We start from the raw sequence: 72,089 nt of genomic DNA on the forward strand, positions 1-72,089 counted from the left end.
GGAAAAACATTTTTTTAAAAATTCAGCTGGGGAATTTCCTGAAGCGACCCTTGGCATGAAGAGAACAGCCGGAGTACAGCAAACTGTGTGTTAATTGCCTTTGAGGAGGATCTGGCTTCGGAGGGCTCTTTTCCTTGGAAAGCCTATGCACCGTTCCATTATGTATCGCAGCTGCCATGCAATCCCAGTGTCCCCGCATGCTTTACAGGTTCAAAGATAGAGCTAAAGAACATGGGAGAGAGAAATTAAAAGGCCTGGGCATGAGAATAAAGAGCTGCTTTCAGCTGAAAATTCAAAGCTGTATGGAGAGCCAATAAGTTGGAGAGGTGCAGGAAGGCTGTTCCAAAGATCAAGAGCTGCAAAGAAAGGTGGCTCTCGCATCATAGCGCTCAAATCAGCTGATGGGAGAGAAGGGACATCAATGCTCAATAAGAGTGGAGTGACCAGATAGCAAATGTGAAAAATCGGGATGGGGTGGGGGGTAATAGGAGCCTATATAAGAAAAAGACCCCAAAATCGGGACTGCCCCTATAAAATCGGGACATCTGGTCACCGTAAATAAGAGTAGGGAGCAGGACGCAGTTCTTGAGGTTGACTGGTGTCAGCCTGCTGAGTATTTTAAAAACAGGGGAGGCAGGTCTGATCTTGGCTTCTAAAATGAAAGAGGAGGGGCAAGGAGAATATCTGGTTCACTCCAAGGTGGGGAAATGCAGGGCAGTTCAGTGTAACTGTGCAGAATACAGCCCTTAGGTGACTGCTCCTGATATTCCCATTGTACACCTTGTATCCCTAAATTCAGTGATGACTGAATGCATCTCCAATCCATATTACAGAAAAACTCTGCTTCCACACTCACATGGTGTGGGTTCACTACCAACAGGAAAGGCTGTATTTAAAAATATGAACCATTTCTAATTCTGTGTTCCCTGAACTCAGTTAAGTTATTCTGCATAACTGAAAGCAGATTTGACCCAATATCTTTCCTCTAGAGACTCTAATGCTTTCCTGCTGTAAACTCCCAGTAAGGAGTTATGTATGCAAAGCAAGGGAAAAGCACTAATTCTTATTGAAATTAACAATGAAAAATGGGATTTCAGCAGTCAATTTATAATACAAACAGCTCCCAAGCTTTTCTCCATATACCCCGTGGTACAGCTGAAAAAGTATGAAATTCTAGTGACAAGGGAAAATTCAGAAGTTAGCTGAAGAAAAATCCCACATTCTTAATAACTCACATATCCACTTTATCACAGTAGATTTTACCACAATATAAAATACCTTATTGAAAGGTCACTATATAATGAAGCCTATAAATCTTAAATATACGGTTTACAGTTTTTCATGTCTATTATCTCCAAGGCTCACCTCCAAACCTTGGTCACCATAATCCTCAAGGAGGTGGGTTAGGATCCCAGCTGCATCTGATTTGGCTCCCCCTAATGAAAATTGCAAGTTGATCAGTATCAGATAGATCTAAGCTTTTCCGCAGAATTATAGCTGACATTTACAAGGAAATAATATCGTAAATTCAGCCTTAGGATCTAGTAGTTGCTTGTAAAGCAAGAATTGGCATCTTCAGGCTTGTGTTGATCCAAAAATATTAGGGAGCATAAGCATCCCTGCAGCAGAAAAAGTAAATTTTAAGCACCCAATGTCAATCACAAGGGGAAGCGAATGTAATTGGAACCTGCCTCTTGAGGCTTGGCCTAAGAGGGGAGCCTCAGCAAATTCAGGAATATATACTAACCCATGCTCCCCTCACTGTAGAATGCAACCAAGCCCACATATGGTTCTGTTCAGCATTTCAGGAAAAAGCCAAGCCTTCCCCAGGAGAAGAATATGTCTTCGGGAGATTGTGCCAGTCAAGCACAGAATTTTGGTGCACTCAGGGGAATTCTGGAAGAGATTATACACTGGAGCTGCCCAGCACATAAGGGAACCATGCCCTCTGCCCTCTTCCTCAGGAAGGGTAGAGTACAGCTGGTTGGGAATTTTTTGATGACACTTGTTTTCATTGGAAAATGCCAGTTCATCAAAACCAAAAAAAAATTGTGGGAAAAGGGTCAGTTTTGACAAATTTTTCAACTAAAATTTTTTTTTAAAAAAAAAAGTTCTAAAAATCAAAGTGTTTTGTTTTGAGGTTTTCTAAATGAAAAAAATCCAGTTTTCCTTTTCAAAATGGCTTTTCGGTTTGAAATTAAAGTTAATTATAGTTTGAAAACAAATTTAAAATAAAAAGTGATCAAAATTTAATGAAATTTTCAGTTGACCCAAAGTGAATTATTTTTCAGATTTTCAGTGTGTGAAAAGTTGAGGTTTTGACTTTTTGTCCCGATTTGGGATGGAAAATTGTTTCAATGTTTAAAATTTTTTTGCGAAATGGGAAAGTTGTGTCGTACCCAGCTCTGGCATAGAGCCTTTGTCCTGCCTCCTCCATCCCCCCTTTGCGTATGCTTGTGTGCTAGGAGGGAATAGCCCCTGTGGTCAGGAGAGGGCAAGACTGCAATTGTGGCCAGTCCCTGCATGGAGAGGAGAGAGAGGGAACAAGAAGAGAGACAGTGCCAGGCAGACTGGATCCTTCTGTGAATCCCAGAGTTTTCCTCCAGGGCAGATTGGCAGAGGCCCTGGAGGTTTTTCGCCTTCCTCTGCAGCATGGGGCATGGGTCACTTGCTGGAGGATTCTCTGCAGCTTGAGGTCTTCAAACCACAATTTGAAGACTTCAATAACTCAGTCATAGGTTAGGGGTTTGTTATAGAAGTGGATGGGTAAGATTCTGTGGCCTGCATTGTGCAGGAGGTCAGACTAGATGATCATAATGGTCCCTTCTTACCTTAAAGTCTATGAGTCTATGAGTCTCTGATACTAATGGCCTGATTCTCCTCTCACTCATCATCCCATGTAAATCAGGAGTAACTTCACTGAAGTCAGTACAGAACCAGTCAGGGGGAGATCCGACTCTCTTGCATCTCTCTTTTAAATCTCACCTGGGAGTTCTTTCCTTATGGAATATGTGCATTGCCTACTTATATCAAAGAATTCTCAGGAATTTTGTTCTTCTTTCAGATTGGTTTTGAGGTGGACCTGAGCCATGAAATTCAGATCTGGATTCGGATCAGTCTTTACCCAAAGACTGATCCCATGCTCTGGTTCAGGTCCATAACTCCCAGCTAACTTCCAGCAGAATCTACCCTGAGGCAGGATTGCAAAATGTGCCCCTAACATGAGGCCCTGTTCTCTCCAGGGCATCTTGGAAAGCATCTGGTTTTCTTTAGAGAGAATAATGGCCACTCTTTTGATTTACAAAAAGTAACAGGTGATGCGTCCCCTTCCTTTGCATCAAGGTTCCACTTACTCCATCCTTACCTGGCAGCTGGGGCATGTGTCACAAAGCCATTACTGTCAGCACCTACCTCTCCAGTTACTGAAAGTGTAGCTGGAGGTTACAGACACACATGTTGTCAAGCAGTCTCAAGAAATATAAATCAGATGAGCTTAGGGCTCCAAAGCACGGGAGTTCAAAGGGATTTGCCTTGTGGCATATTGGCCCATCCAACAGGCTGCAGTAAAACCAGCCATCCAAGAGCATGAACAGAAAGGAAGCCATGCAGATGGTTGTTCTGAGCAAAGCAGGTTAGGGTGGCCAGACGGCAAGTGTGAAAAATCGGGACAAGGGGGTAATAGGAGCCTATATAAGAAAAGACCAAAAAACTGGGACTGTCCCTATAAAATCGGGACATCTGGTCACCCTAGGTTAAGCACATCTCTGCTCAGCTGGCAGTCCTGCCCTCCACAGTCAGTAAGTTTCTATTGTTTACCTCTTTTAGATCAAGGAGATTCCTGAGTCCTTTCTTAGAGCAATGTTAGCCAATCAGATGGCATATGCAAATAGGTTCATCCTGATTGGCTGCCACTGAGTTTGGTGCCTCTCCACATAGGTTTAACTCCCCCCTCCAATAGGACCTGCAGGTCTGGGAGAACCTGCGGAGGCTGCTGAGAGAAGAGAGGCCAGAGTGAGTCTCCAAGAGCTACTATCTCCGATTGGCCTGCAGAAGTGGGAGCAGAAACAGGAAGGGATGGCGGACAAGCTACATGGAACACTAGCTGGAGAACACAGGAGCAGGAACCTGGGGAAGCTACTAGATTCCCAGCTCAGGAAGTGCTCCTACAACTGCCAGGGATTGGGGTAATGGTTGGTGGCTCCCTCAAAGCTGCCTGCCTGCCTCTCTCCGTTCTTCTCTGCAGCTCCCAAAATGGCTCTAGGTCCAGCTAGTTGAAGGCGCAGCTAACCCACTCTCCAATGGCTCTAATAATGGATGTAGCAGGAACTCTCTCTCTCTCTCTCTCTCTCTCTCAGACACACACACACACACACACACACACACACACACACACACTCTTCCTCTCTGGCCAGAGCCCACTCCCTAGTTCTCTTGAAGACCATTAGCTTCTAGCCCAAAAGAAGCATGCAATTCACATTCTGGAGTTGCCATGGAGACCTACATGGGTCTCTCTGAGTTCTGAAGCACTAGGCAACTCCCTGACATTCTGATGTAACATTTGTAGCTACACATTCACCCCACAAGACACCCATCCCCTCTAACATAGTTGGGTCCCTATAGAGAGCAGTCCTATGGCCTGCAGGAGGTGCAGAATACCTGACACATACCATAGCATCCTGCCCTGTCCTTGTGCAGCACGCCCACACTGGTCTCAATCATAGTGGCCCTAGTCACCAACTTGACTGTGGCAGGGTTCATTGCCAAAGATGAAACATCTAACAGGACTGTGCTATGGTGATGCTGGGGCTGGGGGATGGTATGCCCCATGAGGGGGTCTCAGCAAGAAGAGTGATCATTTAGCATAAAAGAGTTTCAAATTAAAAAAGAAAGCCCCAGACAGATACTTTCAAACTGCATATTATGCCTGAATCCAAGCCATAAAGAAGAATGAGGTCCACTCCCACGGAGGTTAGCATTCCTGCAGCAAAGTGCCTATGGGCTGTACTAGCTGCTAACCATCAAACTTCTGTACACACATAATACATCACCCCCAGTAAACACAGCACGCACGCAACTAACACACCTCCCACAAATACACCACGCACTTACCGTACACATGCTGCCACACCTCCAGCAAACGCACCCATGTGCACATAGCTCCCCCCAGAAAAGACATTGCACACACATCCACTCACTAACATACAATCAGTCACACAACCCAAATAACGCCACCCTCCCCTTGACACAACCATACCTCATCAACTTGCCCCCTTTGTATCGCAAGTCTTGTGATAATTGTGTTTTTTTTTCTTAAAGCCTCAGATCCTGGAATCATGTGAATATATAAAAAACCTCAGCTTTCATTTAAAAACAAAGAATGTTTTCTAGCTCTCGTAGTTGCAGGGCAAAGCATGAAAATGTGACTCAAGTGCACCCTAAAAGCTCAGAGCCCCAAATGTATTAATTGAAAAAAAATTTTGAGCCAATCTCATGATTTTGGGTGACTCATTTATGATCTTTGAACAGCTGGGGGTGGCAATACTAGTCCCTTCACCATGAAACATACACATCTCTCTGCTAACCACAGGGACCCCTTTCCCCATTGTGCTTAACGCATTTGTGCTCTTTTCCTGCCAGCCCTCCTGTACTTCCTCCAGAGCCAGAGGCAATGCGTGGTGGTGGTGGGGGGGTCATGCCCCCCCCTTTTGCTCCTTGATTTGTACTGAGCAAGCTCAGTAACACTGCTGAAGCCAGCTGCCCTCACTCTGCCCCCTGCTCCCACACTATTACCAGCCACAGGTCTTGTTTGTCCAGAGCCCATTGCTTGGCACACTTAGAGCGCCTATCTCCGAGCTTGCAATACAGACAGCATGCCACCAGCTATCACAAAGGGACGGGTGTGTCACAGCATGCGCAGTGACACTCTGCCCTGGGGTCAGTTATGCTATATTAAGATGCCTTGCGTGAAAGTCAGGTTCCAGGGTTTCAGTCTGGCTAAAGGTACTGCTTTGGTAGCATGAAACAGAGGTGAAAGTAAGCCAGTATGGGCCAGTACGGAGGACCGGTAAGAAAGGGTGCAGTAGCTACCGGCAAGAAAATGGAGCATTCTCTCCCTCTCTGACTCTGCCTCCTGGCTCCAGCAAAATTGAGGGTCCGGGAGCCCAGCTCCATGAATGTTTGGGGCCGGGTCTCCCCCCTGGCCCCACCTGCTGCTTCCCCCCACACCTCCCCTGAGTGTGTCCCAGCCCCCCTTTGCTGCCCCCAAACACCTCCCTGGATCCCGGAGCAGAGCGTTTGTCTCTCCCCGTCCCGTGCAGCTCCATGCTGCCTGCCTGCCTGCCTGCATTAACTGCATTAATGCTGTGCCTGTATAATGCCTGCCTGCATCAACTGCCTAGTGCCCTCCTCCACTACTGCCAGGGCAGGCTGCCCTTCCCCCTTGGACCCTTTCATTTTCCAGTGGGACCCTCCACCAGTACAGCCACCCCCCTGCCTGCAGTCACTGCTCTTGCCCCACGCTGGCCAGAGGTCAGAAGCAGGATTGAAGACAAGATGGAGATGTTGAATACTGACAGCATAGAACCCACATTCATAACTTCAACTAAAAATGATACAGACATACAGACAGATATGGTCCCAATTTATATCAATAACGTCACAGCTGGGCAAGGGGCAGCCCCAGTGAGGCTACAGTGAGGGGCAGCAGCGGGGAGGAGGCGCACATGTGATGGCCGCCGCCCCCGGCATGGCACCCACCACAGGGGAGGCGAGAGGGATTCCTGGACCTGAGAGGGGTCCTAGGAGCATGTGCAGTGACACTGGGGGGGAGGGGTGAGTGTGCTGCCAGGGGGGAGAAGGGGGTCCCTACCCCAGAGCTTGCTGCTGCCAGCAGGGAGAGGGCTGGGGGGAGTCCTTCTCTCTGGCTCCAGTCCCAGGGCAGCCTGCCTGCACCCCAAACTCATCCCCAGCCCTGACCCACCCCAGAGGCCACACCCCCAGGCAGAGCCCTCATCCACCCGCACTCCAACCCTCTGTCTTAGCCCTGAGCCTCTCCAACACCCCAAAACCCTCATCTCCAGCCCCAGCCAGAGCCCTCATCCCCCTGCACCCTAACCCTCTGCCTCAGCCCTGAGTCCTTTCCCACACCCCAAATCCCTCATCCCCAGCCACATCCCAAATCCACCCCAGCCTCACCCCACAGCCCTCACCCCTGCTCCCCCTCCCTCCACACCCCCTCTTATCCCCAAACTCCCTCCCAGAACTTGCACCCCTTCCTCCACACTCCCTCCCAGAGCTTGCACCCTGCACCCCTCCTGCACCCCAGTCCCCTGCCCCAGCCCAGGGCCTGCACCCCAGACCTCCTCCCGCACCCAAACTCCATCCCAGAGTCTTGGACAGGTGGGGGGTGGAGCTTGGCGGGGGCAGAGTTTGGGCAGGGGCAGGTTCTGGGCACCACCAAAATTTCTACAAACCTGCCACCCCTGACGGCAAGAGCTGGTGCGCCATATTGGGGTGGACCGGCTTCCTGTCGCAGCAATTTAAAGGGCTGGAGCCCAGGGCCCTTTAAATTGCTGCCAGAGCCCCACTGCCAGAGCCCTGGGGAGGCAGCTGCGGGGCTCGGGTGGCAATTTAAAGGGCCCAGGGCTCCTGCTGCCGCTACCGCCCCGGGCCCTTTAAATCGTCGCTGGAGCCCCACTGCTGCTACCCCAGGGCTCCGAGGACAATTTAAAGGGCCCGGGCCCTTTAAATAGCCCCCAGAGCCTGCTGGAGCCCTGGGGTAGCGGTGGCAGGGCTCTGGTGGCTATTGAAAGGGTTTGGGGCTCCCACTGCCTCTACCACCCTGGGCCCTTTAAATAGCCACCGGAGCCCTGCCGCTGCTACCCCAGGGCTCCAGCAGCAGGGCTCCAGAGATGATTTAAAGGGCCCTGGAGGGTAGTGGCAGCAGGAGCCCCGGGCCCTGCTGCTGGAGCCCTGGGGCTCTGTCGGCAATTTAAAGGGCCCAGGGCTCTGCTGTGGTAGCAGCAGCTAGAGCCCTGGGCCCTTTAAATCGTCCCATTTAAATTGCCCTCGAACCCCAGGGCTCCCAGCCACCTCTGCAGGTGATTTAAAGGGTTTGGGGCTCCCAGCTGCTGCTACCACAGCCCTAGCCCCAGGCCCTTTAAATCCTGATTTAAAGGGCCTGGAGATTTAAAGGCTCCGCCTCTTCTGGTGGAGGCCACGCCCCTCCTCAGGATTCCGGAGTACCGGCAAGTCCTTTAAGTTACTTTCACCCCTGGCATGAAAACACAGGAAGTATGTGAGATTATGGCAAGAAACGAGGGTACTGGTGGGGAGCTGCAGAGGCTACTTCCAGCCTGTGCTGCTGCTTGGGCACAATCAGAAATGTCAGATGCCAGAACAAACAGCCCTTTCGCTTTCACACTTAGCTGCCTGCACAAACAATGCATCCCCCTGAAATAATTGCTCACATGAGACAGCTGTGGAAAACTTGAATTGGCCACTTCATGCCCTGCATTTAATTAAGAAAATATAAACCTGGTCTGAACTGCCCAGTGGAGATTCTGGTTTGGGCCACAGCTTCTCTGAGAAAAAATTTGTAACCAAAAGTTAAATTAAATGTGGAGATACCACAGCTTGTCATTGGCTCCCCTGCCACTGACAAGACCTCTAGTCAGCAAAGCATTGCAACTGTTCCCAGATGGAAAAGATCCCCCTCCAGTACACTTCAAATTCTTTGAGGACAGCCTAGTTTTAAAGGTCAGGTGATCCATTTATGCTACGAAGCCTGAGATCTGGTTACCCTTATCTCAGCGTCATAACTTAGAAAGTTATTGTCAGCCATAAATCAGCCAGTCAGGCTTTTTTAAAATGCAGCCAAAGTATTTAACTCAATGACCTCCCTTGGCAGTGAATCCCACAGCCTGACTACTCTAATAGACTCCCTGCTAAATCCACCACCTCAGTGAAACAGCCCACTAAATGGTTACCAATTCTGGCTCTGCATTTGAGTCCTTGGAAGCCCTGTCATAACAAATGCCTTGCTCGTCTTCTTATCAAGTTACAGTAGTTTTTCATTTATCACTTCTATTCCCCTACTTTCTGTCTCAGTCTCCACTTCCAATTTAGATGTTAACCCCCTGTATTCTTTTTAGCAGTACATGTTGCTTTTTGCATGGACAACATTAACAGTCGGGATCCTTGAGAAGAGGCTCCACGTTATCTTGAGAGCATATAAAACTGACCAGCAGGAACAAAGTACTGTAGATTTTTTACTAGATTTAGTACTTTGTACCTACCATGGGCCCAGTTAATCATCTTAACAAAGGGCTCAGTTGCTAATCAATCACTGGGTAATGGTGCTGTGCCTCCAAATTTCATTTTATGGCCCTATCATGCATTGTTTTTTCTGTACGTCAAGCTAGTTGTATTTGAACTTTTGTAAATGTCAGTGCAGCAGAAGTCTCTTTGCTGGCACAGAGCTTGTGGGGACGTGCCAGTGAAGGGTTGGGCCAACACTGCTGATTTACAGGCTTACTTTGTGCTTGGAGATATTTTTCACTTCCATTCCCTGAACTGTGTTTGAAATAAGTGTTGTGCAAAGCATAGAAATACTATAGTAAGATACTCTTATTCCAGCTAGTGCTTCACATGTACATATCCCTCTCAGAATTGTCACCAAAATCCAAACTGAGTTTTCTTTGAGGTTTGAAAGTGTTCCATTCTTCCCCCGCCACCCACCTTACCCCCCCCCCCCCCGAGCTGTCCTTGGGATCAGAAGCAGAAGGGTTGAAATACAACAAGAAAGGCTGCTCTTGGCATATGTCCAGCAGTCTCAAGTGGTGCTGAGATTTCAGACAAGCATCCAGTTTTGGAGGCAGGGATGAACCCAGGCTACAAAGTTTGAATCCATCATCCAACCTTCCCAAAGACTAGGAATGTTCAGAACCTGGGTTTGCATATCTGGTTGGGAGTTGGATTTTATCTTGCCACGAGTCCAGTGGTGTTGATTCTGGCCTGTCTGAAATACACTCTATAAGCTTGAATAAAAATGGTTGTTCCTTTCCAATGAGAAACTAATTGTTGCTTTAGTATTGTTACTGAGTGTGTTTGGAACAGGCCTCCAGTGGTTCCAATCAAACCCTGAACATAGGAGGCAGTCACTGCTGAGAAGTAATTGTGCCTCATCATCAAGGAATTTAAACTACAATGTCCCTCAAGGACTGATCCTGCTTCCCATGTTGTTCAATTTATATACAAGTCCTTCTGGCAGCGTTACAGGAGAGAAGACCTGAGCAACTGCGAGGGAAAGGAATTGTATTCAAACTCTGTACAATTCTTTTTTTAAAAAATGAGTATCTGATTACACTGATTCAATGCAAATGCCATATGAACACTTAGGAGAAAAGCTCTTTGCAAGAGATTACTACACCTTCAAGTGAGAGACAATGAAGTTCCCATCCCAGTTCTTCAGTCATTAAGAAAGTGAGATCTGATATTACTAAACCCTATAAGGTCTTCTTCTGTCATCATAAAGGGTATGTCTACACTACCCACCAGATCGGCAGGCAGCCATCGATCCAGTGGGGGTTGATTTAGTGCGTCTAGTCTAGACGCGCTAAATCAATCCCAGAGCGCTCTCCCATCGACTCCTGTACTCCACCGCCATGAGAGGTGCAGTGAAGACACTGCGGTGAGTAGGTCTAAGTATGTCGACTTGTTGCATAACTTAGGCCTGGTCTACACTATGATTTTAGGTCGAATTTAGCAGCGTTACCTCGATTTAACCCTGGACCCGTCCACACGACAAAGCCCTTTTTTTCGACTTAAAGGGCTCTTTAAATCAATTTCTTTACTCCACCTCCGACGAGGGGATTAGCACTGAATCAGCCTTGCCGGGTTGAATTTGGGGTAGTGTGGACACAATTCGACGGTATTGGCCTCCGGGAGCTATCCCAGAGTGCTCCATTGTGACCGCTCTGGACAGAGCTCTCAACTCAAACGCACTGGCCAGGTAGACAGGAAAAGGCCCACAAACTTTTGAATTTCATTTCCTGTTTGGCCAGCATGGCGAGCTGATCAGCACAGGTGACCATGCAGAGCTCATGCAGAGCTCATCAGCATGATGTGCACATTGCCGGGGCACATTGCCCGGCCCGTACTTTGTGAGAAGTCTATGTCCATGTCTATGTCCTCATCACTCTTGTCACCTCCTCACCTGGTTTTGCTTTTGCAGCTTCTGGTTCTGCATATACTCCATGATAATGTGCGTGGTGTTTACAGTGCTCATAATTGCCGCGGTGATCTGAGCGGGCTCCATGATCCCAGTGCTATGGCATCTGTGCTGAAAAAAGGCGCAAAATAATTGTCTGCCATTGCTCTGATGGAGGGAGGGGCGACTGACAACATGGCTAACAGGGAAATAAAATCAACAAAAGGAGTGGCTTTGCATCAAGGAGAAACACAAACAACTGTCACACAGAATGGCCCTGTAGCGGGGTGGACCCCCACTCCTGCCCTGAAGGGGTAAAAACCACCCTGGGAGCGGGTTGTGGCTGGAGAAAGCAGCTTTTAGGCTGGGCTGATTGGAGGAAGTGGCTGCAGCTGGGGCCATGCCCCAAACAGACTCAGCTGGCCCTATAAAGGCAGAGAAGCCAGGTGCAGACAGAAGTCTCTCTCTGTTTGTAGAGGGAGATGGGCTTGGCTGTAGGGACCTGAGCAGAGTACCTGAGTAAAGCAGGGCTGGGGACAGGCTGAGAAGCTGGGGAGCTCTAGCTTGGAAAGCCCTAGGCTGTGGCCTAGCAGAAGGCCAAGGAGTACTAGGGGTTGCAGAGGGCAGCCCAGGGGTAGGCCAAGGCAGCAGGTCCAAACCCAACCTTGCCAGTGATGAGTAGGCTGATACTGCAGTCTGCCCTAGGGCGTGGGGCTAGACAATGACTGGCAGTGGCCATATACTGAGGCAAGGTGGGGATAGTGGGTGGGGGTTCCCTGGAGAAGGGGAGACCCTGAGAGAAAGGGATTACTACCAAGGGGGGTAGCACCCCAGATAAAGGGGCACCGGGTCCTGGGAGGGACACAGGGGGCCAGAGGACAGATGGATCACTGGCCTGCAGAGGGCGCTCTGGAGCTGGAATGAGCTAATTCCCAGAACAGACCAGAAGGAGGCGCTGCAGGGGTGAGTCTGCACATCTACAGGCCCCCTCAAGGATTGAAGTCAAAACCCTGGGTTTAGCAGGCCGTTGATTTCACAAAACAAATCAGGTTAATTTCTTGTTTTGATCCACTCCATCTATCTTTTACATCTTAGGCTGGCAGCAGATGGTGCAGCCATTGTCATCTCCTGGGTGCTCGGCAGAAGATGGGAATGACCTGGCTGAGTCACTCCCATGTCTGCCCAGGCGCCCCTGACCCACCTCACTGAGGTCGGCTAAAAGAGCACCCAGGAATAGACGACGATGGCTACCAATCGTAATGCACTGTCTGCTGCCAAAAGGCAACAAGTTGCTGCTGTGTAGCAATGCAGTCCCACGTCTGCCAGCACCCAGGAGACGTACGGTGACGGTGAGCTGAGCGAGCACCATGCTTGCCGTGGTATGGCGTCTGCTCAGGTAACCCAGGAAAAAAGGTGTGAACCAATTGTCTGCCATTGCTTTCATGGAGGGAGGGAGAGGGGAGCCTGACGACATGTACCCCAAATCATCCGCAACACTGTTTTTGCCCCATCAGGCATTGGGATCTCAACCCAGAATTCCAATGGGCGGCGGAGACTGCAGGAACTGTGGGATAGCTACCCACAGTGCAACACTCCAGAAGTCGACGCTAGCCTCGGTACTATGGACGCAGTCCTCCTACTTAATGCACTTAGAGCATTTTGTGTGGGGACACACACAATTGACTGTATAAAAACGATTGCTAAAAAAATGACTTCTATAAATTCGACCTAATTTCATAGTGTAGACATACCCATAGATCGATCCCCTCCCCCAGTGTAGATGAGGCCAAAGAAGTAAATAGGACACAAGCCCATTTTGTCCTTTTGCACAGGCAAAAGAAAAACCCATGGAGTTTAGAGGTCAAAAGAATTCATTCACTCTCTGTTTCCTAAATTATTCTCATTAGAGCTAGTCATAAATTTTCCATTGAAATCATTTGGGGATTTTTTGACAAAAGTGGATATTTCTGAGAAAAAACTTTTTTGGGGGTCAGAAACTTGAAAGTGTTGCTTTTGCTGAAAAGTGTGTGTGGGGCGGGAGGGAATAACTAAAAGAAAAGACATTTTCACCAGAAAAAGGGCTAGACAATAAATAATTTCTCAACAAGTTCTAGTTCTCATGTCTTCAGCACCACTGTTTGTCAAGACAAAGCCAGGCTAATTGAACAGAAGTCACTGCAGGCTGTTTGTTTATTGTTATTGATTATTTTTGAAGTGCTGACAACACCCTTCCCATGACACTGCAGACAGCATGCCAGCCTGTGCTTGCAACAGTGACTAGACATTCTGTGTGCCTCAGTGTTTGCGGGCACAACTTCAAACACCTTAAACCATCCCAATTTTCAGAAAGCACTGAGCACCCATCCTCTGAAAAACCAGAACCTGTAAGGTAGTGTACTTACTGCCCATAGCACCCCCTTGTGTTCAGTGCTGCAAGGGATTCTCATCTTTGGCACCTCCTGCTGGCCATCTGCCTCTCCCCAGGTCTTCCATAGCTCAGCCCTCCAGTTAAGTCACAAAGTTCAGTGCCCTCCATTGGGCTTGCATACCCCTTCCTCAGGGGCTGGCAAGGGAACCCACACCCATCCCTCTACTCTGGGTTCCAGCCCAAGGACTCCGTGTAAAGCAGCTACGTCTGCTCCTTCAGACATGCTGCTATTTCCCTAGGTCCTATCCTAACTCTCAGCCCCCTTGTGCTGCTTCCCTGCAGCCTGTGCTTAGCTCAGCCTCCCTTTCTGTTCTCAAACCTCTGGCTTCTCCCCAGGTGCTTCCAGCTTCTCCTTTCTCTGCTGAGCTAACCAATCTTCTGCCCCCTTAGGTTCCACTGAAGTGCTCTCACCTGACCCTAACTCAGGGCCTCCCCCACAGGAACCTAACCTGATCCCTGTGGAGCTTCCTACCTGGCTTCTTGCCTGTTTAAGCATTAAGCCCTGTCTCCAGGCTCTCCGGAAGCCCACTCTGCTCTCTGTGAAGTTTCTCTCCATGGGGAAATCCTGCACACTCTGAAATCTCCCCTTGGGCATTCCCTCAGCTTCCTTGTAAGGGCCAGGTGCCTGATGATCCTTACCTAGCTCCAGGGCCGCCCAGAGGATTCCGGGGGCCCGGGGTCTTCGGCGGCGGGGGGCCCTTCCGTTCTGGGACCCGCCGCCGAAGTGCAGCCCGGTCTTCGGCGGCGGGGGGGTCCCCGCCGCGGGTCTTCGGGGCACTTCGGCGGCGGGTCCCGGAACGGAAGGGCCCACCGCCGCCGAATTACCGCCGAAGACCGGGCTGCACGTCAGCGGCAGGTCCCGCTTCGGCGGTAATTCGCCACTGGGGGGTCCTTCCGCCCCGGAGCGGAAGGACCCCCCGCCGGCGAAGACCGGGAACGAAGACGCTCCTGCGCCCTCTTGCCCCACCCCCTCTGGGCGGCCCTGACCCTATCCACCCCCCCCAGAACACCCACAATCCAACCCCCCCATTCCCTGCCCCCTGACCGCTCCCCCAACCTCTGCCCCCTCCCTGTGCCCTGACTGTCCCCAGGACTCCCTGCCCCTTAGCCAGCCAGCCCCCCCAGCCCTGGCCCCAGCCTCTTACCCCCGGCTCCCTCCTCACCCGGAGTCTCAGCGCCTCACCCGACAGCCGCAGCGTGTCCCCGGTGGGGCCTGAGCTCCGCCCCGCTCCGACCCGCGTGGTGAGGGGGCGGGGCTGGGAGCTCCACGCTGAGCGGAGGCAGCTGAGCTCAGCCCGGAGCTCCCAACCCCGCCCCCTCCCCACGCGGCTCTGAGCGGGGCGGGGCTCAGGGGCCCCGCCGGAGACACACTGCGGCGCTGTCTGAGGACAGCGCTTGATGTGCCAGGGCTCCAGGAGCGGGACGGAGGCGGGAGCCTCAGCTGTTCTCTTGGGGGCCCCTGCGGAGCCCGGGGCCCAGGGCAAATTGCCCCCTTTGCCCCCCCCCCCCCCTGGGCGGCCCTGCCTAGCTCTGCCACCCCAGGCAATCAAGGCATCTGTCACAGGTGCACTAGTTGGGTTTTAACCCCCTTGTCCAACAGATAAAGGGAGTAGGCCCCATCACAGACCCCTTTAAGGTGTCTCTGGTGCAGAACCCAAACCCTGCTACATTCAGAATCACCAGCCACTTTTGGAAACGTAGGCTGCTGTCATCACCCCAGAGAGCATCCAATCTAAACAGCACAATTAATTAAAACAGATCCTGTTTTACTATTCTCAGAAACTGTTTTCTAGTAGGAATCCATCCTCGCCCCTGTCCACACACACTGAGATTATTAACCCTTTAGCTAGTGGACTAAAGTAAAAAACTACATGAAGTATATATAGTACAGCAGGTGCCCTGGTCTCATTTGTTGCCTTGAGAAACTACTGTAATATAAATAAATTAAATTAAAATATATATCTGTGGCATGTGAATATATATACCTTTTTAAAATACTTCAGGTCCATATGTTCTATTTTTTCTCTATCTAGATTATTACCCAAAATACCTCAAGTATCTGTTTTTGGTGAGGCCCTGCTTTTACTTAGTTTAACTGCATTGATAGAGGCATAAGGTTGTTCCTGACGTGTTCCAAAGCACTCTGTGACATAGAGAGGGTTGCAACCTAGGTTCCTTTATCTCCCAGTCCTTTCCCTCTAATGCCTACTCTGAAAAAATGAGCATATTGCACGCTTGATAATGCACAGCCAGGGCTATCACATTCATGATCTGATCACAGATGAGAGGAACCAGTTGTGTTTATGTTACACCTCGCTGGATGGCTTTGCTTGGCTCAGTTCATGCCAGTTGGGGGCTTGATTCAACATTTCAGGCCTGGGACCAGAGTAACTGAGGTTCCAGGAGACATCATTGGCCTTGTAGATGATGCCTCTAGCACCACATGTTAACATGGGGATATGTAGTCTCCATGACAACCATATTATTATCCCAGGTCATTTCCATCACAACTCTGTAGCTAGTGTTTATTTCTACAGCACCATGTTTCATATGGGGCTCTGCTGCATGGCATAGCTTGTTCTCTAGGGCCCTGATCCTGCTATAAATCTGCTAGCAGATTGACTTGACTTGAATGGGGCTCTGCAGAAGTACAGGGTTCTGTGCTAGGGGATCTGGCTGTGGAATCAGAACCTAAGTTTAACAATATACAGAGAAGGGCCTGTGGGGACAGTACTGATGTGATAGAGAAAGGGGAACCAGGAGGGATGCAAAAAGCAGAATGACATGGTCCAAGTGACAGGTTAAGAAAATATTTGCAGCAGCATTGTAGTCCATTGAACCCATGACATCCTGACCAACACACCCGTCTAATTAACCCAGACAGCCTGACCAAGACTGCTGAATGTTTCTTAGTGCAATGCGCTGTCAGCTTATTTCAACTCTAAGACTGAATGAGCCAGTCCAATTTGACAGTGATAGTGTGTGTCTGGGCAGGAAGTGAGCCATGCATAATCTCCCTGGGTTAGTTTTCACTCAGTTTCACTTACTGAGGCACTGAGACCTGTGAAATCAGCCCATGTCCACCACAGCTGGCTAGGGCCAGGGGTGAGATTTTGGGCACCCAGCAACTGTTATAACCAGATTCCCTGAGGGAAAAATGGCAGCTGCCCTCAAACTTGCTCAGGAAATCCTCTTTGGCTGTTAGCAACCTTCTTAGGTGCCAACTCATCTCCACCCCATGCCCAGACCCCTCCATTTTTCCAAGAAAGGTTATTGAGAGATGGGGCAGCTGCAGCTACACTTGGATCCTATAGCTGGATCCATCAATCACACTGTTATCAGGCCTAGCTGTGGAAGCAAGGCCACAGTGATGTCCATGTTTGATCATGTCACCCTGTGATGGACTATGATATGGAACCCATGTTGATTTCATTAGATCTATATTACTGGCTGTGATGTATTATCAACTGACTTGCAGCATCCCTTGATGGCCCTACAGAAGGGTTACTCCTTCCTCTCAGGGAGCACCCAAGGTAGCAATGGGCAACTGCACATCTTCCCTGAAAAACCTGAGGCTTCTATCTCATCGCGCCTATGGAGTAATGCATGTACAAAGAAGGGAGACAGCTGGGCTTAGGTATTGTCAATGTACTGGTGATACTCAGCCCTCCATTTCCATTTCACCCAATTCGTATACGAAGTCTCTCCAGATTTTTCAGTGTGGGGTTACCAGGCAACCCTGAAATTACTGTTGGGTCAGAGGCCCACTTGTTTGATGTTAGCAAAATTATAAGCAGATAGGGTTGCACAAGTTCCATCCTCGCTGGCCTTGCCTTAGCAATATTTACAAAGTCGTTACACTGTAGGACCTGGAATTTTGTGCCACAGGAAGGTAAATTCTTTAAGGTTGTGCTTAAATTTCACCTCCTGGGATATTGTTATATCTGCTGGTTGGGGGCTGGATACCAGTGCAGACGGAACCAATTAACCAAGTCCCCAACATCTGGCAGCTGGCACCCTGCATGTTACCACAGCCAGATGAGACTTGACCTGGGAACCCTGTGCTCCATAGACAGCAGCTTTACTAAGTAATCCTGAAAGGTCTCTTCCCTCTGACTGAGCTGGGCTCAGCTGAAGTCTCTCTTCAAAGATATGTAATTGCTTACCAGGCCCTGGTGTGTATATACAAAGCTATTGCAACATATTTTCTTGGTGTCTCCAGCCTTATCTGCTGCTGCTTTTTCCCGTCAAATGGCAGAACATCCAGAATGTCTGTACAGACGGTTACAGTATTTGCCTCAGCCCTTATGGGTTCATCTGTAGCGTGGGCCTTCCCCCTCAGGCAGTACTTTTTGAATGCCTTCGATGGGCCTTGCAATGGCTTCAGGCTCCAGTGTCGGTGATGAGGCCTGGCCGTCGGAGCTGTGTGAAACCGAGCACCGTTGGATCATGGGAGCTTGCCTGGAAGTAGTTTTTGGTTAGAATTTTGTGTTTGAATGAAAAAGAATGCTCCAAGTGAAACAAAGCCAATGTCTCCAAGGGTACATCTACAGAGCAAAAAACACCTGCACCAGCAAGTCTCAGATCCTGGGTCTCTGGGCTCAGGCTCATGTGAGGGGCCTCAAAACAGCTGTTTAGATGTTCCTGCTAGGGCTCTGAGGCCCAGAGAGGGGGGTGGGTTTCAAAGCCTGAGCACCACCCCAAGTGATGCTATTTTTAGCGCAGTAGTGTGAGCCCTGAGTGAGACTTGCTGTCATGGGTGTTTTTTTTGTGGTGTAGACATACCCCAAGTGTCACAGAAATCACTGTGCTGTGTGTGATTTCTACTTGAAACCATGCAGCTCTCAGGGGAAGGATGGGCTGGTGGTTAGAATGCTAGCCTGAAGGTTAGATAACCTGGGTTTGAGTCCCTGCAGATACTGTAATACAGAGGTCTGAAGTGGATTAACAAGCCCAGGTTCACTTGTGACTCAATGCTGCCTTCCCCAACATTTGGCATAGGGGGGTTTGGGCTGGGAAAGAAAATCTGGTCAACCAAGAAGAGGCCTATTCTGAGAGGTTGCCCCACTGAGGTAATCATATGGTCCCCAGTTACTGTAGCATCTGTGCATGTCATCATTTTTAATGTATTTATCCTCATAACACCCCTGTGAGGTAGAGCAGTGCAATTATCTGTATCGCACAGATGGGAAACTAAGGCACAGCAAGATTAAGTAACTTACCCAATGTCACACAGGTGCAGAGCATGGATTCAAACCCAGATTTTGAGAGTCCTAGGATATCACCCTAGCCACTGGACTATTTGTTTTCTCAAAAAGGACAAATAATGCCCTAGGGTGCACATACACCTGAAGTCAATGCGACCCAAACACACACCCAAACGCAGACAGTGGGCATAGATGCACATTAATAAGATGAGAGTACAATTTGGGGTTGGTGCTTGGCACCCAAGACACAGTGAGATCTGGGAGTTTAATCTTTAAAGACATCCTCAAATTGCATAGAGAAACTGCTCTGATGAATCCATGCCTTGAACCATGAGGAGATGTTTAAGGTGAAATATTGTGTCTATGCTTTGTGTGTTGCATTAGGTTGTTGGGATGAGATCGACTGTTTCCAAACCTGTCTTCTTCTGTGCTTCCATCAGGCGTTTATGAAAGACAAACTTACACTCCAATGGGAGGTTTCCTCACACCAGGACAAACTGAGATTAGAGCGCCTCGGTGCTGAGTCTTGGAACTGGGTGGATTAGGTTAGGGATAGAGCAATGGGAAACATTCACAATGGAATCTCACCTGATTCCCTTGCAAACTCTAGATTTACACTAGGTTCCTTGGAAGATTTGCCATGGTTCATGGATATTGTCAAGTGACCCTGGCTCCAGTTTTAGGTAAATCTGGGCTGATCTGTAGCTTCCTGTCTGATCCTCTGTTTTGACTCCAAAGCAGTTGATTTTGAGTAAGCTTAACTCTCAGGCCTAAGATCTGTGGATCAAAACCAAAGAACACATTGCAACAGAAACTCCTGCAGATTGAGTCTGCACAGCTTTCCCTGGGAAAGGAAGGGAAGGAGGCTGCTGCAAAGGTTCAAGAGCACACTCTGGAATGTATTCAGAATCAGAGGTGTGATGGAGGAAAGGAGCTCTTGTGGTTCACTCACTGTCCTGGAAACCTGCATTCAGTTCCCAGTTGTCCCACAGCCATCCTGTATGAATTTGGGTAACTCATTGATTCTCTCTGTGCCACAGCTGCCCATCTGTAAAATGCAGGTAATATTGCTTTCTCATGTCTTCTCTGTGTAGGTAGTAAGCAATTTGAGACAAGGACTGTCTTTTACTATGTGTAGGTACAGCACCTAGCACTAGGGGGTGCCAATCTTCATCAGGCCTGTAGATCCTTCCATCATATAAATACAAAAGAACATCAGAACTAGGACAGAAAACTATCTGAAAATATTCCAAAAAGTTTGTTCGTTTTTCTTTCTTTCTTTCTTTCTTTCTTTCTTTCTTTCTTCAAAACATATATACATTAGAAATAATAAGTCTCTGGTAAATAGAATGAGAAAGTGCAAGATCAGTATTTTAATGGCTTGCCACATTCGCTTTAGTTTGTGTTCTAGATGAAATACAGAACTGCAATACAGAGAGTTTCTTTGCCATGAGGTTGGATTAATTTTTTGCCTCTGTATATTTTACTTTGCTTTCTGCTGTTAATTAACTAAGACACCTACATCTGCTACAAATTCAATGACTAGGTACATTTATTGTGACAATGTTTCAATCAAGAATAAATTCCTTGCAAGGGTTCAGGGACATGGCTCTGGATGCTGTGCCAGCCTCAGGGTGGGATTCAGGGCTGGCATGCATTTCTTGCATTCTCCAGAGGGTGTTGGTTATTTTGACTCTGTAGAAGCTGTGGAGCTCACTGGAGAGGGAGGCTCCAATATGTCTGCCAGATCGAGGCTCAGCCATTGTAACTGTGCATAACTATAGCAGCACTTCCTACCTGGAGTTCCACGATGCCATTTCTATGACCTGTGTCCACTGCACACCTTGCTGCTATAAATCGCGGCTTCCAGAAGGCACCCTCAGGCCTTGGGAAGCTCAGGCAAGAGTGGAGGGAGGGCACCTATAGCTAGCTACCCCTGGATCTCTGACACCTCCAGTAGGTACAAAGAGCCTCCAGACATGGGAGAGAGAACCTCCAGTGGGCTTCCCAATTCCAGTGAGGAGGTGTGGGTGTTTGGCATGTTTCTTCATCCTTTGGCAGCTCCCGTAGAGGGAATGTGTCTCCAAAGAGCTCCACAGGCAGATCCAGTGGGGAAAGAGGTCTCCTCCGGTGGTCTCCATCCAGAGCTCCTGCAGCAGGCTGGGAGAGCTAGAGCTCAGAGGACTCCCTGAGTATGAACAGCAAGTCTGCAACAGGCTCCATGGTAGCTCTGGCAGCTCAGGTGTGAGTAGCATCCCCCTCACTGCACTCTGTTAGATCACTGGCAGCTCCACCAGGGGCACAGACCACCCATCAATAGCTCCCTTGTCTTCTGCATTTCTTTTAGGATGGGGATCAGGAATCCACAGGGCTTCCCCGGAGCCCCTGCAGCTCCAGTAGGGGGAGTAGTCCTCTACAGGGCTCGCTCAGCTCGTAGCAGCTGCAGGGGAGCCTCAAGAAAGCCCCTTCCAGCTTCACCTGGGGCAATGACCTTCTAGAGAGCCCCCACTCTAGACCCATGTACTGGAGGGGTCAGCAGGCTGCTTGGTGAATGTACACAAGGGTCGCAACTCCCCCTCTTTTAGAGTCCCCCTTTAATCAGGATTCCTTCCCATTTCTTTATGATCTGGCAGAGTTTGTGTTTAGAAAAGCCCCTACTTCCCACAGCTGCAACCTTCCTTCCAATTAAGATTACTGTTCCCTAAAGACAACCAGAGCGCCACATTCCACAGCCTTGCATATTTTGACTGTAATTAGTAGCCCTTTCTGTGCTCTGTTGCAATTTCTACAAAACGGGCTGATGAACATAATTTGGCACTTACAAAAGCTGGACTTGTTTTCTCTTTTCACATCATACTCACCCGGGTGCTTTATAACCAAAGCTGAGCACATACTTGTGAGCAGAAAAGAAAATAAAGAAAAATTAATGCCTTGTTCCAAGTCTGTCACCAAGCAAGTTGTGGTTTCCCTGAACTTATTCATCATTCAACATTACTCAAAGAATGTTGGGATCCATCAATTCTAACAATTGATTGCTAAGTATTCAGTATTCACTATGAGAACAAACTGGGTTGATTAGTTGTGATTGGTCAGAGAAGTCACATGGCATTCTTTTATACTCCATCACTGAGTGCAGACGTATTTCCGATGTCATTACTCTCCTGTGGAAGTATAAACTTCAGGTTCAGGCATGCTGGTGCTTTTCACAAAGTCCTGCCAGGAACCTGCCCTAGCAAATGCCCATGGAACATGCCCAGGAAAGAACCTGGCTGCAGCAAATTCATTTAAAAATAGGAACCAATGTTTGCAGGAAATGTTGCATACGATTCACCCAACATTTATCTTTAACATTGTTCTCGATTCTCTTTCCTGGTGCTGAAATAAGTCTGGAACTTCCTTGATCAGAAGAGCTGACTGAAATTTTTTTGTTAAAATATTTTTTTCAGTGAACGCTTTCCTACAAAACAAAGTTCATGGATAATTGCCATTTTTCTTGAAATGTTCTGGGGGGGGGTATTATAAAATCTGTAAAAATTTTCAGTTTTCAGAACATGTTTTATGTAGTTTTGGCTTTCAAAAATTGAACATTTTTATGCAAATCAGTTTTCCAAATACTGAAACACACATATTAAAGAAGAGGAAAAGGAAAGTTCTGATAGTTAACTTAAGATTTTACAACCCTAGACTTTGGGGGAAGACAAAGGAGTAGAACCTGGATCCAATCCTGGATCAGAAATTCATCGCTCTCTCTCTGTTATAGGCAAGTCCAGAATCACAGATCCAAACGCTCCTGAATTTTTGCTAGAGTGGGACCCCGAAACATACCTGAAGAGTGCATTTTGTATAGAGTACACACGCTTTATTGAGTGCATGGCACTGGCTTCACCCATCCTCACTGTACCAGAAAATTGCTGCTGGGAATGTGAGGCCATGGGCGCCCACCCCAGCTAGGAAAGTGAAGGCCAACATTCAGGCCCAGAACTGGAGTGGGAGTCATGCAGGGTCTGGGATCATCATAGCTCAGGAGGGGCCTGGGAGGAGCTGTCTTAGATCTAAACACTGAGGAGCACAGAGTAACACAATGGCCCCTTTGCAAGGTCTCTGAAGGATTAAAGGGGCATACCACTTTTGAGATGCAGCTGGTGGAACAGGAGTGGGAGAATGAACCCTGCAGACTGACTACTCATGCTCACACTCTGTGTTATTACAAGATGCCATGCATGATCAGAGTTAGTATATAAACCCCTTCCTAATCTACAGGCCCTAAACACTTGATCCCTAGGGCCAGATCCTCAAGGGTACTTAGGCAACTAATTCCCATTGAAATCAATAGAAGTTAGGTGCCTAAATACCTTTGAGTGGCTGGGCATTGGTTCTTCCCTGCAGTTATGGTCAGCTGGAGTAGATCTCCTCTCAGTCTAGAAGCAGGTCAGTCTGACGGCTCTTGGCTGAATGGTTGTGGGGGGGTGTCTCTTGCTGGCTGCTTTTTGGAAAGGCTGTGTGTCCAGTTTGGCTCAGCAGGGCCAACGCTGGCTGCCTTGTGCTCCCACCTCCCCTTTCCCCCATCTTTGGGCACCAGCTCGGAATTGCCCCCTCACCCCACTTTTTTGTTTGGAGAGCAGTTTGCCTTGATGTTCCATCTCCCTGTTTCCTGAGCTGATCTTCCCTTCCTGTTCTCTGTTTTCATGTCATTGCATGGTGTTTAGACTTTCTGAGATAGGTGCCATAAAAGTGGAGCCAATACACTGTCATCGAGTGAGACTCTCCTCCCATGAAGAAGGCCTTGTCCACCAAATAATGGTAGAGTTACCAAGCAGAAGGCCTCAGGACTCAGTGTTTGGCTTCCCGCATTGGACTAATGCAATGTTTCTGTCCTAACCTCAATTCTCATGACCCAGTGTTTCCCCTAGTGTATACACAAAATAGCCATCCGCTCTGCAGTCTGGGATACAATCCACAGTGCACTGTGTCACGTGGCCACAGACCAGTAGTTGAGAGCTGAGAAGGAAGGTTTCTGGGTTACGATACACCGAAGACCATTGAAAAGTTCTCTGTTACCTTGGAAGCAAGAACAAATCATTTGCAAATCAGTGTAAACCCCATTACAGTGTGAGTCACGTGCATTGTCTCCCTGCAGCCTGACAAAGTTGGACACCCGGTACTGTTTACAGCACAGTAAAAATGTTTGGATCTCTCATACCTGTGCAAAGCTGCTACTATAGGAGAGCAATCTGGTTCAGCAAATGGCATGCCTAGTTTAGGAAGATGAGCTGCACTGTGGCAGGGGTTTAGATAAGCTGATTCACTGAGCAGAGGAAGTTTGCACAGGCATTATTCCCGGAAGCAATGATGTGTGTGTGGGCAGGTTTCTCAGAAGGGCCACTGTAGAACTATCCCACTCACACTGGATGCCAACAGCGCAGATATATTGCCAAGAAGCTGATTTTCCAGACCATACACATGGGAAATGCTGTTGGTTCAGGTACACAGGGAATCAGTTTAACCAGCTGTCCCCTCCATGCCTAACCACTGCTTCCTTCCCATTAGGATTCCATGTGCCCCAGCAGCAATGCCTGCCTTCTGTTACCACGTACACAGCCCCAGCTCTCTGCAACACCTCTGCACTGCCCCTGTCTGATTTCAACACCGGGTTCTCACCATCACCAATTCCACCTCCCGCATGGAGCCAGGTGCTTCCTCATCTGACTCCAGGTGCAACACCCCAGAACCTCCCCGCACTTGCTGCCTGCCCCTTCTCACTGGAGCCACAGTTGACTGGATGCCTCTGATGACTGGTTACTCCAGTCCAAGCTCTTTGTGCTGCCCTTCCAAAATCTGTGCACTCCCAACCAGTGCCAACCTTCAGTAACACAATCTTGTTCCTTCCATGGGCAGTGAATTTAAAAATAGTCAAGCCCCAGAGAATATTAACTACTTAACCCCTATGAGCCAAAGGTGGGGCCTATTTTGCATTAAGTAGCAAAGATCTCAGAGTAAAGGGTTAAACAGCTCATAAGAGAGATCTACTTCTTCCTACTGTCCATTGGCCAACTGGTATCCCCAAGCCAGCCGCAGCTCTGAATGGGACAGTCAGCCATTGGATGGCAATAAAGAATCAATACACCAGGAGGGGGGGAGTGTTATAAAAACTGGGCCATAACTGAGTTCCGTGGAGCATTCTCTCTGGGGGCTTTTCCAATAATGATTTTAAAACTCAGGTCCCATCTGCTCTGGTTGATATTAAAGGTCCTGTGGGAGTTATTGGAAGAGTGGGGCTTTGCCGTAGTGTGCTTAGCCAAAAAGCCCCTTCCCACTGCTGCCTCAGAGGTGCTTCATGCCATGCAGCTTTTGACCTCTATGCCAGTGGAGGCTTCATGTCAATGGGGCAATTCTGACGTGGTCCACATGGCTCCTGTAACGTACCCCAGTAGTGGTGTGAAATCTGCATGTCCTCAGAGGTGATGCAATTCCTACATATCAGTTTGCAAATAGCTTTGGGACAAAAGGTATGTAAGAGAGCCAAGCCATTTGTTAATTATTAGTATAGATTAATTGACAGTCATGTGAAAAGTCCATTTGCAAGTCATAGCAAAGAAATTCCATAGGATGATGATAGAGGCAAAAAGTCTCATGAGGCTAAACCTTATGCAGCCTACACCTTGACTCAAATCTCATCCTTGAGATACCTAAGCCAAGTGCCCATTGAAGGAATTCCAGGCAATTCTTCAGAAGCAATATTTTATCCTGCACCCAGTCCTGCAGTATGCAAAATTCCCACTGAAGTCAACGGGAGTGTTGCCAGAGCGAGGTCTGTGGGTTTGTGTGTTATGAACGATTAGCTATAAAAATAGCTACACAGCAAACTCACTGCTCACGGACTTGTAAATGTGCACAGTAAAACTAATCCTATGGCTGCCTCCAAATGTGTTTCTTATTAGAGATCTCTCCTGACCCCAAGAGCATCCATAGCGTATTTTTCCTTCTGTCTCTACATATATTTCTCTCTCACACACAAACATTTTTGGTTCATTTCAAAACCTGGCAGCAGTTCTGGACATTTCCCAGTATTTATTCATCTCCGCATGCTGGCAAAGTCTGTGGGGTTTCGGAATAAGATCTTTTACCCTTGTAGGAAGAAGAAGAAAAAAGAGAAAGTTACAAATCTGGCAAAGATCATATAATAACATCAATCCAGACCCTCATCGGAGTGAGGCGAACAACAATGTGCAGATTTTATTAAAAGTTAAAAAAGCTCTTTTCCCACAATGGAGGGACTTGAAGCCAAAAATAAGCAAGCCTGAACTCTAGCTTTGCCCGTGGTAATGAGCTGTTGTTCCCCTGGTGGACTGTTGAGGATTGTTTGCTTCACCCTGTGTTGCACTCTCATCTCTGAGAGTTGCCAATTAAAAATACATTGTACGGCCCAAAAAAGAAAATGTTTTCTTTAGTAAGCAATGACATGATTAACCCCTCCTGTCCTGCCCCTTCCCCCGCCCCCACACACACACATATTAAATGTTTCTTAAGAAAAAATAACATTTTTATGGCTGGGTGTTTTTCCATGTATGGTGCCTCCTGCTTGAGCTAAAATCCAGGGGCCACTTGATGTCATCTTCAACAATTTTTGATGAAAAATTCCATTCTGAGGTGGATCTTGACTCTGATATTCTCTGCATTCACAGCATGCCTATGTAATACCCTGTGATTTTCCAGCTGTGAGTGGGAGATAGCACCCAGGACCTCCCGCACTACACATGCAGGCATCTATATGAACTATAGGAGAGCCCCTTTAGATGTCATTTGCACACAATTGTAGTCACTGGAACCAGCTACGAGAGAGAGATGTGATCACACCTACAAGGCCATTGAGGGTCTAATCTGACTCGGGTTGTTTCATCAGGGCAAATTCTGATCTCAGTTAAACCTGGAATAACTATTGGTTCCAATGAGGCGACTTGATTTACCCTGGTGTAGATAAGAGCAGAATCTGGCCCAATGGGAGCTCTGCTCATGTGATGATGAGGCAAAGAGAGCAAAATCATGCCACCAGAAAGCAGAACATTAGAGTCAAGATCCACCACAGGGCTCTGAGCAGAGAGTTTGCCCTAACAGGAAATGGAGAAACAGATGCAACCGGGAACATATTCAACCAGGCATTATTGGGGCACTTCACAAATTTCTGGGTGAGATTCTCTGGCCTATGTTATGCAGGAGGGTCAGATTAGATAATCCGATGGTCCTGTCTGATGTTATCTCTATGAGAGAGAATCCAAAAAAACATTTTTAGAAGGACCCATTTCCCAGTTCCTCCATTTCCCTTTTTATTTCCTGTTTTGCAGCTGCTGTACTTCTCTGAATGAAACAAAATGTCCTTCCTTTCTTAAAATGAAGGCTTGTTCAAGCAAGTTTGAAACAAATAATTCCCAGCAGAAATCTGTGGATAATATTTATCCATTAGACTTGACACTGATTTGTAATTTTGACTCCAGCAGCAATCTGATCTCCGTAGAAACCAGCACCTTAAATTGGTTTTTGAGCTTGAGGGTGTTTCAGAAAGAGTCTTAATCTGCTGTAAACCAAGACACTTATCCCATAAGAGGATTTTACACAGAGCCTCGGTTGGAATTTTGAATCAAATTATATTAAATCTGAACATTTTTCAAGCACTCAGACAAGTTTAAAATCCAATGGAGCCAAAACATTTCCAGCCAATAATGCACAGCTTTTTACACTATTAAATGCCACTTTCCTTCTGTCTACGGCATGTCACTGGATCTTTCAGCACGATATGGAACTGCTGTGCAAAGAATGCTAATAAAGGGTCCCCGCATTCATTTCCACCTCCTTGGACTCTCTTAGGGCAAGGCACACAAAGGTAATTCAGGAGACACATTCCAAGCTCTGGCGCTTGGAATGAAATCTATATTCATCCTCTAGGAGATACTTTGAAGAGGCCAAATAGATGAAAAGAAAGCAGAGGTTCCTGAGTGCAAATCTTACCTCTCCCACAGACTTGGCTTGTAACCCTAGGCAGGTCACTGGACTCCTCTGGGCCAAAATCAGACAGGAGTCTCTGTTGATGTAACTTATACCTTTTATAACTTCACACTGACATATCACCTCTGAATTTGGGTCAAATCCTGAAGCGATGTGTAAAATCTCTGATATTCACGTATACCCCCTTACCGAGGTGAAGGAGAGTCCAAGCTGGTGTAGTTCACACCAAATGGCCGGAAGAGAGGAACAGAACAAGAAAAGCAACTAACAGTGTAAGAAGATCTCGATTAATGTATCTTCACCCTGTTGGACCTTACACCAGTTAGACTTTCCTGTGCATTGATGAGAGCAGTAAGTATGTAAAGGGTAAAGACTATATAGGTGAACCACCTTGTACATCATCTCTGAATTTGGCCCCGTGTCCAGGTTTTCTTATCTGTAAAATGAGATCATAATACTGATTTACTTTGGGGGGGGTCAGTTCGTTATGGATTGTAGCGTGCTTTGAAAAAGTCCGTTATAAGAATGCATCAGGCCTACAGTTTCATTACTAACTTGTTAAACAGAAAGCAAAGCATACTGTATCAAAGTATTCCCCTTCAAAAGGATCTTGTCCTTTACCAGGAATGCCTAGATGAAGGATCTGCTCCTGTATTATAAAGGGGGAGATGCTAGCTACTTTTATAGATAAGCCCATAAGGGTTTCTTTGTTAACCCCTTGTTTAAAATCACTTCCTTTTCCAAAGTGCTTGCTTTGGGGGCTGAAATTTTCCAGGCTTTGTCTCTGTCCCAAAATAATTTTTTTTGAAAGTTTGAGCAAAAACAGTCCAGTCACTTGTAGAGCACGAGGAGAGGGAAAAAATGTACTTTCTCCATTTTTAAGTAATGGGGGAGGAAATGTTATAGATTTGAGCTAAATCAAAATAGGACCCTTTTAACCCCAAATAGTGTCCCCATTGCATAGAAATAACTAAAGTGGTGAATTAAGACTGATTTTGTGATTTTATTTTCCAGCTAGTGTATATACAACCGCTTAGACTCCCTCCCACATTGGAACTGCAGGAGTTACTAGATGTAGGGACATGCGTAAGGGGGTCTAGTTTATACCACTGTAAATTCTACCCTGGAATATGGCCCCAATGGATTATAGATCCAACATGCAAAATGACCAGAGGGACTCATTTGCAGGCGGTGCTAATGCACAGACATTTCCTGTATCTACCCGCTCACAGACCTGACGGACATGCCAGGAAATAACTAAGCACAAGAACAATATTAATAAAGCCACCTCTATGAAGCATAATTATATATGGGAATGCAGCCAGCACCCACCTGCCATAGCCTGGGACTCCACATACCTCCTAGAGAGGACTCTGAATTGGGATCACATGCAATTGTGGCTACAGACAGCTTTGGGAGAACAGGATGCCTGTCTCTTTCCTGTTTAATCACTGATGATGCAGGGCCCCTAGCAAGGACGGTGGCTGCTTCCACTGACTGCTATCATCCTCACCAGGGGCTAGTTAGGATGATACGTCCGACTCTGTGGAATTAAAGAACATCTGGAGGGAAAAGGGAGAATGAACAGTCACAAAACTCTAGCTGTTCTGGACATCAGTTCATCCCATGGCCATGAATGGCACCATACCCTAGAAGTAGCAGGAAGAAGAAGGAATAGACAGAGAATTATAAAACAATTAAATATTGTAGTAGCTGTTTGGAGTAGGAGGTTGTGAGTTGCTTCTGTTGCCATGAAGACCTGATTGTCTGAGTTGACACTGATTTGCTGTAATATATCCACTGAACGTCTTTAGATGGAGTGCTGTCCTTTGTACCTGGGTGTCGTTTCAAAGTCAAGGCATACAAATGCGCATGCAGTGGAAGAGTTCATTCCAGTAATCAAAACAATCACACAGAGAGACAGGCAAAACCATTATTATCCAGCTCAGACAGACAAATGATGGTGGCATGCTGCATTAGAATGAGCGATATGTTCCTCGTGGACAAAAATAATGGCGCTGGAAAGAAAGACATTTTTTGTGTGTTAATCGTGATTAAAAATCCTATATCTCAAATGGAACAGGACTGAGATGTAGATGTCTCAGAAATTCATCTGGAGACTATATATGAGGTTCTAGATGGTTTGGCAGCTCAGAAACAGGATTTATAGCAGAAACAGGAAAAAAAATCAGGCCTTAGATCCATGATATTCCAAGCCTGCATCTTGGAGTATGGTGGTTTGGATCTGGAGTTCTGGGTCTGGCCCATCTCTAGTTTATAGTAACTACAGTCCAGTAAAATACTCTCTTTTTTTGCCATTTCCATCTAGAAGGGTTTGTAAATAAATGCAGCGCAACATTGGCATTAGGACTGATAGAAACTGTTCTGTTAACACTTTTTTTCATTGGAAAATTAGGCTTTTGACTAAATGAAAATTTTCATGGGCAGTGTTTGCTTTGAAACAAACCAATAATCCAAAACCTGAAATTTTTTGGTGACAACTGTACATTTTTTTGGTTTTCATCAGTTTTTGGCCAAAGAATATTTTTGGGTTTTGGATGTTTTCAAATGGTTTGTTTGTTTGTTTGTTTGTGAAGACCAAAAACGTTTAGTTTTTCAGGTTTATTTTTTGATCAAAAGTCAAAATTTTCTGAGGAAAAAACCCGTTTTGTGACAAGCTGTAATTAATATATCAGCTCAGTAATATGTTAGACAAATCAGCTGCATATTATTCATTTTTAGCTATACATAAAATATTAGTATCTAGCTTCCTTTCATTTTAATGCAAAATGCTTCACTTCTTCTGTTTCTCCACTTTGCTAAAAAGAAAGATCCACTTTTTATTTCTTGATTTAAGCTTCATTATGATCTTTTGGACAAATTGACTAGATAGATAACTATTAATATGGAAAATTATACAAATGACTGATTTCTTAGTGCTTTTGTGCTCAAAACACCTATTGACCTCACTAGAGTTAGCCTCATGGAAAAGCTTCAAGAAAAGATTGGTGCAAGGTCCAAATTCAGATCTGGAGTCAGATCCGAATCCAAACAGCTGCAAAGTTTGGGGAAAGGTTGGATCTGGGGATCCAAATTGGGTGCATTTCTAGCTCTGGGAGACTAGAAAATGGGAGTTCTCCCTGGGGAATTTTTGCAGGGAAACTCCCCATTCCAAACTTTCCTGTCAAGAAATAATGATTTTCCTCTGGGAAAATTTGAAAAGTTAAGGAAGTGCAGAAAAAAACTATTTTCCCAATTTTTTGACTGTCTTGCAAAAAAATTTCAGTTGGAAAACAGTAAACAAAATGTTGAAAGTGTTATTTTCAGAAAGAAATTTTTTTATGAACCCTCTTTTTTTTTTTTTACAATAAATACATACGTCTTATAATTAAAAAAATTGTCAGCTAGCTCTATGGGAGTCATTTTAAGGTAGTATTCCCCAACAGTGCCTTTCCTAGGCCTTCATATTGATAGTAAGTGAGTAAGTCTAGCAGAATTCCTGTCCAAAGCCTTGTCTCCTTTGCTATCAAGTTGATCCGGTTATTTGAAGTTACCTTGTTTCATACTTGAATATTTCATTTACACCAGTAAAAGTATGAGAGTGCCATTTGTGTTGGCTAAACTCATATGTGTGTGGAACTATTGAGCTATGGGCAATCCCAGAATTATGCAGTGCACTGCTGATGTAACAATGGACATAGTTCATGGCAAAACCAATGCATTTAGAGCCCACTGTATTTAAGATTCTATGTTCTTTCAGTTATTCTTACTGAAAAAAGCAGGCTTCCTGTTAATGTTGTTTTGCTTAGATTATTTTGGTCTTTCCAGCAGGAGACCAGATATAGATCAAACACACTGGATCCTCCTGCTGAACTGAGAAGGGGCCCATAATTGCTATTAAGTCAACTCTTCTATTATTATTCGGATGGGAAACGACTCGGGATACTTTCTCTGCAGCTACAAAAAGTTGGAAGCCCTAATGTACAGAAGGGCATAGGTTGAGCTGTTCATGTGTCACCAGCATTCAGTTTTTAGGCTGAGGGCCAGATTCTGATCAGAGTTACACCTGTGTATATCAGCAGTAACTGCACTTATTTCAGTGACACTACCTTGGACTTTCCCCAGAATAACTGAGATTGGAATCTGGCCCTCATGCCAAAAGTTCATCTTCACCCAACACTGTGGGCCAAATTCTGCTCTCAGTGACATAGCATAGGTCCGGAAGAACTGCCGTGAATTCAGTGGAGTTACTCTGGATTAGACCTGGATGAAAAATTTCACACAATTAGTTTGCCAATAAGTGCAGTTTCGGTCAACCCAAAACTATTTGAAAATTTGACTCTAATTAGCCAAATAGTTCCAGACACTTTTTTTTTCAGTACTGAAGTGCCATTCACAAAGTCGCTGGAGGAGGACTCCTTATAACTCCTAGTCCTGTGGTTGGGACACTGACCTGCAATGTGGTTGCATTCCCCCTTTACTTGATGAGGAGAAGGGAGGCAATTGGGTTTTCCACATTGCAGGATAGTGGCCTAGGCACTGGGCTATGCAATATTGGGGATGTGGAGGAGGGCTCTCTCAATCTCTCCTATTAAAGCTGCTTCACTTTTTCTAAAAAATACTCATTGGATCAGGGAATGGATCGTGAGTCTCCCATCTCCTAGCTGAGCCCTCTAACCAGCAGTGTATACAGCCGCTCTCACTCTTTTTATGCATGGTCCATATTGTTATGGCAACTCATTTTGGTTCTTTTGCGGATCTAGCAATTTTTAAACGCCTGAAATGTTTTGGTTCAGGTCATACAACCTGTTTTGTTGGACCCGAAATGGATTTTTTTTTCAATTTGCTGCCATTTTTTGCAATTTTCAAATTTGGTTTGGGTCTAACAGAATTTTTATTTATTTATTGTAACTGCCAGTGAACCAAAACAAATCATTTATTCACCCAGCTCTGCTCTCAATGTACAACAGTGAAGAATTTTGCCCAGAGAGGTTTGGTCACTGGTAAGTCATCAGCCAAGCTGGAAGGTTGAGTCCAGCAGTCCTGAATAAATGTCCTTCAGTGCTGTACATAGTTTAGGGTTTCCTTTTAAGGTATATCCCCATAATTTCCTAGTGTAATTGGGGCTGGGCTGGAAGTAGCTCCAGCACTGTGCAGGAGAAACCTGAGGTTACCTGGGGTGGAGTCCTATAAAAAAAAAGGCCCTTACCTACCCCTAACTGAGTACAGAGATCAATGTTTGCAGTGGTGGTGTAGCCATATTGGTCCCAGGATATCAGAGAGATGAGGGTGAGGTCATATCTTTTACTGGACCAACTTCTGTTGGTGAGAGAGACAAGCTTTAGAGCCACATGGAGCTCTGCTTCAAGTCCCCCTTCCCAGCCACTGGCACCAATTCAGCTATTTCTTAGGGGGGACAAAGTCCAATTCCTGCCCACCACCGGCAAGGACCCCATTCCATTCCCTGCTCATGCGTCCCCCACCCACTCTGCCCTCAGGGCCCCCAGGTCTCTGTCAGCCAGGGAATCGCCTCTCCCTCTTACCTATACAATGCATGAGCCGGTGCAGCCAGGAGTTGAGTTCTCAGCAGACTCCCCAGGCACTAGGTTCCAACACCATTTGGACTGGCTGCCCTCCAGCTGTACAGAGGAGTGGCTGGTTCAAATGTGAGTGGCACTGTGACCACACAGCCAGAGCAATGCTCCAGACCAGTCCAGCAGCAACCGTACCAGTTTAGTACCAAACTACGGCATAAAAGTGGCTGGGCCATTGTTGCCTCCCCTCCCCGTGACTCCATGGCCTGTCGAACTTTGAGCAAACGCAAAAACCTTAGGGGAAGAAGATGTTTGTCACACACAAACACACACACATACACACACACACACACACACAAAGGTTTCCCTAATTGGCACCACTGCTCCCAGCCCCTGAGAGCCCCCCCAGTAAACCAGCAATGTCAACATAGTAACCCAATGGCTGGGAGACATTTGCAGAAAACTCTAGGAAAATTGGCTGATGTTTTTTTGCTTAATCTACAGGATTTTCTGGAATATTAAATCATTGTCCCATTATTTAAAATTTTCCTTGCTTCATAGCTGACCTGACAGGTAATTCTCTGAGGAATGCAGTTAAAGAGCCAAATTCTGCCCTCAGCTCTAGAACTTGTCACAACTGTCTGTAATTATTATCTGTGTCTAACAGGTGCTTATGAAGCAAACTAAATGGAAGGAAGGAGGGTCTTGTGTTGAGTCACTGGATGGAGACCCAGGAGATCTGGTTTCAGTTCTTGGCTGTCGTATATGTAAGGGAATATTTTCTTTACAAAACACATCATTATCCTGTGGAACTCATTTCCACTAGATCTCATTGAGGCCAAGAGATTAATATGATTCAGAAAAGGATTACACATCCATATGAGTTATGAGAAAATCCACAGATAAATGAGACAGGAGGTATTTTAAAATGAAAAAGGGACATGCTTTGGGCATTTGCTAAACACTAATCAATAGGAGTTAGAAAGAAGCTTCCTTTGTTGGCAGCTGGTTCCATACTTGTCCATGACAAAGTTTTAGGGTTGTAGGGGTTTGCATCATCTTCTGAAGCATCTGGTATTAGACACTGTTGGACACAGGATCCTGGATTACATGGACTTTGGATCTGATCCAGGGTAGCAATTCCTATATGTCCATGGACAAATCACTTAATCTCCCTGGCCCTGCTTCAAGAAAGCACATGCTTAAGCACTTTCCCAGATCGAAGCCTCTCTGTGCCTCAGTTCCCCCTCTGTATTACAGGCACAATACTGGCTCCCTACCTCACAGGAGTCTTGTGAAGGCAAATGAATTCAGATCCGTGAGGTGCCCAGACATCATAGTGATGATCACCATAGAAGAACCTATCAGGAAGCTGGAATATTCTCAAGGGCAGATGAAGGAGACGATCTAGAGCCTACAAGGAGCAAGTTCTTACAGCAAGGTATTAACAACAAGATCATCACATTTGACTTGGTACCACAGGACATTTTGATTAAAAAATTAGAAAGATATATAATTAATACTGCACACATTAAATAGGTTAAAAACTGGCTAACTGACAGGTCTCAAATATTGTAAATGGGGAATCATCATTGAGCAGCTGGGTTTCTAATGGGATCCACAGGCATCGGTTCTTGGACCTACACTATTTCATATTTTTATCAGTGACCTGGAAGAAAACAAAATCATCACTGATAAAGTTTGTAGGTGACACAAAAATTGGAGGAGTGGTAAATAATGAAGAGGACTTGTCACTTGGTAAACTGGGTTCATTTTAATATAGCTAAATGTATATGTATACATCTAGGGTCAAAGAATACAGGCCGTACTTACAGGAGGGGGGACTCTGTCCTAGGAAGCAGTGGCTCTGAAAAAGATTTAGGGATCGGGATGAATAATCAGCTGAACATGAGCTTCCAGTGTGAAGCTGTGGCCAAAAAGACTAATGTGATCCTGGGATGCGTACAAACGGGAATCTCAAGTAGGAGTAAAGAGGTTATGTTACCACTGGATTTGGCACTTGTGCGACCACTGCTGGAATACTGTGTCCAGTTCTGATGTCCACAATTCAAGAAGGATGTTGATAAATTGGAGACGGTTCAGAGAAGAGCCACAAAAATCATGACAGGATTAGAAAACCTGCCTTACAGTCTTCTTCTTCTTTTGTATGGCAAGAGAGGTGCTTAGCAACATTCAGATAAGCAAGTCCAGATTAATGAGCCAGTGATTAGCTTCAGAAGTGGCTTGGTGTCAGTCTGAGATGCCACTGCCAAATGATTAAAGCAGGCACCGATTTAGAATGTGGTCCATAGTTTGCAGCTGGTGTCCACAGGCACATTGTGCAGTCTTTCCTCTTCCCAAGGTGTAAAAGATGACAGTGTCGGCCATGCTGTTCTGAAATGGTTCAGTGCGGATCATTGTTTCTGGGGTAGGTTAAAACCTGAGAGTTCTTTTGTGGGGTCAACAATTAAGTGTTTGTTTGGGACATTAGCATTATCCCAGAATTTTTTCCAATGTGCTTCAGGACTGAATGAGGGTGCCTTAAGACCTTTAGTCTGATCCCAAAAAGCCTGTGAGATTTAATGTGTGTCTTCAGAAGGCTCTAGAGGTCCTCAAGAACTGGTAAGTTCAAGCTGACCATGGTTCAATTGTACTCATGAGCTGTGTGTGTCTCTCTCTCTCTAGATTGTGAGTGGGAGGTACATGTGCCAGAGCAGGCAACCATCGAACAAATCTTGATTTTAATGTTCCAGTTATGATTCTCATCACAGCACTAAGATGTGTGTCCAGAAATTTGGCATGTGAGCTGTCTGCCCAGACTGTTGTGCAATATTCAGTGGTCGAACATACCAACTAGAGTTGCTGTTCGAAGTGTGTGTGCGCATTGGCACCCCCATGCTGGGCCCGCAAGTTTTGGAAGGAGGCTAGTCCTGGCTTTTGCCTTTTTGCCTGACTTTTCCATATGAGCTTTAAAAGTCAAGCTTCAGTTCATGGTTTCACTCAAGTCCTTCAGATAGGGCTTGTTTCACACCTGTCAACTTCCAAAGGTGACATTCAGTGGTTCCTTGGCAGCTTTGTTGTTTAGGTTAAAAGCTAATTACAAGGTTTCGGAGGTGTTGGGGCAGAGCTTCCATTATTTTCCATTGCACCATTATCAGTACAGAGGGTGTCGTCAATGGTGGGGGGATTTTTGCCTTGTACCACAACAGCAATGTCATCAGCATAGACAAACATGCAAAATTGTGTCAGGTGAGTTACTAATCATAGAATCATAGGGTTAGAAGGGACTGCATAGGTCACCTAGTGGATGATGAATAGTGAAGGAGCCAACACAGAACCTTGTGGCAAACCATCATTGAGGGCACATGCTTTCCTGATCTTCTCATTCATATGTACATGGCATCTCTGGTTGCTCAACACTGTGGCCAGGAGTTGCACAGTGCTATGGCATTTGATGACCCTTGATGCCTTGAGCAATAGCCCATATCTCCATACTGTGTTACAGCCAGCAGATGAATCTATCAGTGCTCTTCTAATTTTTAGGTTCCACTGGAAGCCAGCCTCAGGGTGACTAGAAATGGTGAGAACCTAGTTGCAACAGCTTCATCCTGATCTAAAACCAGCCTGGTCCTTTGGCAGGATGGCTTCAACAATATGGGTGAAATGGGCAAGTAAGATCCTCTCCCACAACTTGTGAATTGTGGAAAGGAGTGATATTGGGTAATTACTGGGGGCATCATTTAGTGGTTTCCAATGTTTGAGGAGGGCAGTGACTATTGCTTCATACCAGCTTTTGGGGATGTTCCCCATTGAATATACAGCAGTGAAGAGATCTGCCAACCATACCTATCTCTTTGGACCATATATTTGAGGAATTCAGGATACATGTCATCCTTGCCAGCAATGTTTCTGCTTCTAGTGGCCATAAGGGCCTTTTGTGTATCTTCTACACCACATGGAGATGATAGTGATGAAGTGGCATGGCTCTGTTGGCTGTTCAGAATGAGTTTGTGATGGGGTGTCTATCCCACACAGGTGTAAAAAGGGTTAATCCCAGGTGTGAGCAGTCAAGGTGAGTCCTCCAAGCAGCCTAGAGAGGCTCTGTTGACCTCAGCCTATCAGGGAAGAGCTGCAGGAAACAACCAATCAGGGGCCCAGCAGGTTCATCTGGGCCATAGGTGGTCAGTGGCTGCTGGGATCTCAAGGAGTCAGGACTGTGTCTCTAGCAGGCTGAGTCCTGTGGCACCATGGACAGAGCAGTTGCCAGCAGGGGTGAAGGGAGCAAGAGGGAACTGCTGGCTGGCAGCTAGGGCTGGCAAGCTGAGGTCCTGAAGTAAAAGTGAAGAAGGTGGTGGGACCATGGGGAAGTGGCTCAGGGAAATGTACTGAGCAGTTGGAGGGGACGCAGCATGTGTGGCTGCCATCTACAGGGTCCCTGAGCTGGGACCTGGAGTAATGGATGGGCTAGGGACCTCCCCCCGGCCCGTCACTCACCACAGGGAAGTGTCTGGACTATTAGACTGTGATACTAACTCCCGGAAGGGGAAGGAGGGAATGCAGATGGTGACTCAGCCCTATGGACTCACTAAGAGGATGCTGCAGTTCCTGAGGCTGCAAGAGGGGCTGCCAGCGGATGCAGTGACAGTGTGAAAGCCACGGACAGGGGGCACCGGCCTCGAGCTAATCCCCAAAGTAACCAAGAGAAGGCGCCAGCCCAACGGAGAGTGATGCGCCCTCTGACAGAGCTCTTTCTGAACCTTCTCTCTAGTCAGCTTGTCCATTTTGATCTTCGAGTTACAGAGAAAGTGTGAGGTGACAGCACTAGCTGTTACTTTCCATTGACAGTGCTCCGGCTTTGGGACTGGAATGAGTGGGGTCAAGACCCACCACTAACTCTTCCCATTGTCAGGCGGGAAAAGTTCAGTGACTCTGTTGGTGCTTTTCTATGTCCAGATCACTGCTCTTCTCATACTCTTTGAAGAGCGCTTCTGTCTCTGGCTGCGAGCAAGGAGTATAGACCTTGTGATAGCTGCAGGGAATGTGTACCATGCCATCTTGGATAAGAAGATAAACAAAGCAATCATTGTTTTCTGGGATTGAGTTGCTATGGTGTATCCAGTTTTCAGCTTCTGCAGTATATGCAAGTTAGTTCTCACTGTGGCAATTCCAGTGGAGTTTCACTATTGATTCAATCAGTGGAACTCCTACATTGACATGCAGAATAGTGGGCGGTGTTGGATGTGAGGAAAGTTTCCAAGCGCTGTTTGTGAATCTTGCAGAGAAACACTGTTATTGTCTTTTGTTCAGTGTTCCATCTGGCTGAGCAAAAAGTCTCTGGTTGTTTGGGGTCAAAAAGGAGGTGAAGATCTGCAAACGAGACTCAGTCTATGAGTTGTTCACCAGCAGCAGCATTTCTTCTATAGTCCTATTGTGTGTGGTAGTTGTTAAAGTCACCAAGGTACACAGTTGGGTGAAGAAAAGATGATAACGTGTTTGTTATGGTCAGTTGTCCGATTTTTGTCGCGGCAACAGAGATTCCTATGATCTTGGATTCCTCCAGGACTCACACATCAGTAAGATTCTGCCTGGTGTACATGGGAAGGCCATACTTTATGTTGTTCCCAGTGGCTATGAGTTCATAGCAATAAATTTTGTGCCTTGCAGCTTGCTTGTACTTTGCAGCATGAGTTTCTTGCAGAGCAACAGCATCAATATTGTTCGCCTTGAGAAATCTTGCAAGACATTCACACTTAGCATGTGACAGGCCTTTCACATTAAGTTGGTCTACAGATAGAGTTGGTCCTATGGTTCTTCGGTGCTGTCCCAGACAAGGAGGCTTAACAAATTTCACATTGCTAATCGTACTGGGAGATCAACAAATCACTGTCCAGTAGTTATTGATCATCAACGCCTCATAGTGAGACACTCAAGGAGCTCAATCTATATAGCTTAACAAATAGAAGGTTAAGGGGTGAGTTGATCACAGTCTATAAGTCCCTACATGGGAACAAATATTTAATAATGGGCTCTTCAGTCTAGCAGACAAAGGTGTAACATGATCGAATGGCTAGAAGTTGAAGCTAGGCAGTTTCAGACTGGAAACAAGGCTTACATTTTTAACAGTGAGAGTAATTAACCATTGGAACAATTTACCAAGGGTCATGGTGGATTCTCCATCACTGACCATTTACATTTTTTTAATTTTTAAATCATTTTTTTAAAGCTATGCTGTAGTGCAAAAGGAATTATTTTGGAGGAGTTTTCTGGCCTGTGTTATACAGCAGGTCAGACTAGATGATGACAGTAGTCCTTTCTGGCACTGGAATCGATGAATGTACGGAAACTGTTAACTTCAATGGGAAATGATGGAATTCAGCACTTCTCTGCATTAGGCCACTTGGATATTGTAAGCTTTTAAGGGCAGAGACTGTCTTTCTGCACTGGGTATGTACAGCATCTAGCACAATGGGGCCCTAATCCCTGACTGGGCTTTCAGGTGCTACCAAAATACAAGTTGTGACTAATATAATAATAACAACTAATCATAATAATACATACTCTGTATATCTTAGGGTTTTGTACTGCCACTCCTCATCACACTTTCTGGGTACCTAATAAATAATAATCATTAACAGTGCTTTGATCCTGGCCCTGTGGTCAGCACAGTGGTGCTGGAACGATGTGTATAGTGGGGGTGCTGAGACCCATTGAACCAAACTTTGTAAACTCAGGAATTAAAATCTGAACCTGAATCCAGATCCAACAATCTCATTTGGACAGGATGTATCAACTTCCAGATCTGAATTCTCCACATATTGAGCTGGGTAGAAGCCAGATCCAGATTCTGGGGCTTGAGCCACATCTCTAGCTATGATCCTTAGGGAGAGGCGGTGGGCAAAGCTTGTGAGGGTCAGAGATTCCATTTGGTTGCTTAACCTAACATTCGTGCTCTGGATAGCAGACTGGAAACGTCACTGAATCAAGATACTTCATGGCATTGCAGCGTTTGTGCTCCAGCCAACACCAGGACATACTAAGGGGATCATGCAAATCAAAACCAGAAGGAGCTGGACTCTCATTCCACTTACACTGGTTTTACACCAGAATAATTGCATTGTCTTCAATGCCTGTTTGGCAACAGGGTATGTGAGATCAGGAGCGGGGCCCTTTGTGTTGCGAGCCTATATCTCTAATGATCAAAACATGTCCCATTGCTTTTGAAAATCCAATCACCACTGGGCAAACTCTTTCACGATAAATTAATATTATGTATCAAAGACTGTATTTACAGAAATGTGTCTCTCTCTTTTTAAAAAATGTGAACCTCAGGGCTAAATTAATGTTTGATCTATTATCTCTGGAACATCCAGACTTATCTGTTGTTTACATTTTTTCTCCTAATAGAACAATGAATTATATTAGGAAGGAAAAAGATTTTACATCAGGCTAAAAAGCAGAGAAATAAATGGTTGGAAGGTCATGTTCTGAAGTCAATGGGGAATTTGATTAAACAAGGCATGCAGGATTGAACATGACATTGGTAAAGCATGATGAAGAATTACTCCATTCCTTAATGTATTTCCCAGATCACAGCAGCATTCAGAGATGGGAGTCTGTTTCACTTTTCCATCCAAATGTGAAACAACCACATGGGGAGGAGGATGGGTGAGAGAGATCCCAAGGCATTTAGTGCATATTATTATACCTGTCTATGATTCCCAATATGTGAAATCTTTTTGCTCGGTGCTGTTGCAGTTATGCTAACAAGTGTGAGTCTACATTTTATTTTCTTTATTGATTTGGCATTTAGTGCCACAATGGACAATCTCCTGTCTTATAATCAATATTAGTGCTGAGCAACATTTCCAACTCTTGCAAATTTGCATTCACGTTTGAACGTTGCAAATGTAGTCTAGTGGTTAGAGCACAGAGTCGGGACTCCTGGGTTTTACTGCCAGCTGATTTCTCCTCACAGTATAGGACTGATGAAAGCATAGTCTTACTCCAGTTAGCACACAGCTATGGGCTAGACAGCTGGATTCCAGACTGCTTTGTGCATTATTAGTCAGTGAGAGTTCCAATGTTTTTATTACCCATATTTATGTGTGAAGCAGAAAGAAAATCACTTGATGTTCAGACCCCAGGAGGACCACGAAGAGCTGGGAGGTAGAAGCATTGACTCTAGCCTTCTAAAACTGAACCCAGGTGATCTGGACATCGCAGAGAGAATCACCATGGATGCCATCTTTACAGGGTGTAACTGGCTTTCCACGTCCTTGTTTGCTTTGGAGTGACCGCAACTGGTTTTCAGTTCTTGCTGGCAGCGGACTCCTGCTGCCCACAATTCCTTTCCTTACATGGAAGTGTGAAATTTCACCCAGTGAAAACCAGATTGCTTCTTCCACTAAAGAACCAGAGAAAAGAGGGGATGGGGGGCATTTCATCAGTTCACATACAAGCCTTTCAGCCCCGCCAGCTCCAATAACAGTGAAGAATAAATCCTGAGACTGCAGTGGGAATCCTATGTTGCTATCACATTTACAATACAGAGAGACATTTTTCCCACATGTCAGGTTCTCCCTTTTGGCAGGGATTTAGTTCCGTGATTTAGTTACCCGCATTCTGAGAAGGTGATCGAAATGCCACAGCTCCTCCTGCTGGAAAGCACTGACTAGTGCAGCCTCTCACCTGCCCACTAGTCTGCTCCTTAAACACAGTGGGCTGGGAGCAGAAACACCCAAATATCCCAGTAGTTTCCCAGAGACCCAGACTCCTAATGATTCCCCATCACACCTGCATAGCAATGCTTTCACCCCATTTCTGCTTAAAGCTCGGTTGATTCAACCCTGCTTGCTCATTCCTTCCTTCAACATGTAATGAAACCCAAGCCTGCATTTAATTTGTGACATGCTTCGTGAACAGCACTATCTCAATGAGAAATCTGAGCCCTACTAATCATTTTATGGAAAGACTCCATCAGTGCTCTCCCTCCTCCCCACCCTGAACCGTTAAATTAATTTAAGGATGTCACTGGTACGTTGAGCATGGACGTAGTTTTCCTGGTAATGCTATAGGATTGGAAGTAACAGCCCCATGCGGTGTTCCAGTGCAGGCCTAGATTTATATTTCAAATGGGACTTGAGCTATCAGCACTTCCACAGGCTTCCAACACATTTGGCTTCACACACTATGGGTCAGATTTTCTGCTACGGCCAGATAGTGCAGAGGTGTCGAGGAGCCATCAGGCCTGGGAGCTGCTCTAACATACACCAGCCAGCATGGTCCTGAAGGGACCATCTGCCAACTGGGGACTGCTGAAGTGCATTGCTCTTCACCCCTCCCTGTCTCTGATGTGCCTATGCCCCACCAATGGCACACCCACGGCACTAGGGGCTGCTGGGAGGAAGCCAATAGGAGAATCCCTAGCTATGGCTCGGCAGCTAATCTCCATTGCCCCAGTATATCTCCTCTGAGTATTACAGGAACTCCAGAGCTTCTGGCACCGGCCCTGACCCCACTGCGGCTGGCTGAGCCTGAAGTAAAGGAACAGGAAAAAACCAGAAAATGAAGAATGACCCCATGTCCTTTCTATCTAGACCAAGGATTGCCAGGGCCCTAGAAGGCTGGTATCTATGTCCTCAGATACTGCTCTACTCAGCATCTAGGCTCAGGCTGAGTCTTGTTTTATTTTAACACAAGCCTGGACAACCAAAGCTCCCAACCTGCGGGAGAGGGAAGTTTGTATTTTAACTCTATCTCCTGATCCAAGTGTCACAGCTGGCCTTTCAAGGGGGCTGAACCAACCAGAGATATGACCATCCCTGAATTAAGGGAAAGGGTTTGAAATCTGGATCCAAAACTGATGCATCTCTCTAATCCTCACTAGTTCCTACAATCACTGGTGAAAGCTCCTCTTTGCCTTAGTTGGCATGACTTTTACTTCATCTCTGCCTTCCTAGGAAAATCTCAACTCTACCAAAACTACCTGCAGGCCTTTGCCAAGTTATCACTCCCTGTCTGGTTTCTAGTTAGCTACATTCAGTATTCATTTGGCCACTCTTTGGCTTATTTCTATCTAGAATGGGGCCAACCAATGTGGTTGTGATTGGGAAGAGTTTGTAGATATCCCCTGCGCATCCCTTTGATTTTCTGGCTGAAACTAAGTCGAAACTTCAAACTTACACTAGCCAGAAAATCAAAGGGATGCTCAGGGGATATCTACAAACCCTTCCCATAAGCCTGCTAGAGATGGACCCCAACTGAATACTGGATCAAAGCCCCCTTGGACTTCAGGAATGTTCAGAGATCCAGGTCCACATCTGAACTGGAAATTCCCTAGAGATACCGAGGACATCTCCAGGATTATTGAGTCTCTGTGGGAGGCTGATGGCAGAACTCCTGATGGAAATAGGTTTAGATAAAAAGTAGGGAGCAGCTGTGGTTAATCAAAGTTTGAAGCATTTTCCCTGTATGCACAGAGGGGCAGACTGTGACTGTACAGGAAGGAGAGGTGCGGAGTGGGGCACCGATCATGCTGGTATCTGATCTGGAAGAGAATCTGTGATCTGAGGAGAAGGAGGCAGATGCAAAGATTTGTTCCATGGGTAACAAAGGGTGCAGAGTCTATTCTGGAAACAACTCAGTGAGAAATATCAGTTGTATGGTATAAACCAAAATAGTTGCTCCCCCCTCTCTTCAAACAGTGAGTATTCCACATTGACTTTGGAGTGGAAACACAATTATAATCATCAGAGATGGAGTGCAGGGAGGAGAGTACACACAGAAGAAGAAGAAACATTGCAATGAGGAGCTCAGCTCACCTGCCCATAAGCTGCTCTCATCTATGATATATGCGGTACTGGGTAGGTGACTAGAAAGGCCAAATCACAGGTGGAACTTAATTGAGGCTGATACTAGTGCAGGCTGAACTATAAACTGATAGGGTCAAACTCCACCCACTAGAGCCTCGGTGACTCTTATAGCATCTGGAATAGCCGAACTCAGCCTGGAGCAAGCACAACTATGGCAGGTAAGTGCAGAGCTATGTGTCTGGCTCCCTTCCTGGGCAGAGTCTGGCTCTATGCTGATTTAGCAGTCATGTGGCCCTGCTCCATCAGACAGATTGTCCAAGGCTAAGTGGTCACTACAAGGCTAAGTCACAGAGGTGGCTTCCTCCGGTGAGGGAACCAGTGTCATAGAATCATAGAAATGCAGGCCTGGAAGGGACCTCAAGAGTTCATCAAGTCCAGCCACCTGCACCAAGGCAGGATCAAGTAAACCTAGACCATTCCTGACAGGCGTTTGTCCAGCCTGTTCTTAAAAACCTCCAGTGATGGAGATTCCACAATCCCAAGGACGCCTATTCCAGAGCTTAACTATCCTTTGAGTTAGAAAGATTTTCCTAATATCAAACCTAAATCTCCCTCGCTGCAGGTTAAGCCCCTTACTTCTTGTCCTTCCTTCAGTGGACATTGAGAACAATTGAGCTCCATCCTCTTTAAAAACAACCCTTAACATATTGGAAAACTATTATTGGGTCCCCCTAAGATATCTATTCTCAAGACTCAACATACTTCTGTTAATCTTTCCTCCTAGGTCAGGTTTTCATTTTTGTTGCTGTCCTCTGGACTCTCTCCAACTTGTACACATCGTTCCTAAAGTGTGGCACCCAGAATTGGACACAGTACTCCAGCTAAGGCCTCACCATGGCTGAGTGGGACCTCCCACAATTTACATATGACACTGCTATGATCACCACCCCCCAACACCCACTTTTTTTTTTTTTTTCCTGCATTTTTTGTTTATGTCATCATATTCAATTTGTGTCCCCCTAGCCCCCCTTTCAACAACCATCATACCAATGATTTTTTGTTTTTGTAGTTGTTTTTTTTCCTTTTTGTAGTACTCTGCACTTGCTTATTATTGTAATGGGGTCTACAGACCCCATCCTGAGCACAGACAGCAGGGGGAGGAGGCAAGCAACTTGACCACACCCCCAAGCAGCTGCAAAAGCTGCCAATCATGGAGCCAGGCACCCACAGCTGCAGCCAACAGAGGAAACAAGCCAACTATAAAGGGAAGAGTCCAGCGAAGGAAGAGGAGGCAGAAAGGCCTGAGACAGCAAAGGGGCAACATGCTGGCACCAGGCCGCCTCCACAAACACAGCCAAGATACTGAAGCAGTCTGCTAGATTCAATTCAAGTGAGGGTCCAAGAACTATCCTGTTCAGGGGCAAACAAAGGGGGACCAGTCAGGAGCAGCAGAGACCCCTCGAAAGACCACACCAGAAGCTGTAGACAATTGCATTTCCTCTTGTTGACTCTCAGATCCCCATCTGAGTCTGCAGAGCTGGCAGCTGGGGGAAGGGGAATCTTCTAACTTGTAAACAGTGCCTGGTTTACAATGGCGCCAGTGGCACCATGGAGCTGGGCCAATGCTCATAAGGGGCCCCAGCCTGCTCCGCTTGCACTGTGCCCCAAGACCCCACTGGCTCCCCCCGCCCACCACTTGCTCCTCTTGGCCTGCCTGCCAGTTGGCCAAGGGCTTCTCTCCACCCCCTGGCCCCACCCCCCTGCTCCTCTCTGCCCCCTGGCTGGATCCCAGTGCACCTCTGGCTCCAGGCAGTCTCTGCTTCCCACCACCTGTGGGGCCCCACCTGTCTCCCCGGAGCTGAGCCACCTGGGACTGGTGCAGAAGCCCGGCCAGTTTCAGCCAGGTGGGGGTAGGGTGTGTGACAGGTTGGATCATAGAAACCCCCTGGGACCTGCCACCTGATGTGCTAAGACTACTTCTACCCCTGCCTTCCCTGCCAGCTCAGGACTCCAGCACCCTGTCTTGCTGAGCCAGACACACCCATCTGCTCCAGCGAAGACCCAGGGTCTGAATTACTTGCCCCACAGCTGCAGGTTTACCTGAAAGCAGCTAACAGAAGTGTTCCTGTCTTTAACACTCAGATCCCCAACGACCAATGGGGTCTAAACCCAAATAAATCCATTTTACCCTGTATAAAGCTTATACAGGGTAAACTCATAAATTGTTCGCCCTCTATAACACTGATAGAGAGATATGCACAGTTGTTTTCTCCCCCAGGTATTACTACATACTCTGAGTTAATTAATAAGTAAAAAGTGATTTTATTAAATACAGAAAGTAGGAGCCAAGTGGTTCCAAGCAGTAACAGACAGAACAAAGTAATTCACCAAGCAAAATAAAATAAAATGCGCAAATCTATGTCTAATCAAACTGAATACAGATAATCTCACCCTCAGAGATGCTTCAGTAAGTTTTTTCCTCAGACTGGACCCCTTCCAGTCCTGGGCACAATTCTTTCCCCTGGTACAGCTCTTATTCCATCTCAAGTGGTAACTAGGGGATTCTTCATGATGGCTCCTTCTCTGTTCTGTTCCACCCATTTATATATCTTTTGCATAAGGCAGGAATCCTTTGTCCCTCTGGGTTTCCACCCCCCCCCCCCCCACACACACACACACATACACTGGAAAAGCACCAGGTTAAAGATGGATTCCAGTTCATGTGACATGTCACTGTAAAACCCCAAGCCTTCATTCCTCCCAGCCTGACTCACAGGAAAGCCTGCTTGCAAACAGAACCATCCAGTCAATTGTCCTGGTTGATGGGAGCCATTAAGATTCCAAACCACCATTAATGCCCCACACTTTGCATAATTACAATAGGCCCTCAGAGTTATATTTCATATTTCTAGTTTCAGATACAAGAGTGATACCTTTATACAAATAGGATGACCACACTCAGTAGACAATAAGCTTCGTAATGATACCTTACAAGAGACCTTTTGCATGAAGCATATTCCAGTTACATTATATTCACTCATCCAATTTTTATAAAATCATATAGACTGTAATGTCACAGGGGGAACAGTGTGTGGGGCTTGGCTGGGCCCCTCCAGGCAAGTGCGTCTTGAGGGAGCTCGGCCAGGGTAGGCCCTGGTAGATCGTGTCAATCCTGAGGGCTGGAGCGATTCCCCACCCTGGGACCAGCCCTGGCTGTGCTGCCGGCTCAGCCCGGCAGACACAGTCACCTCCCAGCAGAGCAGGTGAGTGCGGCCGGGAGGCAGGGCATGGGGGAGTGGGTCTCTGAAGGGTCTGATGGGGGTGCTGGGCTGTGAGGGGGTGAGGAAGATCAGTGTGTGTTGGGGCACTAGGGAGTGGGGGTTCTGTGGGGGGTGCTGGGCAGTTGTGGTGGGGCTGTTGGCAGGGGGGTGCTGGGCAAGGGTGGTGGTGTGCAGGGCGCTGTGCATTTCTGGGGTGGAGGGGGGGCGCTGGGCATAGTAGGTCCAGGGGGGCTCTGGCCATAGGGAGTCGGGGCGGTGTGGGGAGGGGTGGGCGGGCTGTGTGGCATGGTGTGGGTCGGCCCCCAAGGAGAAGGGGCACTCTGGCAGCACAGGGCTGGGTGGGCCACTGTACATCTGGCAACTGCTGGTTTGTAAATAGTGTCCTCGCATTGGGCTGGGCAGAGCAGAGCCATCCCTGCTATGCCTTGCCCCATTGCCTTTGGCTGGCCCCTTGCTCTGGTGACTGACCTCCCCATGCCATGCCCCATTGCTTTTGGCTGGCCCCTTGCTCTGCGGTCTGACCTCCCCGTGCCAGGCACCATTGCCTCCATGGGGGCCCACAAATATGTTTGGCGCCAGGCTCACAAAAGGTCAGCCCTGCTTGTAAACGGAGTACATTTGACTTGAGACTCGGTGAGTGGCGCTGTCGCCAGCACCCCGGGAACTATTTTCTCTGTGTCGCTTTTCAGAGCAGCACAGCACTTTAACACGAGGTGTCCAAAATACAGGCTGTGAAACAGAACCAAGCCCTGGAATCTCTGCTGCCCTTCCCGTGAGGAACGTGAGGCCTTTGAAAAGTACAGGCCCCAGAACAAACAGAGAGCTGGAAGGAGCACTACATGCTGGAACCTTCCGTTTCTGTTGGCTGTGCCTGCATTAAAGCTGAAGGCAGCTTCCATCTGCTCCATTTTCTGCACGTTTCCACGGCTGAGCTCCTGGCAAGTTCCCAGCGCGGTTCTTGGTGGGAATGGATTAAATTCTTCCGTCCATCCTCACTTTCCCGCTCCATTTCTCAGGCTGTCCAGACAGTCATTCGTCCTGCTTTTTCCTTTTCCTGCCACCCATCAGGTATCCCAACTAAGTGCTGACATCACTCTGCCATGTACAGTGATTCGCACAGCATCCAACCTTGCCAAGCAATTGTGCAGTAAGGAAAGGGGTATTTATCATACATCCATCAGTCTGGGCAAGACATGCTTACCATTAAGGTGTCAAAACAGATTTCTCCCTGGAAAGCCAGCAGATCTGCATGCTTACCCTGTCCAGGCTGCGGCGGGAGTTTGCCATCTGTTCCCTTTCAACCTCATTCGTGCACTTAAAATGCCCATAACTGTACTTCGTCTGGGGCTTCAGTTCTCTTTAAAGCTGCCTCTGGCATGAGTTATTGCTATCTCCTGGTGTCAGCCTGATTTATGACTGGCCCTGTTAATTCAGGCCCTAAAAGCCAGGGCAGGAAAAGGCTTCCAAGGATGTGATGTTGTTTAATGTTGGATTATTGTCAAGGCCCTGCTAGAAGGGAAGGGAGGACAGCACTGCAGAACTGTGAGAGCTTTCTGGTGGTAAGTGAGGCCTCACTAGGAGGAGTTGCTGGTTTGCTCTCAGCCTCAGTATACAAGCCAAGTTACAGTAATGTGAAGCTCCCCGTGCTTCAGAAATGCACATTGATTCGGATTCACATAATGCAAACTCCAGAGGCGCCAACTTCCCCAGATCCCGGGGGGGAGGGTGTGCTTGCCCGCTCTGCTCTGTCCCAGGCCCCACCCCCACTCCATCCCTTCCCCCAAACCTTCACCCCTACCCTGTGCCATTCCAACCCCTCCCCTTGCCTCTTCCTGCCCCCGCTCCTCCCACTCCACCCCAGCACCTGCTGAACGCCGCTGAACAGCTGATCACAGTGGGCAGGAGGAGCTGGGAGGGAGGGGGAGGAGCTGATTAGTGGGGCCCGCTGGCAGACAGGAGGCTTGGGGCAGGGAGAGAGGGAGGAGCTGATCCACTATTATTTTTTCTGTGGGTGCTCTAGCCCCGGAGCACCCAGAGTCAGTGCCTATGGCAAACCCCAGTGCGGGGAGTTAACTCTTGAACCAATTTAACAAGGGATGCAGTAGATGGTCTATCACTTGAAGTCTTTAAATGAAGATTGTATATCTTCTAAACATATGTTGTAGCTCAACCATAAGATATAGGCTTGATCCAGGATGCTTGCCTGGTGAAATTTTATGTCCTATGTTAAGCAGGTCAAACTAATACTGAGATAATACCTATTTCTTAAAATGTGTAGCACAACTATAAATAACCCCTTGATCTGTAACACCTTGTTCTGTGCCTTAGCTACAAGTTGTGGCATCTTCAGAGCTGCTTCAAGGAATCTGGAATAACTAGACAGAGCCTGTAATGTTAGTTTTCTGTTCTCAAATTCATGAGGTGTGTGATAGAGAAAAAGTCTGGACAGCCCAGAGGTGCTACAGGTCACATGGTCTCTTGGCTGTTTGATCATCTAATTTGCTTTTCAAATTAGTCTACTTTCAGTTTGGACCAGAGTACCAGTCCTTGGACCAGCACCAGTCCCTGAGATCTCCCTGGCACAGTTTAGGAAGGCAGCAAGCTGGTCCCTGGTATCAAAAAGGTTAAGAAAACACTGCCTTAGACAATAACATTTCTACGCCCAAAGCACCCACCGGCACATGCTGACATTCAGGTAACAGCTGGAAAAGCAGATTTCATAGCTAGGTATAACCTTCCTATCACAATAGCTGTTTCACCAGACTGACTGATGGGAACTCTGTATCTGGATATTGTCAAAGATGATTATTCAATTTCTCCTCCTATTATTTCATGAAAGAAACAGTTTCAAATGCTGCTTCCCTCCTGCCACCACCCAACTGTTTGATGGGGGAAAATTGGAAGGGAAGGAAGAAATATTTACCAGCAAATAAATGCTATTCCATAAAGTCCCAATCCATTTCTCTTGACACCTCTGATGTGCATGACCTTTAGCTCTGCAGTGTGAAATGTACACAGGGAAACTTGAAACACACATGTGAGGGAATAGTGACCAGGCATGTGGGAAGTGTGAACCAGACAGCTGTGTGTGTGGTATCTAGGAACTGAGGAAGCTTGAAGGAGATTGTGAGGAGTGTGTCATGTGACAATGGCACAAAAATCCCATGAGGCAGAGGAAGAGAGAGAGAAAAGGGGAAAGACATAGTTAAGGGTGTGGACTAGATGGAAAGAATTAACAAGGAGATCTCAATAGCAGAGACAGACCAAGCCAAAAGCCTGGCTTGAAAAACACCCTAAAACATTTTTCTGTAGGTTTCCCCAACCCCTTCTCACTCAACGAGTTTAGCTCTCACACCAGACCATGTACCAGTACGGCCAGCCCCAAATGTTCAAAAAGCAGGAGTCAGAACCCCAAAAAATCAGGAGATGGGCTTTAATATTGTGAGATTTTTTAAAATAATACATTCTGGGTTCTTTTTATTTGTCTTCTGGTTTTGAGCATTTAGAGTTCACACTTTGAAACTTTTCTCTGCAACCACGAAGGCTAGAAACTTACTTTTTATTGTAATGACAGCTGACAGTCTCACATAATCACATGACTCCAGGAGATGGGGCTTTAAGAAAAACACTCCCTATGGCAAGAGCTGGCACAAATATTCCAAGAATGAAGTTGCCCTGTGATTTTAGGTTATCAGAATGCAATTGAATAACTCTGCAATTAACCACACAATTAATCACAGAAGGCTTCACTGAGACCCAGTAGAAACCACACAAGCCATGTATTTCCAGGCCCTGCTGTTTGTGTGATATGACATTTCAGTAATTGAAAACTGTGCTAACTTATTTATTTAAACAGTAAATGCCGCTGGGTTTTCAAGCAAACACATCCCACAAATGCTGGGTCTAATCCATTCACTTTGAGCTTTCCTCTTTGGCAGTGGAGCACCCACACAAGACTATTCAAGGTGATTTTTTTCACTGGAAAATGCAGTTTCCACAAACATCAACATTTCCGATGTGAAGATTTCAATTTTGCCCATACTTTTCGATTTTCCCATTAAGAAAATTGAAACAAAAGCAAAAGCTGTGGTGCCTCATGGGAGTTGTAGTTCACATGCTTCCTGCCCCCGTTCTCCCCTATGGGCCGGACTCCTTGCCAGACTACATCTCCCAAACATTTTGAGATTTCAGAATTGAAAATTTTCTGAACTTTCCATTAAAATTTGGAGATTTTTACTTTTTCTCCCAATTTGGGATGAAAACAAAAGGTGGAATACCAGAATTTCCCACAGGACGGAAATTCTGATTTTCACTCGGCTCTATATGTGATATTGTTACATGATTTGGGATGAATTTTGGGGAAGTCGAAGGGGGAAGGTCAAAACGGAGTTTTTAACAGAAAGCTAGACACAACATTCATGATGGGGAGAGGGCTAACTTTCCATAATATTTATGTTCTGATAAGCCCACAGAAGACAAGAAAGCAAGATACCATATTGCTCTTATGTTGTGTTTGCATAAGAATGCCATTTTAATTCACTTTCACTAGTGGCTTTATGTCAACATGATTTTATGGCCATACTCTCATGTGAAATCTATATCCTGGCAATTCGTACCAAAATGCCCCAGGCCAGACACCTGTAAAGTTAAACTGGCATGGAAAAGAATGGCACTTTTGTACTAATATGCAAAAGACAGTCTGAGGTCACAATTCTCCTCTTGTAGCTCAAGGATGAAGCATGGGAGTACAGGGGAGGGGAGAAAGCCTGTCCTACAATTTCATGCACTGCCACATAATTCAGTGATGTCTCAAGAAACCCCCAGTGCAGAGGCACGACTCACATGGCAAGATCTTTAGTGTGAATCAGGCATAAAATATGCACATGCTAAAACTGCCTACAAAGAAATATTTGAGCAGATTGAATCAGTCTTTAAAGACTTAAACTCCAGGTTCTTTTTCTTTCCCAGATTTTGGTCTGCAAGCTTTGTCTAGTTAGAGTACTGTGGTTTAATCATTGAGAGCTACAATGTGTCCGCATCTAGATTCCACTGACACACTGTAAAGCTGCCTTCACCTTCATAAGCCAGATTCTCTGGCTTGACCAATTTGCTCATGGTGCAAGACCAGACGGGAGTAAAAGATGTCTTTAAACCAGTCCAGTCCCTAAAGATTATTCTAATTCATGCCCAGCTACAAAAAGTTCCAAGGATCTATTCTGGTAACTGCAGATCAAGTATTCACGGGGGAACCTTGTCTGTATCTCTTTTTGTCCAGGCATGCCCCTATTCTGGCAGCCATCAGTGAGATTGCTGTAGTTGTCACTACAACAGCTCTACACCACTAGGAGATTTCCCCAGTCTTGGGGGAGGTCTCTTCCAGGGATAGTTAAACTGGGTTTACAGCTGCTTTGCACTGTTGGAACATCTGGATCACACCAGTGAATCAGGCCCTAAAACAACGGAATGGGAACGTGATTGCTGGTTCAGTAAAGTGCTAGAGACACATGTAAATGGTCTACCTTCCTACACACTGATAAATGATCTAAGGAGATGGCTGCAGGGGGGAGAAAGTCATCCCTTTTCTGCCTAACGGCTTCAGCTCCCAGGGCGTTTTCCCACAAAACTGACAGCCAGGATTTTCTCAGCAATTCTGTGATGACATACAGTAGAATTACTAATTGTTCTGTGATGGTAGAGAATTATTTATAGGACCTGAGGCATAAAATCTCCATTAGCCTCTTCCCTAACTTGAACACAATTGCCATGTTTTATTTAAGCAGGCGTTCCATTACTTTTCCCATGTAGTCCTCCACTTTAAGTGCTTCCTAATTTAAATCTTTGTGCCTTTTTTGTAGATCCTCCTCTAGTTCACTGCCTAGAGATTAGTGGCATGCCCAGTAACATGTCATCAACATGCAATGATGTGCTGTAGGGATCTCCCATAATTGTTCCCCAAATGCCGTTATGTGATCTGGTCTTCTTGTTGGAGCAAAGGGTTGCAACAATTAATGCAAATTAATAGGGCGCAACCTCGCCTGTTGCCTCTATGGAGTTCAAATCGGGTACATAAGTCTCAGACATGCGGCCCTTAATCACACAAGGAGTTGCGCTTAGGTCAACAGGGCTACTCATGTGAATAAGAGTTACTCATATAAACAAGGATTTTGGGATCAGTCACTGCCTAGGCTCGATGGGGTCGAAGATTAATCTAGTACTGTTCATAATTTGGGGGCAAAGTTCAAAGGGCAAAATTTTAATAAGTGATGCCAATTGCATATCAGTAGAGTGTGGGTTTTTTGTAAGATATATTGAGTGTTTCTAATGACTTAATTCCACTGATGCAGTGCTGGGGGATGAATTTTACTGTGATGCTTTATGGGTATGTTCCTGAAAAGATGAATGTTTAAGCAGCTGAGTGATTCGAAATTAAATGAAACCAGAAAGCACTTGTAAGAAGGAGTCTAGTAAGCTACATGGTCTGTGTGTAACCCTGTCATGAATATACATTCCTGATAGACAATAAGCCCTACAGAAGCTGAATAGAACAGGCTGCCCCAGGCTATGGCATCAAATGCTGTTTAACACAGTTCAGCTCAGTTTAAGCATCTTGCCTGGGCATTTTCAATGAAACATAAGGGAGTTAGGTGCCTTTGGAGGTCAATTGGAGTTGGGTGCCTATCTCCCTTAGGTCTCTTGAGGATCTAAACAGCTAAACCCTGGGTATTAGATTTAGGGCCGAGGATGTGTCTCCTGCATGCTTTGTAAAGTGCCTGGCAGGCTGTTGGGTGCTGTAAAGCCAACACACCCTGCAGATGTTTAAAAGCAGCCTCTACATTTCAGTGCTAGACAGTAGATAGCTAAACACTGAGGCACCCAAAATCAGTGGCCACATTTGAAAATGTTGGTCTTCTTAACTCTAATGGCTCCCCACCATCACCCTGTCCTTCAGGGACAGCCTCAGAGAAGACATTGCTCTGCAATGCTTCTATTGCCCTGATTACCAGACATCTAACTAATATTATCCTCTTCTCACAAAGGGGAAATGAAGTACAGAGAGACTTGTCCAGCATCACACAGGGACTTTGGAGCAGAAGAGGGAAACAAACACAGGTCTCCTGAGTGCCAGGATAGCTCCCTAACCACACTACCAGCTTTCTGCTGCAAGCTTGCCAAGACTCCTGGTTTAGGGCCATGTTGGACCCAAAGGGGTGCCAGCCAAAGCAGAGGGCCCTTCACTGAAAAGACTCTGTCCATAGTCCCCCCTGTGTTTAAACCCAGGGCCTGCGAGCATGAGAAAATACCTCTTAAATGTCCTTTATTTCAGAGTTACTAACAAATGTGGAAATTATTCACCTCAGACGTGAGGCAGACTGGGGCTGAGGGCAGAGGGTCACTTGCACTAGGAAGGCATCCCACAGCGTTTGAACGCTCCTGCATGCATGCTTCTGGGTTGTCCTCAGTCTGCCTCTTGGCAGGTTGTTGGGGAGCCCCAGTTATAGAATCATAAAAGATTAGGGTTGGAAGAGACCTCAGGAGGTCATCTAGTCCAACCCCCCGCCTAAAGCAGGACCAACCGCCAACTAAATCATCCCAGCCAGGGCTTTGTCAAGCCAGGCCTGATCACCTTTGCCACCCTATTGCACATGGAGAGGAGTCACACATGCAGACTGGTCGGGGCACAGACTTGCAAGCTCTGCTGCAAGCACAGGCCCCAGTGAACAAGCTCCTCATGCCATGTGGACTCCAAACTAACCATCCTCCTTTTCATGCAGATCCCCGCACTGGTCTGCATTTATGCATGATGGGGCACAATTTAAACAGTGCATCCAAACAGACAATTATCAACCAATTATCAGGATGAGATGGATTGGGATAGAGTATTTTACAGAGCCACTTTTCAGAGCATAACAGTACCTTACTGCAGTGGTTCTCAATCAAGGGTACATGTATCCCTAGGGGTACGCAGAGGTCTTCCAGGGGGTACATCAACTCATCCAGATATTTGCCTAGTTTTACAACAGGCTACATAAAAAGCATTAGTGAAGTCAGAACAAACTAAAATTTCATGCATTTCAGTATATAGAGCAGTATGAACAAGTCATTATCTGTAAGTATGATATTTATATTCCCATTGATTTATTTTATAATTATACAGTAAAAATGAGAAAGTCAGCACTTTTTCAATAACAGTGTGCTTTGATACTCTTGAATTTTTATGTCTGATTGTAAGCAAGTAGTTTTTAAGTGAGATGAAACTCGGGGCTACTCAAGATAAATCAGACTCCAGAAAGGGGTACAGTAGTCTGGAAAGGTTTAGAGCCAGTGTCTTAGGCCTGGCCTACACTGGGGTGGTGGTGGGGATCGATCTAAGATACGCAACTTCAGCTACAAGAATAGCGTAGATTAAGTTGGCGTATCTTAGATTGACTTAGATTGATTTACTTCATGTCCTTGCGGCACGGGATCGACGGCCGCCGCTCCCCTGTCAAATTCTGCTTCCGCCTCTTGCCCTGGTGGAGTTCCAGAGTCGACGGGGAGCGCATTCGGGGATTAATGTATCGCATCTAGACGAGACGCGATACATCGATCCCCGATAGATCAATCACTACCCACCGGATCAGCGGGTAGTATAGACATACCCATACTGTATTTATTTTAGGGGAAGGAATAGCAAATAGAGAGAAGAATTAACACACATGACCATACAGATGTGAATATAAAACTATAAAATAAAATAAATAAATAAAAAAATAAAAATCACTTAAGGAAATAAAGATGGGACTTTCAAAGGGCTTAAGGGAGTTAGGTGCCAAAATCTTATTGAATGTCTAGGGATCTCTAATTCCCTTCTTGAAATCCTAGGCTAAGCAACTACTTTTTTCTCAGAGTTCTGTATAGATACATGGCTGTCATCTTGGCCAACAGCAGAGATTGAAGTGGGGGCCAGCAGACTAACCACATAAGCCACTACAGCTTGAACCAGACTATGTTCTGGAACAGACTCACATCCAGGAGGACATGTAATTCACACTGACCAATGGGTTACACAGATTGTCAAAGGCAAGCCACACTGCATTCTTCCTTGTTTTCTCATCACCTTTCTCTGTACTCATAGTCATTCTGAGTGAAAGTGTCTGTCTAATGTTTGGAGCACTGAGGGTTGGATTTAGGCCACCAGAGCGTGGTTTCCATTTCAACACAAACTAGCGGTTAAGCTGCATTTTTACCATTCTTTGGTGCTGTGTGTTTGCTAAACCTTGTAATGGGCTTGTGAAAAGGCGCATGCTTTCAAACAAAGTACTTTCCCCTTGAAAGGGATGGCCAAAATGGCCAACATTCAAGAAGCGCAGCTTTCAAGAGACTAGCAGCGCGGACGCATTGTCTTCTCTGCCCCAGAAACATCCATACTAGAGCCAGCTCAGCAATCAACTGGCTAATAATGAGAAAAAGTGCACTTCCTATGAGGGATCTTTGACAGTCTGTGAAATGACAATGAAAGTCTATTGGATCTCAGATGCAGGAAAGAATGAAACAATGTCAGATTTTTTTTAAAAAGGAATTCCACATTGTATCTCGGTTTATATATAAGAGATTTTGGCATCTCAGGGCCTAGAACACACCCACTTAGATTTCCTTGGGGGTGAGCTAACATATTTTAACATCAGCAAATTTGCACATCATTTATTCAGGACATTAAATATAGCACTTAGCTAGTAATGAAATATCACCCTGATTCTTTTATATACAATAACCATTGTGCTTACAATGACATAAGCGGCACATATTTGTTAAAAAATAATTATATTTACATGGCACGTTTAAGAAAAGAATTTTCCAAATTCCGGAAGCAGAGTTTCCTCCAACAAAGGAAGGAAATCATTATTTTTTAACCTTAAAAAACCAATGAATGTAATACTTTAATACCAAGGGGAGAAAAACAGAAAAGGAGTTTCTTCTTAATATAAATACTTACCTTATCCAATTAAATATATATATAGGTTGTTCTGTATTTCTGGTGCCAACAGCAAGTAAAAAATAATAATACCTTGCTCTTCTATAATGCCTTTTGTCAGTAGATTTCAAAGCACTTTATGAAGGAGGTCATTTTACATATGGGGAAATTGAGGCACATAGCAGTGCAGTGACTTGCCTAATGCCACCCAGGAGGCCACTAGCAAAGCCAGGAATGGATCCCAGGATTCCTGCACCCCAAATCTGGTAATCTAATCACTAGTCCCCCACATCTAACACAAAGCCTTTTCCAGGGTGAGTGAAACACATCTAATATGCCTTTAGGGATTCATTCAGTCATCCGGCATGGTTCTCATTCCTCCCCTTGTGATCATTCATTCAGATCCATTTGGGGCAAGGGGAGCAGACTAGTCACAATGGAACCTTAGAGTTGGCCAAAATTATGTCAATTTCACTCAATCTTTTATTCATAGTTAAATAAACACGCCATCTATCCACAGTTTGACCGCCCTGCATTGAGTCTATCAGAGCTCATAAATTAAGCAGGGCTGGCAAAGGAACAGCTAGGATGCTGCAGGAAGTAATGAGGGAGGCTCAGTATGGGGTGCTCTTACCCCAGTATATTAATAAACTGCTGCCCCAGCATAATGGTTGTGCTTGTGCTCCTATACAATTCAACCGCAAAACTCCCACTAACATCAGTGTTGCAGGTTCCAGCCCAGTGTTAGGTGGTTCTATGCTGCTGGTAAACAGCTGCCCTGTTCCACCCCCGAGGTGGCTGCATTTCAGTGGTAGACAACATGATTCATGTGTGAGGTTTCCATTGCATTCTGTTTAGCCTGCAAAGCACTTTGGGATCCTGTAGAAGTACATAAAAATTATTAATTATTATTAATCATGTTTATCATGGCAGTGCCTAGAGGCCAACCAGCAATGAGGCCACATAGCTCCAGATGCTGCAGCAATGCAGAGTAATAGACAGGCCCTGTCCCAAGGAGTTTACAATCTAAACAGACAAGACAGATGCAGGGAGGGGGCAGGGATGCAACACACCAGCAGAATGAACAATGTGACGGCAGCAAAAGGCACATTAGTTCCAGCTATGTGGGAAGAAAAGGGAGGAGAAGAGGACAAGACAGGGTAGTGGGGACAGGTATGGAATGAAGCTGAGGTGAGGAGATGGCAAGGGAGAGGAGGCTTGGAGCAAACAGCCTCTCAGCATGCAGCAGACACAGTCCAATCACAACTGTAGAAAGTTCTGTGCATGCCCAGAGCTCCCTGCTTCTGCTGCTAGTGGTTGGAGTCTCTGGCTCACTCCTCTCTGCAGTATTTCCCCAAGGCCACAGAGTCGGGTGAGGAGGGGAGGCACCACCAGGGTCTTAGTGCTCCCATAGTAGGGGTTCTCTCCACACAGTTCTGGAGACAGGGAGGGGTGGCCCTGGCTGGGTCCTGTTTTACTTCATCCATGCCCCCAGTGCAGCAGGCTGGTTCTACCCCTACCTGCTGCAGTCTCTGGTTGCACATTTGGTGAATGGCCAAACCTATTCATTTCACATTCACAGCTAGTTTCAAGTTTGTTTTTCGGCAAATAAACTATATGTCTGGAAAATTTCACTCTATTGCAACTGCTGCTGCTAACCACCAGCCTCTCTCCCTGCAGAACATTATGTTCTGACATCCCAGTGCTGGGACTGAACGCTGACTCAGAACACACATCCAACCTCTTTGCCAGAACTGAATTAAAAAGAAATTTGGTCCGAAATCAACCTCATTAATATTCTTCTAATTTAAGTGGGAGTCCAGCAAGCAGATGCAAGGGAGGTCAAATGTCTATTAAAACAGTGGATACAGTTACTACCAGCATGGCTGGGGCTGTTGAGCAATATTTATTTTTGAAAGATCAAGAATTCATGTCGAAGCAGAAAATAAGTTTTTGGGTAGAAATTAATTCTGACCTTTCCATTTCGCCTTGTGCACGTTACTTCAGTTGTGTGCTTCACCACTGTATGCTGAATATAAAGTTTCCCTACCTCCCAGGGGATTGTGAGGCTCCATTAACATCAGTAAAATGCTTTGAGAGTCTAGCGTGCAACCAAATATCTAGCCAAAAGTCCAGATTACACCCTCTCATCCTAACCGGAGCAAGCGGGGATCAAACAAACTGTCACCTGCATATCTGTATAAAGAAAACATGTTAAGAGTGTGACAAGTGGTTATGCAGATCTGGCCTCAGAAACACCCCTTATGACTTCAGAGTCAGCCTGGATGTAAATGAGGGAGATTTGGGGCCACAATTAACTTCTAGTACCTACATGACAACCATCACCATAGCAACTGAGCGCCTCAAGATCAGATACCCTATGAGGTAGGGCGCTGCTATTATTGAGGATGGGGAACTGAGGCCCAGAGAAGCTAGACAATTGCCCATACAGGAAGTCTGTGGCAGAGCAGGGAATTGGATCCAGGTTTCTCAGGTCCCAGTCTTGCACACTAACCTCTGGCCCAACCTATCAAGTCCCTAGTGCAGCACAGCCAAGGTTTAGTAACGCAGCATAATTCCCCTGGCTTCTAGTGGAGTTCAAGCCATATATAGCTAATATATGTCAAGCCATGTATAGCTAATGACAGCAACTGCTGTCCCCATGTTCCACTGCCGTCCCCAAGCTGGATGCTGAATTGAATGCTGGATGTTGGATTTCATACTTTAGGACAGCTGGGGAATGAACCATATGCCCAGCAGTCACAGAACAGAGGAGAGGGAGGTTAGATTCTCCTATTGGCCATTCAAAGAGATTCACCAGCCTTGACATCTTGGCTTTAAACAAAGTAGTTCAAGGGGCAGCCAAAAAGGGAAAGGGGAACAGGGACAGGGAAATATGGGAAACAGCAGAAAGTTTGCAAAAAGATTCTGTTTACATTAAAGATGGAAAAAGCAGCTCAACTCCAATGAAGCTTTGCATTTCCCTCTAGATTTGGGATATTAAAAATAATCCCAGCTGACCTTTCCCCACCTCTCTCACAGCATCTCACGGCTGCTTAAATAAGAAAACAGCTCCTCAGGGGAGATAGAGCCACACTCCGTTCCGTTATATGGGCGGTCTGGGATAACCCAGCCCAGTGAAGCAAATGAACTGGGACCTTCAGGGCCAGGTCCTCAGCGGGTGTATACCCAGCGTAGCTCCATTGACTTCAACACACTGATTCACACCAGCTGAGAATCTGAGCTGATGGACTGAACATGGAGAAATACAAAAGGTGTATGTGAGAGTGAAAAGAAAACACAATTCTGGCCACACACTCAAGCTATCACCCCCCACCATGTTCCCACATGCTCTCCCAAACACAGACGGTTTCCCCATCAAATCTCCCCTGAGTTGTTTTGAGTGTTTGAGCTCTTTTCGGGGAACAGATATGAGAATGCTTTTTATCATGGGGAAAGTAGGTTATTTTCCCCGGTCTTCTCTGACCTAGAAACTGGTGCAACCATTATTGCTCAGAGTTTTCCAAATAGTTCACCCTGGGGCAGAGCCCAAACATGGCAAAAATGCAGCAGCACTGGCAGTGGAGGATGGAGCACAATTGGGTGCCCTCCATGCTCATCACTAGCCCTCTCTCCCCTCTCTCCTTCTTCAGTATCCCGCATCCCCTTACTGTATCCTTCCCACTCCCTTACTCCTATGAATTCAGCTCCTCCTGCCTTCCCCTCTTGCCCTGCCTCATAGCCCATAACAAAACCAACCAAGCCAAGCTACTAGAGACACTAAACAAAACACACAGAGGTAGCGCCCTGTTTTCTAACCATCCCCTTGAGCCCTCTTCTCAGATGTCCACCCGTATACTTAGTTCTATCTTAGGGTTTCATGTCACTGCCCATCATTGAGGTAGATGAGCACCTTCCATGGAAAATCGATAGCAGTGGCAAAGTCCCACCAACCTCCATTGACTCTCTGTCCTTCTCCCTTTTGGGGGTCAAAACTCAGCTTGGAGTAGGGATTTTTGGTTATTATTCGGTGGATTTGTTTCAGGGTTTTGGGGGGAGGGCAGGTGGCTAGGATGGGGTGTCATATTGTGGGTGTCATGCCTGCTGTGGGGGAAAGGCCTTTGAAAAGAGGATATTTTTGTAGTGTTTCCCCAAGACAGACTGACAGACAGACTCTGGATTGACCTACTCTGCTCTGGAACTTAGAACATCAACTCTTCAGGGCAGGGACAGTCTTTTACATAGGGTTGCCAATCCTCCAGGATTGGCCTGGAGTTTCCAGGAATTAAAGATTAATCTTTAATTAAAGATTATGTCATGTGATGACATTTCTAGGAATACATCCAAACAAAACTGGCAACCCTACTTTTACAACCTCTAAGCACTGCCATAATGCAAATAGTACTAATGATAGCAATAATTATCATTCAGCCTGAACAGTGAATGTTTCAGGTAGTTGTGAAAGAGTTAGCATGGAAACTGTTCTGCAACCTCCCACAGAGTGGAGATGGCAGGTAAGCTGGAGTGAGATGGGCCTGAAGAGCAAAGCTGAGATCCAGCACTGAATTTTCTTGATATGGTGGGGTGTTTGGATCTGGGCTTTTGGTTGTCCCATTGTACAGACAGGGCCAGATCTGTTGGATGGACTTGGAGGGTTAGGTGACTGATCTAGCAAGGCCTTACTCCTGTACACAATTCCTACTCACACAAGAAATACTCACATGAGTAACCCCATTGAATGTAATGGTAAAGTTTGAGGCACAGGCTCCTAGATTTGCAGGGACTAGAAACTTTGCCTTCCTCTGAAATAAAACCAATCTCCCATGAGTCACTAGGTCCTCCAGACACATCACCCAATAGATGATAAATCACCCCAGGCTGTGGTGGGTTCCTGTTCTCCATCAGTTGTCCTTTTTCACCCCTCTTAGCCTAATGATCAGGATCACTGCCCCCCCTTGAACTCTGCCAATTCCTAACACTGTACAGAAAAACCCAGGGGAGACCCAGCTGAAGTGTCTCCAGCAGACTTTAAGGCTCTAGGAAGTGCGAATTTTTAAAGGTGTGAGCTTGGATTTTGTGGTGGTGGTGTTGGTTTTGTTGGAAGCAAGTAATAGAGCTATTCTACAGCAGGAATAATCAGGCTGGGTGGGATTTTCAGCTACTTTTGGCTGGACTGCACAATCCAATCCACTTAGTAACAAATCCTTTGTTAATCTCTCACAGGTTTCCTGTTGTAACATTAAACGTTGGGTATTATTCATATGGAGGCAGCAGCCATTTCATAGGAATTCTATTGTAAATGAGCAATAGCTGGCGTCCCGGCATTGTAAGCAAACAATGCCTTTTGGGAAGGTTCCTTTTAAAAGGGCTCAGCCAAAGTATTGCTTGTTTTTTCTAAATCGGCCCCACCACCCCCGAGCCAAACCATTGCTACTCAGACAAAACCCGATACTAATTCTGAGAACACTGCCTCAATTTATCATTCTGGCAAATTTGCATTAGCCAAATCTTGAGACCCTGTTCTTGGATCTGATTCAGGCAAGCTCTCATTGGCCCCCTTCTCTGTTGTGCTGTCCACAAGCTAGTTAAAGCTCACTGATTTTCTGTCCCAGTCCCTGCAAAGATTAGAACAGCCCAGGTTAGAAAGGAGCATTCACCAGCGGGGGGTAGACAAACACCAATGTACTCCCCAGAGGTGGCAGGAGGGAAACATAGGAGTTCAGCTGAACAAAATTTTTCGTGCAAATAATTTTTTCAAGGCACCAAAACTATTAGCGAATTCAGGTCAAATACAGCAAACTGTTTTGGATGAAAAAACCTGACAACAAAACATTTGGAAACATTGAAACAAGCTGTTTTTCATTTCAAATTGACATTTCTGTTTGAAAATGATGATTCAAATCAACACTTGGTTTCGAAAGGTCATTGCAAAGCGACGTTTAAAATGTTTCATTTTGACCTGAACAAAGTTTTTCTGCATGTTTCTGTTTCAACGAGAAAATACAAAAAAACCTGCAGTTTCAGTCTGAAACAAACCTATTTTTCCCCTAGATTTTTCTGTTCAGCTATTGAATTAAATCAATTATTTGCTCAACTGTACGGAGGGCTGGCTCAAGCATTTTTGCCACCCCAAGCAGCAAAAACAAACAAACTGCGATCGGCGGCACTTCGGGGCAGCTCTACCACCGCTGTGTCGTTCTTCGGCAGCAATTCGGTGGCGGGTCCTTCCCTTTGAGGGGGACTCGCTGCCGAATTGGCCTCCTGAAGAGCCAGACGTGCCGCCCCTCTCTGTTGGTGCCCCAAGCACCTGCTTGCTACGCTGGTGTCTGGAGCAGGGCCGGCTCCAGACCCCAGCGCGCCAAGCGCACGCGTGGGGCAGCATTTGCCGGCAGGGCAGCAGGCGGGTCCGGCGGACCTTCCGCAGTCATGCCTGCGGGAGGTCCCCGGAGCCCCAGGAGCAGCGGACCTCCCGCAGGCATGACTGCGGAGAGTGCGCTGGTCCCGCGGCTCCTGTGGACCTCCCGCAGGCATGCCTGCGGATGCTCCACCGGAGCCGCGGGACCAGCGAACCCTCCGCAGCTGCGGGAGGTCCACTGGAGCCGCGGGACCACCAGATCCTCCGCAGTCATGCCTGTGGGTGGTCCGCTGGTCCCGCGGCTCCGGTGCACCTCCCGCAGGCATGACTGCTTGGGGCGGCCAAATTCCTAGAGCCGCCCCTGGCCTGGAGCCAGCCCTGACTCTACATAGGACTCAGATGTGCTCTCTATTTGCACCCGGGATCTCCCTGTGCCAGGGGAATTCCCAGGTGGGAACTTGCAGATGGTGCAAAGGAAATGGAACAAGGCAGAGAATCCACCCCACTGACTTAGGCGGAAAGTTTCCCTGAGTAAGGATGGAGTGAGTAAGGCTAGCAGGGCCTGGCCCATTCAGAACTTGGTTCTGAGGTTTCTCCTAGACTGTTCACAGAAAAGTCTTTTTAGGGGTAATTGACTCCCTTGGTGGGGCACACAGAGGTGGGTGGAACCAGATGGGAAGGCTCAGTTTAAACCAGGCCTGCACAACATGCGGCCCGCGTGGGCTCACTGTGCGGCCCATGGGGGGTGAGTAGGCAAGCGACAGGTGAGGGAGTGGGGCTGAAAAGACGGGTGAGCAGTGGCAGGGGGTGAGGAGGCAAGCCACGGGGGTGGGGGGCTGAGGAGGCGAGTGGGCAGGCGGGAAGTGGTGGGGGCTGAGTAGGTGAGCCAGGGGGGTGGGGGCTGAGGAGGCAAGCGAGGAGTCAGTGGCTGACCTGTTCTACTGCTCTGGTCTGGCTCCCATCCCCTCTCTAAGGGTTGCAGCTGTCTGGAGGTGCTGCCTTCCACGCCTTCCTCATTCATTCAACAGGACAATTGATTACAAAGTGGGGGGAAGATCTTATTCTACTTCTAGCAAAAAAACATTTTTCTTTTACCTTAATTAGGCCCGCTATAACATATTACCTTAGGGGCCCGCTATAACATATCACCAAGGTTCAATATTGCTGTTTTGGTGGGGCAGCGCTGGGGAAGGAGGGTTTGTTTCCGTGGGGTGAGCGGGCGGTGCTCGGGGAGGGAGTATTTCAGGGGGGCTGGGCGGCGCTGGGTGGGATGTTGTGTTTCGGGGGGGCTTGGTGGCGCTGGGGTGGGTGTCAGTGGGGCTGGGGGAGTTCAGCCCTCAGCTGTTTTCTTTGGAGTAATATGACCCTCGCCGCTTTACGAGTTGTGCAGGCCTGGTTTAAACCATTCAGAGAGTGTTTGGCAAAAGGTTTCCAATACATGGGGGAGGATGGAAACCTGCCTCTGGATACTTCACACACGGGCAAAGAATCGTCACTAAGAATGATGCACTCGGCACTCAGGGCCTCACACGTGTTCCTGAGCCCAGTGGCTCTGCCAGTGGTATTTTGATTTGACAAATGGTCAGGTTTTTAAAATATTGCGGGTCCTTTTTCTTTTCCTTTAAGGTTCGCTCATTGTTTTCTTAGTCCTCATTCACAGGCCATTGCGCCTTGCGATGCATGTTCGGAAGATGTTAAATAGCTGCAGGTTTCCTGAACAGGCTCAGTAGACATCCTGAACCTAAACAAACATGTACTGTACAGTAAGTCATAAAGAATGTGTGAAAAATGATTTACACAGGAGCTGGCACTGCAACCAACACTGCTAGAGAACTCTTAATCACAGATCTCCCATTAAAGGCTGTGAACTGGAATTCCAACACTGATCATCAGGGCAGACTATATTAAATTTACCATCATGCACCATTCGCTCTTCACAGCAGGTTGGCTGAAAACTGTAGCCATTTCTGCAAGCAGCATTGGATGGTAGTTTGTATAATTAAATTACCAGAAGTCTTCTCATGGGGGCAATTCTTTCATCTCATGTACCTATGGCAACTTTGTTTTCACTGGCTTGGTACAATGCTTCTCCCAGAAAACCAGTCTGTTTCAAAGAGATCTTAAATGTTCCCCAGGTTTCAGTTATAATTCTCCTAATCTGGTTAAAACAGAGGCCCTTGTAATATGCATCCAAGCAGGAAAAAAATGGCCTTCAAGTGGGGAAAAAAAGACTGTAAAACAAGATTAGATTGGAAAGCTACATCTGGGGATAGATAGATTAATCTTGAGGGGGTGCTGAGAACCCATGACTGCCTTTGAGGTCAGTGGGTACTATGGACACTCTTCCCCATCAAGATTAGACCTATGATAGTTAGACATCAGCTAGATGCAAGTAAATAATTTAAAGTATGTGTATGCATATATACACTTTTGAGGAAATATACAGTGTCTAGAGAATATTAGGCCTGGTCCACACTAAAAAGGGGGTTCGAATTAGGGTACGCAAATTCAGCTATGGGAATAGCGTAGCTGAATTTGAAGTACCCTAATTCGAACTACTCACCCGTCCAGACGCGGCGGGGTCGACCTCCGCGGCTCCCCTGTCGACTCCACCACCGCCGTTTGCAGTGGTGGAGTACCGGAGTCGACCGCGGCGCTTCCGGAGTTCGAACTATCGCGTCTAGATCAGACGCGATAGTTCGAACTCCGTGAAGTCGAACTCACCGCATCGACCCGCGCGGTGCGTATGGACCTGCCCTTAGTTAATGGACCTGGGATGACTCATTGCTCAGATAACATTGCCCTCTGTTGGCGAGGCAAAGGCACTGCATGCTTTTCTATTCCTTCCCAAGCCTTTGAACGCAGGGCAGAATGTACTGCTAGATATATTTTGGATGAGTGTGTTGAATATTCAGAAATTATGTGGGCGTGACAGAATTATTCCTGACAACAGCTTTTACAGATCAAAGCAATGCTGTTTTATCTGGTGTGGTCTGGATTTTAAAGCCACAGTCTATTTATTCCCTCTGCCACTTGCTTCAAAAGATGTTGATATATCCAAGGCCCCAGGTTATGCATTTGGTATATTTCTTATGCTCTCTTTCAGGGACTGGTCTTCATCTCAAGACTTCAGAGAGCTCCAGGATTGCACTAGTGCAATGTGTGAGGAAAGCCAGCTATTCTGCCAGCTCTACAACATAAAATGAGGGTTTTACAGACCCATAAAGGAAGCTTCTAGGCCAGAGTTGCCAAAAATCAGAAACACAAACTTTTCTGTGAACCCACTTTTAGATGATAGGTTTGAAAGTTCATTCCAAATTCAAATGCTATTGGGCTCACATTCTGCTCAGGAGAGGTTGTGTGAGAGAAAGTGTGTGAAAGAAAAACCCAACAAAGAAAAATTAGGGCTGGTCAAAGAATTTCATCAAAAAAAATTTCCAACAGAAAATCAGGGTTTTAACTAAATGAAATGCTTCACAAAAAAAATGTGTTTTCCACAGAAAGTTTCAAGTTTGTCAAAAAGACTTTTGGACAAAAGCTGGAATTTTTCAGCGTTGAGCCAATAGTTTTCCTTTTTATGAAAATTCAATTTTTTCTGTGGAAAAAAAACCAATATGTTTCAACCAGTTCTAAGAAAACAGATGAAAAATAAAACAGAAAGAGGGCAGCAACATACGTGCAGAGAGAAAGAGAGACAATGTAAGGGGGGAATGGAAGGCAGAGAGAATAGAATTAGTGAAAGGAGAAAAAGAGAGAGAGAGAGAGATTTCATTTTAAAATGACATGAAAAGAATATTAAGGTTGCAAAGTCAGGAACTCAAATGTTAGGAAAAGCCAGAAATAAGGTTGCCTGTGTAACGTTAACTCTGCCCCCTTGTGCATCTTCATTATAGTCTTTAATGACATCATCCCATGCTATTTTTCTCCATAAGGCCTCTGTGTTATTCCGTAGTCTCATGTTGCTGCCATGCTTAATGTCACTGAACTGCGCCGGGCACATTTTTCGAATGCTCCCTGTGCATCTTACAAAAAGAGTCTTCTATGGTCAACTGTATGACAGTTCTTACCAGCAAGGGGGTGAGGGTGGGGAGAGGACAACATTTCTCTTTTCAAAGTAGCCTGAAGTGTTTGTTTCAGTATTTTAATCCTACTAGCTCATCAAACTATATGGAGACATTGTGTCGTGTCCAATAGGAGTTTTAACATAGACTACAATGGGGCCAAGCTTTCACCTTCAGAGTGAAGAAGGCTGACTTGTTATGACTCCAAGCAATCCACGATGCCTTCCCCTTTTCCCATCACCTTGACCAGCCACTTTCTTGCACAACAAAGAGATTTGACGACGATTGCATTTCTCCCAATACTTGCTGCTAAGACAATGTGCAGTGCATTCAGTGAATGCTGTATCACTGGGTGCACACAAACCAGTCACAATGATATAATCCTTTCCACCGATCGTGCCATAAAAATGTTATAGGCCAGATCTTCAGCTCGTGTAAACTAGTGTAGCTCTATTAAGACAGTGAAGTCATGCTGGTTTACACCACCTGAAGATGTGGCTTAACATGTGTGCTTTCTTTCCAGCATAAATGCCAGCTGCCACTCACAGGCCTTGACAAAAGCTGCTTAAAGGTTTTCCCATCACACTCAAAGTGAGCACTGAGGAGACTCCAAATCCAGAAATTGCTTTCTTTACAACTCCAAATCCCTTTCAGGCTGCCCCTCTGCCCCTAACAGTTTTTTAAAAAAAAACCCAAAACCAACAACTATATTTATGCAACTGAAGAAGTGGAACATCTGGGAATAATAATAGCACTACCGCTTGGAAATGGCATTTATACGCCACTGTCTAGCTAGCATCATCAGGCTGAAAGTTTTGAAAAGCACATTTTGTACCTTTCAGACTGGAAAATCAACTGTGAGACAATTTGTGTGTCACCAGGAGCGACACAGGACAATCACATAGAGGAATAATAGGAATATTTAAAGATCTTAAACTGGAATTTTGAAAGAATTCAGGTACAAAAGGGTTTGTAAAAAAAAATAAAGAGGTGTCCAAAGCCCCATATGAATTGAATATTTTCATGATCCTTTCAAGATCTATTCAAGCACCAGCCTAAAGCACTGGAAATCCAAAGCCAAGAACGACTTGCTAGTGCCTGAGAAACAGGAAGTGAAACTGACAAGTGTATTTTCACAGTCGGAGCTGAGTGACATGCAAAAAAGCAAACAAATAGCCTTGATGGTCATTTGGATCTTTATTCTGATTGTTTCCTTTTAAACCTGGATTGCAAAGCTAAACTGAAACCCTGGATCAATATTAGCAACATGTGCTGTCTGCCCACCCAGCTGTCATCATGCCCAGCCTGGGGCTATGCGTTTTCGACACATACATAAGTAAAATAACTATCCTTTGCAAAAGGTTCTTTGGAGATCTCGGGAGAACTATTGACCCATTTGTAGTTCTCTGTGATGCCCCGGAATGCATTGCTGCTACTGAAAAATTCATTCAAGTCCAGCACTGTAATTTGATGACTGGAACGGGAGAAGAAAGGTTGTGTTTCAGGAGGGGCCTAGGTTGGTGTAAGTGCAGACATTCAAGAATGCATGTTGGACAAGCCTGCTTCCATACAAACTCTAGAGCCCTGGCATGTAACTCTGACCTTTCTTCATCTCCCACAATTCTTCCTGCCTGCTGCATCACTCATTGCTAATGAAACACTCTCCTGCTTTGAAATCAGTGGCTAAAATGTCCAGAGAACCAAACAAAAAAGAATAAGAACCTCCACCACTATTGGGAAGAGAAGAACAAATATTTAATAATGGTCTCTTCAATCTAGCAAAAGAAGGTCAAACACTATCCAGTGGCTGGAAGCTGAAGCTAGACAATTCAGACTGGAAATAAGGTGCACATTTTTAACAGTGAGGGCAATTAACCATTGAAACAATTGACCAAGAGTTGTGGTGGATTCTCCAAAACTAGCCATTTCAAATCAAGATTGTATGTTTTTCTACAAGATCTGCTCTAGGAATTATTTGGGGGAAGTTCTCTGGCTTGTGTTATATAGGAGGTCAGGTTAGCTGACCGCAATGGCCCTTCTGGCCTTGGAATCTATGAAGAAAATGCTGTGCAGAAAGAAGGCCAAAAATGGTTTTATAAGGAACTGAACAGACGGGCTGAGGTTTGAGCTGAGAAGATAGCTACAGAGGGACTGCCTTGCATATCCTGACAAATGGAGGGCTATAGATGAACATCCTAACTGGAGAACAGCTAAGCGACCCTCAGGAAGGACAGTGAGGACAATACAGCTATTCTCAGCTGCCTGGAGAGACACTATAGTCATTTGCCCAAGGCCTAGGTTATGGGTGTAATAATAGCACCTTAACACATTTATTCATTTAGTATGACAACTACTCTTTGAGGTGGGAAAACTGAGGCACAGAGAGACCAGATACATGATCATCACTATCCCCTTCATGTTCCTCTGTGCACCAGTCAGGTATTTACAAGCACACTTTGCATCACATCAGCTGTTTGCATGCACAAATCATAGCATATCAGGATTGGAAAGGACCTGAGGAGTTCATCTAGTCCAACCCCCTGCTCAAAGCAGGACCAATCCCCAGACAGATTTTTGCCCCAGATCCCTAAATGGTCCCCTCAAGGATTGAGCTCATAACCCTAGGTTTAGCAGGCCAATGTTCAAACCACTGAGCTATGCCTCCCCACCCAGAGCTAGATTCTGGCCCCAATTACTCATGTGTAAATACATGGCAACTCCATCGACAACAGCAGAGACACTTCAGATTTACACCTGTGCAACTGAGTTGAAATCTGACCTGAGAGGCTGCATGCACAATCACAGTAACTGCATGTGAAAATGAAGTCTAGTGGCACATGCATCTATTTTATTGTTGTTATTTATTATTCTTGCTGAGGATGGTCTGGCATGAGAACCCCAATCAAGGCCCCATAGTACTAGCAGATACTGTACAAATAATACTGAGACGGTCTCTGCTCCTGGCAGCTCACAATCTAAAATTTACACTATTTAGCATGTGTAAAAAAGCCAAAAAGCAAGCTTGTGTCCCATCTGAATATAGAACCGAGGAGTCCTGACTTTCAGTTCCCCTTCCTAGGACCACTAGACAACTCTTCCTCTTCAACTCACCTGGATTGTTTGTTTGCTTGTTACATTCCATGGAAGCTTTGAGTTCAGACTCCAAACTCCCGTCGCCTCTCCGATTTCAACTCCCAGACTCACTTAAAAACCCAAAGCCATATCACATTGCAGGCATTTTTAATTTGGGAATTAATACTTTTGCAGGACAAAAGGTGAAATGAAGTGGGGAAACAGGACACGGAAAGGCAAAAGGAAATTGCTTTGCTGCAACATGTTTTATTAATTTTGGTCCTGTCTCTTTTTCAGCTGGCCAAATAATGGTCAGACCTGATTGAAACCTTGCACGGGAACACAGGGAGACTCCAGTGATATGCACTTGTCAAGCCAATACCAATCAACTTGGGGTTCCCAACCACTGGATCCTGAGCCAACAAGGCACTTCATGACTCTGTTAACAAAATTAATAGTTTGAACCACATAGAGTGATGTCTATAAAAAAATAAACAGCAACAAGCATTAAAGGCTTCAAAGATTCAAACAAATGGGAGCCAAAAGGATATGGACTCAATCTCAAAAGACCACTTAGAGCTCCCCGGTGGCCTTTTGGCAATTTGATTTAATTTAAAAATGATTTGTGGGAGGAAAAGACTAAATTAAAAGAAAAAAACACCCCCCCTGCACTGCATTTGCCTGATGCTAGGACATCCCAGGTCCCAGCTTTCCGATGGAAAGCCAAAGAGCTGTTCCTGGATCGCTGACCTCGTCTCCTTTTACAGGAGTTTCTTCATCAACTTCATTACAATGGGGCGCAACCCCTCAAGTTATGATTAGCTGGAAAGACGAGAGCCGCCATGTCCCTAAGGCACTGATCCTAATCAGACACGTAGCCAACAAAAAAGGATGCCTGCCTGCAGAGAGGAGGGTGATGCTTTCGCTCCGCCCCTATTACTTCCCAGCAAGTGATGTCACAGCGGATTTACAATCCCTCCTTCACTCCAGTCACTAGATCTTGCAGAGAGCTGCCCATTCTTTCACTGATTGTTAAGAAGCCTGTTTTATTCCACTGGCCTCCTCACACTGACACCCAAGGATGCCGTTCTCTGCCCAGCCTGCCCTCAGCACCCTCTGGTGAGATCCTCCTCTCACACACTGCAGTGCAAATCGGGAGTGACTGGGTGGAAGTCAATGGAG

At 46.2% G+C, this 72,089-nt stretch overlaps 2 long non-coding RNA genes across 3 annotated transcripts in view; both read right to left on the reverse strand.

Moving 5' to 3' along the window:
- LOC120409139 overlaps window positions 1-3,986 on the reverse strand; it is a 10,275-nt gene extending 6,289 nt beyond the window's left edge. Inside the window, exons 1-2 of the long non-coding RNA XR_005601148.1 lie at window positions 3,817-3,986; window positions 1,366-1,436 (exon numbers count right to left, since the gene is read on the reverse strand). This is a non-coding gene — a long non-coding RNA (uncharacterized LOC120409139). The remainder of the gene's footprint in view (window positions 1-1,365; window positions 1,437-3,816) is intronic.
- A 21,918-nt stretch (window positions 3,987-25,904) lies between these two features.
- LOC120408882 lies at window positions 25,905-31,475 on the reverse strand. 2 transcript variants are annotated; one of them, XR_005600990.1, is made up of 4 exons: window positions 31,396-31,475; window positions 29,174-29,859; window positions 28,232-28,277; window positions 25,905-25,969 (listed from the first exon to the last, which is right to left on the reverse strand). It is a non-coding gene; the product is annotated as an uncharacterized LOC120408882 (long non-coding RNA). The 2 variants fall into 2 exon arrangements; XR_005600991.1 differs by having other exon boundaries at window positions 29,174-29,403; window positions 31,396-31,454.
- Window positions 31,476-72,089: the final 40,614 nt, after the last annotated feature.

Source organism: Mauremys reevesii, linkage group 7, assembly GCF_016161935.1.
Source record: "Mauremys reevesii isolate NIE-2019 linkage group 7, ASM1616193v1, whole genome shotgun sequence".
Classification (NCBI taxonomy): Eukaryota; Metazoa; Chordata; order Testudines; family Geoemydidae; genus Mauremys; species Mauremys reevesii.